Source organism: Octopus sinensis, linkage group LG12 (genome assembly GCF_006345805.1).
Source record: "Octopus sinensis linkage group LG12, ASM634580v1, whole genome shotgun sequence".
Taxonomy (NCBI): domain Eukaryota; kingdom Metazoa; phylum Mollusca; class Cephalopoda; order Octopoda; family Octopodidae; genus Octopus; species Octopus sinensis.
Genome location: NC_043008.1, coordinates 79,566,997 through 79,639,085, shown reverse-complemented (window position 1 = coordinate 79,639,085; position 72,089 = coordinate 79,566,997). Strand labels below are relative to the sequence as shown.

The following is a 72,089-nucleotide window of genomic DNA, read 5'->3' as shown; positions in this document are numbered from 1 at the left end:
GGAAAATTTAAGATCTTTCCCTTCTACAAATATCTAAAGAACGACACCTCCTTCAGGAGGAATATAGAAAAATATTTCATAACTAAGTTCTCCCCCAAATTGAATGGCTGAAAATATCTCTATAATAAGCTGTACCAGATGAAGGACCAAATTTGTTAAGTAAACTGTATTAAACACACACACACACACACACGCACACACACGCACGCACACACACACACACTTGCCTGTGTCCTAGAGGTGTAGTGAACACACTTTGGAACTGTTCATTTAGTATTTCACTTATCCTCGTGGGATTTCCTGTGAGGGAGCCATCTTTTTGGAAGAGAGGTCCTATCCTCTGGCGCACTGTGGCTGTCTCTTTGGTAAACTTAGAGAAAGCTTTAGAGTTTGATTTGATATTTTCTATTACCCAAGCTTCTTTATCTGGTCTCCTCTTTTCATGAAACTGATGCAGACTTTTCTCAATTTCCATTAGCATTCTCTCAAGGCGAGACTTCTCACCACTTTGGTGTGCTTGCACAGGCGATTCGCAATCCTCGTCTGTTGTCTCATAAGAACCTTCATATATATATATATATATATATTATATATATATATATATATATATTATATATAATATATATATATATATATATATATATATATATATATATATATATATATATATATATATATATATACATATATATATATATATATACATATATATATATATATATATATATTATATATATAGCTTATATACGAGGGGCGTTCAATAAGTAATGCCCCTGACCCACTTCCCATAGCAGTAGGAGCAACGAAACTTGGCACAGTATTAGTCTTTTTCTACATAGGAAGCACCCAGAGTTACGCATTTCTCACATCGTTTGATGCAGCTCTGAAGACCGTTTTTGTAGAAGACCCCAGCTTGGTCCTCCAACCACGACGTGACTTCAGAAATCAAGGCTGCAAAAACAACTTCATGACTGGGAAGAGGTTAAAATTAGAGGGTGCAAGGTCAGGAGAGTAGGGGGATGGGGGATGTGTTCATAGCCGCACGCCTGTGCTTCTGATCTGGCGACACGCGAGTTGTGAACCGGAGCATTGTCCTGCAAGAGGAGGATGCCTTTGCTGATCTTGCCCGGCTCTTGATTTTGATAGCTTCTCTTAATTTCCTCAAATGTGAAGCATAATAGGCTCCTGTAATTGTGGCACCCTTTGCCAGGAAATCTGTCATCAGTACTCCGTCCTGGTCCCAGAAGACTGTGAGCATGACCTTGCCAGCAGAGGGCTGCACCCTTGCCTTCTTTGGAGGAGGTGAGTCACGGTGTGTCCACTGCATTGACTGGGCTTTGGTCTCTGGATCATAGTGATGGACCCAGGTTTCATCCTGTGTAATCAGTCTTTTGAAAAATTTTGACTCATCTTCTTGGCACATCTCCAAATTCATTCTCGAGCAATCGACACGTTCTTGCTTCTGGAAAGATGTGAGCAACCTGGGAATCCATCTGGCAGACACCTTTTGCATATGCAAATGGTCATGAATGATAGTTTCCACAGACCCAGTACTAATCTTGACCTCATGGGCTATTTGGCGAATAGTTATGCGTCGATCTTCCAAAATGGCAGCCTCAACATGATGGACAGATGCCTCATCAATGGCAGAAGGGGGCGACCAGATCTGGGAGCTGTTTCCACAGAGTTCCGACCATGTTTGAATTCACGATGCCAGCGTTTTACAAGTTCATATGATGGGGCATCATCACCATAAGTTACTTTCATTTCATCAAAAGTCTCCCGTGGTGTGTGTTCTTTTAAATACAAAAACCGGATCATTGCTCGATACTCAACAGGCTCCATTTCACACTTGACTCAGTTCAAACACCCGTAAATCAGAAACCACAATTAGTTCAGAGCTGTAATTTGCCACTTAATCTATAAAGATATGAATAATTGTACATGCAAAATTTCAGCTAGATCAAATAACTGCAAGTGGGTCAGGAGCATTACTTATTGAACGCCCCTCGTATGTATGTATATATATATGTATGTGTGTGTGGTACATATTATATATATATATATATATATATATATATATATATATATATAGATATATATATATATATATATATATATATATATATATCTATATATATATATATATATATATATGTTTATATATGTATGTATAAGGGTGGAGGAACTCTTGAGAGTCAACAGCCATCCAATAAATGTCTTCAGGCTGAATCATGCGCGGGGACATAGAAATAATTGCTGTTGCTTAGTGAGTGGGATTGACTCAGTGCACAGCCTTTCCTCACTTTAAAAAAAATCTTCTTGCACAGGCATTGCACGATAACAACATTGATTAAGCTTTGTGCAATGGTCATACTCGATAACGAGGGGGTAGCCACCATGTATATATATATATAATTGCAGCATGGAAGGTGTTTGTAAGCCATTTAAGAAACACACAAAAGCCGTTCGATTCACTTCAACATTTAAGTTTAATTTGTCAAAATATTTTTGTCCCTAAAATCCATGACCTGTTCACTGACAAAAATCCGTGCTGCATCATGCTGCAATTGTTTCCGTTCCAGCACACGATTTCAGATCAAATCACTTGCTATGTGAGTACATCTCCCTATATATATATATATATATATATATATATATATATAGATATATATATATATATATATATATATATATATATAATATAATATATATATATTATATATATATATATATATATATATATATGTATGTATATTGTATATATATATGTATATATATATATATATAATATATATTATATATATATATATTATATGTATGTATATATGTATATATGTATGTATATTATATATATATATATATATATATATATATGTATATATACATATACATATATACATACATATATATAAAACTCAGGTTTATCTTGACTATCGAGTAATGTAACATATATCATTATAATATATATATATATATACTATATATATATATATATATATATATATATATATATATATATATATATACATCACCGTTTGAAGGATCATCTCCGTTCGCTTCCTGTATATTGCCTTCAGCCGTCCGTTAATCTCTCTCTACTTCTTTTTAAAAAAACCCGCTTCTCTAGCCATGTCTCTTTCCTAAGCCGCTGCCTACATCACCGACTCATCCTTAAAGGTTTCCGCCTCCCTTCCACCCTGCTCTCCACTCGGATTCTTCCATCTTACCCATACTCCGCACCACATCTTACCGCCTTATGCGGGCCACCATTCCCTCCAATCTCTCCAAACTACATGCCATCAACCGCCTTCTTCCTCCTGCTTTCTCCACCTTCTTCTCCTCTCTGCCGCCTCTCTATGCTCCAAACACGCTACGCTTCATTATCATTTGAATCAACTCTTCCATCAATTTCTTTCTGATACCAAACTTCGTAAACTCCAATCACTCTTCCATTCCACCCTACCCGACGCCAATACCCCAACTCCTCCACCACCCTTCTCCCTCCCGATAGGCTCCATCCACCCACACCTAACCCCACTGCCCCTCCCTACAACCCCTTTTCCCCTCCCGTTAGGCTCCATCCACCTACACCTAACCCTACTGCCCCCCCCCCCCCCACACACCTCCCCAACCCTCCCCCTCAGACCTCCACGAGACCTACCACCCCTCCTACTTCTATTCCACCCACCCCCTCTCCACTTCCGTCTGTTGTTACCATTCCCCCCGATCTTCCCCTCTCTGCGGCTGAACGCTCCGTCCTTGGTAGGGGTCTGCGTTTCATCCCCCTCACTCCATTCTGTAAGGAATTCCAGACGCGAGTTGATGTCCACAGCTTTGTGCGCCGTGTCCGGTTGGGTGCGCATTACCACGACTCGCCACCCACACCCAACGAAGAGGACTGCTTCACTGGCCTGGGCCGCCGACCATCCCCGTGGACGCCTGCCCCTGGCCAGATCCTAGCAGTGGATCTTTTCGCGGGCGCTTGTCAGCGTGCATTGGAGCGGTTCAACTTCTCCAGGCGCCAACGCCGCCTCAACATCTCCCCGGCTGAGCTCTTGGCTCTTCGTTCCCTCCAACGGCGCGCTGACATTATCATCAAACCGGCTGACAAGGGTGGAGCTGTAGTGGTGTGACGCGCGGACCTCTATAGGGCCGAGGCTTTCCGCCAACTCAATGACACCTCCTTCTATTCCCCCTCTGCCCTCTAACCCCACACGTAGCTACCAACAGACGGTATCCTCTACTGTCCAAGACCTCATCTCGTCCTCCCGTCTCCCCCGCACCGCATCCAACCTAATTGTGCGAACCCGACGTACCCCCACCATTTACTTCCTCCCCAAAATCCACAAACCCAACAACCCTGGCCGCCCCATCGTCTCCGCCTGTAACTGCCCCACGGAGCTCATCTCTAAATACCTCGACCGTGTCCTTGCCCCCCTAGTGGCATCTCTTCCCTCCCACATCCACGATACAACCATGCTCTCCGGCTTTTCAACTCTTTCTCCTTTCCTCCCGGCTCCTCCAAAATCCTTTTACTATGGACATCCAAAGCCTCTATACTGTTATCCCTCACCACGAAGGACTGCAGGCCCTTCGACACTTCTTGACCTCCGCTCTAACCCTGTACCTGACACCTCCACACTCATTCGTCTGGCCGAACTTGTCCTTACTCTGAACTGCTTCTCGTTCGCGGGCGAGTTCTACCATCAGGTCTCGGAGTGGCCATGGGAACGCGAATGGGCCCCAACTATGCGAACCTTCGTTGGCTATGTTGAGGCCCAAATATTCTCTAATTTCACTGGTCCCACTCCTGAACTATATGGTCTTTACATTGACGACATTATCGGTGCCACCTCACTCTCCCGCGAACATCTAGATTCCTTCCTCTTTTCGTCCAATCTTTCCATCCAGCCCTCCACTTCCACTTCCACTATCTCCAACACCTCTGTCTCCTTCCTCGACATTTCGGTTAGCATTCTTCACTCCACTCTTAACACCTCCATTCACTACAAACACACAGACTCACACTCATACCTCAACTTCTCTTCCTCCCACCCAGAACACACCAAGCTTTCCATCCCCTATTCCCAATTCCTCCGTCTACGTAGGCTCTGTAGTGACGACCATGACTTTGAGACTCGTCTCAACGTATGGCTCACCACTTCACCCTACGTGGATACCCCTCACCACTATCCACACCGCCCTTGCCAGAGCACGGTCCGTGGACCGTGTATCTGCTCTCTCTCCCCGAACCCGCCCTGTAGTCTCCCGCCTCCCTTTTCCCCTCACTTACCACCACACGACCCTACGTCTCCAACGCACCATTCTTCGAGCTTTCCGTCATCTCCAGTCCGACCCGTCCACTTCACACCTCTTCCCTAACCGACCCCTCCCCTCTTTCAAACGAGCCCACAACCTTCGAGACCTTTTGGTCCATAGCTCCTTCCCTGACCCTACCTCCCAACCCGGCTCGTTCCCCTGCTCCCGCCCACGTTGCCGCACTTGCCCTTACCTCTCCAAACACCACCCGCCTCACTAGCACCCACCATCGACCCTATCCCATCATCCACTCCTTCACCTGCACCTCCAGCAATATTATCTATTGCATCTCTTGCTTCTCTGCAATTCCTTGTACATCGGACAAACGGGACGCCGCTTGGCTGACCGGTTCGCGGAACACCTTCGTGACATCCAACTTGCGAACGACACACCGGTCTCACGCCATTTCCACTCCACCGGTCACTCCTTGCAACACCTATCTGTGTTCGGTTTGTCCTTACACAGAGGCCATCCGGATTCCCGTTTGCGCCGTGAACAGGAATTAATCTTCTCTCTTCGCTCTATACGCCATTTGGTCCAACTCTCCCCCCTCCTCCCCCTCCTCATCTAACCCCCCTCTCCCCCCCCCTCACCTATCCTTTCCCCCGACCATACTTTCAGTCCTTCATCCTTTCACCCCTACTCCCCTTCCCTTCTTCCCCTTTTTTCCCCTTTCTCCCTCCCTCTTCCCCTTCCCTCTGCTCCCTCACTCCTTCCCTCTTCCTCCTTCACCCCTCCTCCCCCTCCTCTCCTCTTCCCCCTCTCTTCCCTCCCTTCTCTCCCCCTCTTCTCCTCACTACACCACATGACTTTACACATCACATCACATATGATGTGCCATACTAATACACACACCAACTAATACATACTAATACGTACTAATACATACTAGTACATACTAATACATACACCAACCCTATACATACACACGTCCAGACCCCGCATACGCACTTATACTCTCTCATACACACACAACACACACTTATACACACTTATACATAAGTACTAATACATACTAATACGTACTAATACATACTAATACATACTAATACATACACCAACCCCATACATACGCACGTCCAGACCAATCCTACGCACTAATACTCTCTCATACACACACACACACACACACACCCTTATACATACTAATACATACACCAACCCTATACATACACACATCCAGACCCCTCCTACGCACTATTAGCTGGTCCCTCACCCTTTTATCAACCCATTATCTCCCCTTATTTCGCTCTCGCGTCTCATGTTTGATCTTTGACCTCTGGCCGAAATCAGATCGCCATGTTGATTCGTTATCTACTGCACGCATTTTTTTCTCTCCTTCTTTCTGTGTGTTTTCCTCTCTCTGTGTATCTTTCTGTTGAAGAGCGTAGGCTCGAAACGTTAAAGACTTGTTTTATTTATATTTCCTGAGCGCCATACTAATACAATTGTTCGTTTGTTTTCCACCTGCCTTCGTCTTTTGTTTACTTTCATAAAGCTTCCCGTTATATATATATATATATAGGGAGATGTACTCACATAGCAAGTGATTTGATCTGAAATATATATATTAACTTCCCAGTCACCAGGGTCTCACAGCAGGAAGCACTACCTCTTTCTTTCATTGACCCAGTAGCTCATTCATCATCACTGTTAACATCATCTCCTCTGCCTACTACTACAGTACTACTACTGCTATCAATCCCAAAATATCTTTGTCTACAGCTATCTCATGGAATTCACCTCCTCAATCATCACTGTCAACATCTCTTCTGCCTACTATTACTACTACCATTCCATCTACCTCAAGGAATCTACCCCCTACTAGTAGTTCAAGAACTCTACCTCCCACAGGTCACAAAGGGCACTGAAACCTCAACAAACTATCATCTACACCTCTCACAACTCACACACGCACCTACACACCCACTTGAAACCCCATCATTTGCTGTTATTCTCTTCACTACAGATTATGCACTGATAGACATTGCAAATTCACCCATTTACCTGGGACAAAACACTCTATCCCCACAAACTACAACAGCCACTACCATAATACATACTCTATTACAACACTACCACAACCACCAATATCTCAAATAAGGAATCCCCAAATCTGCCGCTATTCCCAGTGAGACAGATTGTGTTTGCACAAGGATTGTCCTTTACCCATCTCCCGGGGACTCGTCGGACAAATGATAATAGAAATAAAAACAAAAAAACCTATGACTCATAAAAATAACCGCAACCACAGTCACCTACAGTTCTCTAGACAGGAAACTTCTTCCTCTTTTTTAGCTATTATGAATCTAGCAAAAAAACTGGAAAAAACCATCCGAGCTATCACCCAGCACCATCCACCACTATCACACCACTGCACATGCCATTAAAAAGCAAGCAAATAAACAAAACACCAAAATAATTAAAACCATCCACTCTCACCTCAACATTTTTGCTTAACGCCCAAGGCATCAGCCCTTCCACCAATACTCAAAAATGGAAGATAAAATTCCTGGAGGGCTGGGTTGATGCCCATCCAAACCACTTCCCTTTCTTCGTCCTCACTGAAACCCATCTCAGTAACCTCCACTTGGAAGCCAAGGTGAAAGTGAAAAATTTCAAAGCCATTCCTACTGATCGTGCTGGCAGGTCTCTGCAGAATAGTCTTAATGGTAAAAATTTCAATTCCTTGGATGACGTAAAAAGATACCTTGATGAATTCTTTGCCATGAAACCACCTCAATTCTGGGAAGAGGGTATTTTCAAGTTAAAGGAAAGATAGAGACACATTGTGCAACAAAATGGTTCATATATGGTTGATTAAAAATGTAATGGCAAGTATTTATTGACCTTTTTCTTTCCTTTAAAAATCGGCACGAACTTTCCGGACAACCCAATATATATGTATATATGGAGGCTGCACCAGGCTCCAATCTGATCTGTCAAAGTTTCTACAGCTGGATGCCCTTACTAATGCCAACCACTCTGTGAGTGTAGTGGGTGCTTTTTATGTGTCACCAGCACAGGGATCACAACTACAATTTCCATTTGATTTTCATTTTGATATTGATGTACTGGACTCAATAGGTCTCCTCAAGCACAGCAGGTCGCCCTATCGTCCAAGTTACTTTGAATGGGCTGGGGCTGGTTATGCGGAACTTGTGTAGGATACAGCCGTGAACTCACTTTATTTGCCGGGTCTTCACAGTCACAGCATATCTCCAGAGGTCTCGGTCTTTCGTCATTGCCTCTATGAGGCCCAACATTCAAAGATCATGCTTCATTACCTCATCCCATGTCATCCTGGGTCTCCCTCTATCCTGGATTCCTTCTACATACATATACATCATCATCATCATCATCGTTTAACGTCTATTTTCCGCGCTAGCACGTGTTGGACGGTTCGACCGGGGTCTGGGAAGCCAGGGCTGCACCAGGCTCCAGTCTGATCTGGCAGTGTTTCTACAGCTGGATGCCCTTCCTAATGCCAACCACTCCGCGAGTGTAGTGGGTGCTTTTTACGTGCCACCTGCACAGGTGCCAGGGGGGTCTGGCATCGGCCACGATCAGTCGGTGCTTTTAACGTGCCACCGGCACGGAAGCCAGCCAAGGCGGAGCTGGCATTGGCCACGTTCGGATGGTGCTTTTTATGTGCCACCAGCACAGGTATCACAACTACTATTTCCATTGATATTTGTTTCGATGTTTGTGTACATGCACTTGACTCAACAGGTCTCCTCAAGCACAGCGAGACGTTCCGGGATCTAAGGTACTTTGAATGGGCAGGGCCTATGCGGAACTGGAGCCGGAAGCAGCCCGGGTCTTTGTAGTCACAACACATCTCCAGAGATCTCGGTCCTTCGCCATTGCCTCAGTGAGGCCCAATGCTCTGAGGTCATGCTTGACTACCTCATCCCATGTCTTCCTGGGTCTACCCCTCCCCCTGATTCCTTCAACTGTTTGGGAGCGGCACTTCTTCACACATCTCTCCTCATCCATCCGCAGTACATGACCATACCATCGCAAGCGTCGCTCTTGCACACCACATCTGATGCTTCTTATATCTAGCATTTCTCTCAGGGCGCTTACACTCTGTCGTGCATTCACACTGACATTACACATCCAGTGGATCATGCTAGTTTCATTTCTTTCAAGTCTACGTATGTCCTCTGCAGTCACGGCCCATGTTTCACTGCCGTGAAGCATGGCAGTTCGCACACATGCATCATACAATCTACCTTTCACTCTGAGTGAGAGACCCTTTGTCGCCAGTAGGGGTAGGAGCTTTCTAAACTTTGCCCAGGCTATTCGTATTCTAGTGGTGACACTCTCTGAGCATCCACCTCCACTACTAACTTGGTCACCCAGGTAGCAGAAACTATCAACTACTTCTAGTTTCTCCCCCTGGAGTGTGATGGAATCTGTTTTCTGAGTATTTGTGGTGTCTATTGTCCCTGTGCATCTGCCGCACATGAAAGCTATCTTATCAGTTAATTTTCCTTTGGTGTTGCTGCACCTCTTATGCGTCCATAGCTTACACTGGGTACATCTTATGGAGTTTCTACCTACACCTTTCCTACAGATTGAGCAGGGCCACCTGCCTGATGGGGTGTGTGCTGAGTTCGCCTTTCTGCTTACTATAACTTTAGTCTTTGCTACATTTACTCTAAGGCCCTTTGATTCTAACCCTTGTTTCCACACCCGAAATTTCTTTTCTAGTTCCGGTAGTGATTCTGCTATGAGAGCCAGGTCATCAGCATAAAGGAGCTCCCAGGGGCAACCTGTTTTTAATTCTTCTGTTATTGCCTGGAGGACTATGATGAATAAAAGGGGACTGAGGGCTGAGCCTTGGTGTACACCTACTTCTACCCGGAATTCTTCACTATATTCGTTGCCAATCCTAATCTTGCTGATAGCCTCTCTGTATAGAGCCTGTACAGCCCTTATTAGCCATTCGTCAATCTCCAGTTTCCGCATCGACCACCAGATAAGGGATCAGGGAACCCTGTCAAAGGCTTTCTCCAAGTCCACAAAAGCTATGTAGAGGGGTCTATCTTTAGCTAGGTACTTCTCCTGCAGTTGTTGGACCAGGAATATAGCATCAGTGGTGCTTCTACCCGGCACAAAACCGAATTGCATCTCATCTAAGCAAATTCTCTCCCTAATGAGATGGGTTATGACCCTCTCTGTGACCTTCATCACCTGATCCAACAGTTTAATACCCCTGTAGTTATTTCTATCTAGAGCATCACCCTTACCCTCGTAGCAGTTGACTATGGTGCTGCTATGCCAGTCATTGGGTATGACTCCATTATGAACTACCTGGTTTACAATGTGGGTGACTAGACCATAGCCCACATAACCAGCTGTCTATTTGGATAGCTGGTCCCTCTACTGGGTCAACATTTGGCAGGCTCTCCTCCTCCCATTCATTCTCATATATATTATTTATATGCATATATATATATATATATATATATATATGTCATTTGAAATCGAAATCAAACTTGGTGACTGGCATCTGTTGCTAGTACCCTACGACTGAGATCGTTGCCAGTGCAACAAGCTGGCCTTCGTGCCGATGGCATGTTAAAAACGCCATTTGAGTGTGATCGTTACCTGTGTCGCCTTACAGGCACTTGTCCTGGGGGCACATGAAAAAAACATTCGAGTGAGGTTGTTGCTAGTGCTGCTGGACTGGCTCCTGTGCAGGTGGCACATAAAAAGCACCATTTGAGCATGGCTGTTGCCAGTACCACCTAACTGGCCCTCATGCCGGTGGCATGTAAAAGTACTGACTACACTCTCGGAGTGGTAGGCATTAAGAAGGGCATCGAGCTGTAGAAACTCTGCCAGATCAGATTGGAGTCTGGTTTGCCAGACCTCAGTCAAATCATCCAACTCATGCTAGCATGGAAAGTGGATGTTAAACGATGATGATGATGATGATGATGATAATGATATGTATTTATATGTATATGTATATATATGTATATATATATATATATATATATATATATATGTGTGTGTGTGTGTGTGTGTGTGTGTGTGTGTGTGTGTATTTATATGTATATGTATATATATATATATAAATATATGTATTTATATGTATATATATATATATGTGTGTGTGTGTATATGTATGTGTATATATATGTGTATGTGTATGTATATATATATCTGTATACATATATATATATATATATATATATATATATATATATATATATATATATATATATATATATATATATATATATATAATATATATATATATATATAATATATATATATAGTAGTAGTAACAGAAAAGAGGAATTTTGATTATCCCCACGTGGTGAGTTGTAATGTATATAAGAAATTAAAAAAGGAAAATACGCACACTTACATAGTTTTGATATAATTTTTAATATATTGACCGGTTTCACTATTGCTATTCATGATATGTTTTACTTATTTGAATATATATTTTTTCTTAAGAAGAAATTTGGTCCATATTGTGTGTGATGAAATTCACGAGTGAATGACTTCCCAAGGAAATAAATAAAGGGAGGTAATTGGTTGTCATTACTATTGTTATTGTTGTGGGTAAGGGAGATAACTGTTCCGCTTTCGGTAATGGGTGGGGATTATATATGTGTACAGACAGAGACAAGTTTTAAAAACCTTGTTTAGTAGGGGATTTATTTACAGTGATGTAATCGTGAATTGAAATATGTAAAAAGATAAAAGTTGGTTATGCATGCATATTAAGACATGTTTTGTATTTTTCAATGAAAAAAGTTTCTTTATTTAAATGTTCTAGTTGAGAGATTGTCTTTGCACTGGTAGAAAGGGAAGACTGTGAAATTTGGTTTGATGTTACCTGCACATTTTTCTATATGTTCACTGAGAGGAATTTGTCTGTATTGCGGGAAACGGATTTGCTCCTTATGTAGAGTGGTTCTCTTTCTCAAGGTCATACTCGTTTGTCCAATATAGTGGTGTCCGCAACCCGAGCAGGTTATTACATAAATTAGGTTTTCAGAGGCACAGGTGAAACTAGTTTTAATTGTGAACGTCTGTCCATATACACATATATATATATATATATATATATATATATAATATATATATATATACATACTTTCATATAAGAGAACAAAGTGTATGTATGCTGCTATATATAAAAAATACAACATATGACAAGAACGCATGACCTCCATAATCGAGTTCCAGCTTATCTTTGCAATTTTGGCTGGTTATACTCAAGATTGCTCCAATCTGGCCAGTCCCAAGGAAAATCTAAGCTAAGAGCATTAGATTCTTTGGAAGAAAGCAGCGCATTTATACAAAAACAAGGACGGAAAAAGAAAAACGGAGACTGGTACACAAATGCAAGTAACAGGACATAACAGGTGCTTTTCGACTAAGGACGAATTAAATTTAGCTGGCGTGTGCGGAAATAAAGCCTTACAGCAGGGACATAAGATTTGACAGGCACAGGGAGGAATATAGATGTTGCACAGACAGCATCCGAATCAAGACAGAAAGGTCAGGCTTGGCCGAACTCAGGTCACGTGGTGGAGAGAAGAGAGAGGTAGAGGTAGAGGGACAGAAGAATTAAGGATGGGCAAGAAAAAATGACGGACACTGAAGTGAAAAGAGGAATGAAAGTGAGCACGAAGAGAAGGCAAGGAAATATGAGAGACGAGGAATAAAAGAATGAAGAGTGGAATGAGTGAAGTAAGTATGAAAGGGCTGATAGAAAGAAAGAAAGAATAAAAGAAAGAATAGTCGTACAAAATTACAAGATTTAGATAAATATATACTTACATATAAGAGATCAAAATGTATGTATGCCACTATATATATATATATATATATATATATATATATAATATATATATATATATATATATATATATATATATAAAACAACAAAATGGGACAAGAACGCAAAACACCCAGATATACGATACAAAGAAAACAAGGACGAGTCATTTAGAGTTTCTTTTCTCAGTTGAGTTTCAGATTATGTTTGCAATTTTGGCTGGTTTGAGGAAAGAAAACTCTGAATGACCCATCCTTATTTTCTTTGTATACGTCTATCTGGATGTTTTGTTGTCCCTTTTTTGTATCACCTAACTGTCTGGATGTTTTGTGTTCTTGTCCCATTTTGTATTTTTTACATATATATATATATATATATATATATATATATATATATATATATATATATATATATTATATATATATATATATATATAATATATATATATATATGTACTAGTATTGCGGGAAACGGATGTAGAGTGGTTCTCTTTCTCAAGGTCATACTCGTTTGTCCAATATAGTGGTGCCCGCAACCCGAGCAGGTTATTACATAAATTAGGTTTTCAGAGGCACAGGTGAAACTAGTTTTAATTGTGAACCTCTGTTTGAAATTAAGTTAGGATTATTAAGCTAATCAAGCTCTTTATTTCAAACCAAACTAAGTAACATCGACGTCAAATTTGAGCAAAATTTGTTGAAATTGATAAACTTTTGGCTGAAAATGAGTTGCAGACAATTTGATTGGAAATCCCATGAAGAATTGGTTTATTGATTTTTTCCACTCATCAATTGTTTTTTTTTTTTCGTTTTTGTAGAACTTAAAACATTCAAAGATCCCATGAGTCCCATGTAATGCTGGCATCAAGTTTGAACAAAATACATCAAAATTGGTAAAAGTTATGGTTGAAAATGGGGTGTAGCCAATTTTAGTGGGAAGTCCTATAAGGAATCAGATTATCAATTTTTTTATCCTGATTAAATGAAAAACCCCATAAGGAATCAGTTTATTGATTTTTCACTCCAAATAGGACTTAACCAAACACAACATTGCTGATTCAAAAACATCTGTATTTATACTTTAAAGTTGGTTTTCAAATCCGACTCAGTTCTTCAGAATCAGTGTCACAACGGGAGCGCATTGGTTGGGAGTTTGATCGGCAGAGGTGATCAGGTTGCATATCCAACCCTTTTGAAAACACCCCTGCCATCATGTAACGCCCCATTGCCCCCAATCCTCTGTGTGAGAAGCGCTTATGTTCAGATCACAACTAAGTATAGATATATATGGCTAACACACACACACAAATATATATGTACATACACCTATTGGATACATATTTTTTGTACGCCCTTGCCCCTGCCCCTGTTTCCCCCCTGAGTAATACCATCAATTGAAGCAAATTTGACACCCGTAAGAGGAATAGAGAGGCCTACCATCTCCCACAGAGATGTGAGAGTCAGATCTCTCCTTTCGAAAACATGAACAGTTTCGAAACATTGTTTACAAAATGCAAATTTTGCACCCGGATATAAGTTTTGTAAGAGGAATGGAGAGGCCTACCTTCCCCCGCAGAGATGTGTCAGGTCTCTCCTTTCGAAAACATGAACAGTTTCAAAACATTGTTTACAAAATAATAGCTGATCGTTTGCGAAGGAGCATGTCTACAGTCAACACTTATGATTTTTGCTCTGGTACCTTCTGCTCTCTCCCATGTTCATGCACGACCAGCTATATATTGCTATGAGTAGAGCAACGGATTCAGTTGATTTGGAAATTAGTTGTGGAGAAACGGTGAATATCGTTTATATTGTGTGTGTGCATATATATATATATATATATATATATATATATATATATATATAGGGCAACACACACACACACATTACATACAAGTGTTTTGTATGCATACATGTTCGTATTTGTGTGTGTGTGTGTGTGAGACTGAAGTCATTTACACATACATACATACATAACAACCCCTGTCTGTCTGTTTTTGCCTGTCAATCACTCACTAAAAAGACGAAATTTTAAAAATCTGTTATCTCTCTCTTTCCCTCTCTTTACACCGTCGCTAGAAGGGGACTTAACTCATATTTGCAAATGATGTTGTATTTCTCCGACTTGAAAATTGTTAGAAGTTATGGTTCAAAATTATTTTTGCAGCTATTCGATAGTGCCTTGGGGGAAAATAATTTGACAAAAATACAGCTAGGATTGTGACGAATGTCCTCCTAAAATTTGAGCGACATGCGTGCTAATTTGTGGATGTGCATAAACTACATTCATGTATACACACATACACATCCTGCCTGTTATATATACAGATATATATATATACTATTGTGTCTGGGGAGAGTCATTTTCTTTTTGTGCCTTATAATTTAACACACCGGTAAAATTTCCACTTATTTCTTATTTTATTGGTGAGTGTGTTAAATTATCTGGCGCAAAAAGAAAATACTCGCCCCAGACACAACAGAATATGCTTCAACACATGAACTCATATAAAGTCTCTTGCAAACCAAATCCCAAAACGAAATATATATATATAGTGGCATACGTGCACTTTGGTCTCTTTATGTAAGTATATATTTATCTAAATCTTGTACGACTCTAACCCTTATTAAATTACCTATGACATGTACAGGGTCCCTCTGCCAGCTGCCAAGTGTTTTCATGTGATAACAACAGTTCCCCATCTGTTGTTCCTCAACAGACCACAACTTCAGAGTGGCTACAATCAACATTGATACAATGAAAGGTAGGACCAATGAAATTGTTGAAATGCTAGAGAGGGGATATTGTAGATGTGTGCTGTGTGCAAAAGATAATATAGAGGAGAGCTTCAGCTAGATTCTTCACTGGCAAAGAGTACAGCTACAGATTCTTTTGCCAGAAAAAATGAGTAGACAAAGTAATTGAGGAAGTTAAGATGAAACTAGTTTTAGGTAAATTAACAGTTACATTTATCTTTGCCTCTGATCCACAACCCCAATTGGCAGATGGTCAGTGGGACCAATTTTATAAGGTCCTTTTATAGACTACCTCAGCAACAAATGACACTGACTTTATTTTTGTGGTTAATGACTTCAGCAAATACATTCAGTGGCAATCCATGGTGTATATGAAGGGTATGGCTTTGGCTTTAGAATTGAGGAAGGGACAAGACTCTTTGAGTTGTATAATGCAAACAACTTGATTATCTACAAGGGTGACATAGTGGAAAGACTGGGAAAGTGGTAGTAGCAAAGAATTATATCAGGTAGCCAGCAGGGAAACTAGACAATAGGTTTACATTGCAAAAAGAGAAGCAGAAAGTAAATTTGCTAATGTTGCAGATAGATAATGGCACACCTACACTTGGTGGCTTTGAAAAGAGGTATGAAAGTATTATGAAAGACTTGTTAAATGTGGAGAATTCTTGGGAGAAAGAGGGTCTTCATATTATGGACCTTACAGAGGGACCAGCTATGTTAGTTGACAACAGTATGATAAATAAAGCAGTGAAGAATGTGAAAAGAGGAAAGCCCCTGGACCATCTGGAATCACTACTGAGGTGCTTAAAATACCTGGTAAAGTAGGATATGCCCTAGACACCTGTATTGTCAATCAGGTTGTTCAGGGAGGTTTTAGTTCAATGACTGGTGTAGTAGCATTATAGTGAGATGTTACAAGAGTAAATGAGATGCCCTAGATAGAAGTAATTACAGATGTATCAAATTGTTGGACCAGGTAACGAAAGTTATGGAGAGTTATAGTCCAATTTAGGATCTTTTCCCTTTGAACAGCAGATTGAGAAATTAATTTTTTGTTACTAAACACTTTCAAACTTTCATCTTTTCCTCTTAGCGTTTTTGAGAAAAGTTTCTATTTACGAAGTTATTTTGTGTTAAAGTTGTCGTATTTCGGCAATTTCAACCAATCAATGACGTGTATTCAGCTGAATAAAATTACTGCCATTGTTCGTCAACAACAACTATAAGTGGTGTATATTTCGTTTGTCACTTATTTATGATATATTTCATCTTAGTTACGTTTGTATGAGTGTATCTGAAGCTTGTTTACTTCATGGCACTACCATAATCGTTTGTACATTTCTACTGCTTTTAGTCTTTTTTTTCCTGTTTTTCAGCTACTATTTTTGGAAAGACTTTTTTGCTCCCCCACTCCCATTTCTTCATTTTTCACTTTTTTCCGTAATTCTCACCCTAAAACCCTAACTCTAAAACTCTAACCCTAACCCTAAACCCCTAACCCTAAAACCCTAAAGCTAAAACCAGTACAAACAATGTCGATGAACAACGACAACGAAATACGACAACTTTAACACGAAATAACTTCGTAAAAAGAAACTTTTCTCAAAAACACTAAGAGTAAAAGATGTTTTATATGACACATTCTACCAGTGTCCGAAGTTTGAAAATGTTTAGTTACAAAAAATTTAATTTCTCGATCTACCATTCAATGGGAAAAGATCCCCAATTTATTAGGAACAAAATTAGTTTCGATTATATGTGGTTTGGTTTTGTGCCAGGGTGAAGTACAATTGATACCTCGTCTTAGGCAGCTGCAAGAGAAATATTTTACTAAAAGTAAATCATTGTACTTGGTATTTGATGATCTAGAGAAAACCTTCAATAGGGTCCTTCACTCTATTGCAGTCATGTACATGGGTGCTCTCAGTAGAGTAAGAATCAGTCAAGAGTGCAGCTATGAATTTAGTGTACATGTAGTTCACCAGGGCTTGATAATCAAACTCCTTCTATTCATCAGTGTCCTCCAAGCCATAGAGGAATTTAAGACTGGCTGCCGAGGGGCAGCCAGTCTTTTACTAATCCCATTCTTATAGTGGAATCTGTAACAGCTTTGAAAAAGAAATTTCAGGTATGGAAGCAAAACCTGGAATCAAAGTGTCTTGAAGTTAACCTAGCAAAGAATAAATTTGTAGTAAGCAAGAATACAGATAGGACATTCTTCTCAAAGTGCAAATGTATTGAGAGAAAAATGAGGTATGGGGGAAATGGATGTAACATGCACGAGAGAAAACTGCAGTAGTTTGGTCAAATGGTGTATATGGACGAGGACAGCAGCATAAAGAAGTGACAGTCATTTAAAGTGAATGAAACTTATAGAAATGGGAGACTCGAGAAGATGTGGAATAAAGTGGTGAGGGCTGGTCTTGAGATGATTGGCAATTTGCTATGCTTGAAAGACCTGTCTGTCACAGTGAAAGTGAGATCCTAAAAGTATTATGCTTAGCCTGTCAAGCATCCCCTGCCACCAAATTTCATCTTCCTAACACCCATCCTACCATCACTCTTATAACAATGGTACCACCAAGCTGCTGCAATCATTTGTGAGCAGAAGCAACACATACCCCATCCTCCACCTCCTATTATCTCATTATCACTTCTGTCCATACTTCTTTCCACTAATCTCCCTCCCTCTTCTATGCCTTTCAGTGATCTCTTCCACCATTCAAAGCTACACCTTTGTCTGCCATACTTCATATTTAACATCTATCTACTATCATTTTCAACCTCCTAACATATCCACTATCAATACTCACTTCATCTTTGTTGCCTCACTAACTACAGTCACCTTCATATACGTCTAACTTCCATTTCTGTTACAGTTCATCCTACTACTCCTTTTACTGTCACCTCGGCACATCTTTGTTTCTCTGATCTATCCACAGATAGATGGTGCTTCTGCTTCCTACACCTCCTGTACTGATGCTTGTCGCTTTCTCCTTTCTGAGTCACTTCTATCTCTTTCACCTCTTCATAAGATACCATCAATCATACTTTCACCGTCTTCACTCACTACATTCACCTCTAGTCAATTTCTACCTATCTGTCACTTTCCTCTCATGAAATTACCCACACTTTCTTTCCCTCCTGATTCACATTTTATATTCTCCCATCCTGTCTCTAACATCTTTGTCTCCCAGCTACTCTCAATCACCCTAGCATTATGCAGGAAAACCATGTTATATCCTCTATAGCCAGATACCTGTGCTTGCCCCTAACTAGTGTCCTCAATAGTGCTGGTATCACAATAAAGCACCCAGAACATGATGTAAAGTGGTTGGCATTAGGAAGGACATCCAATGGTAGAACATTTGCCAAAGCTGACATTGCAGTCACTCAAATTGTCCTACCAGTGCCAGCATGGAAAACAGGTATTAAATGATTTTATATCATCATCATCATCATCATCATTATCATCATCATTTAACGTCTGCTGTCCATGCTGGCATGGGTTGGACAGTTTGACTAGGCTGGAAGACTACGCCAGGATCCAGTTTGATTTGGAATGGTTTTCTACAGCTGGATGTCCTTCATAATACCAGTATATACAATATCTATATTCATCATCACTTTACACCTGCTTTCCATGATGCTATAGACAGGATGGATAATTGTTGCTCTCTTACATAGGTACAGAGGAGCACATTTTGCTTGTAAGGTTCATTTTTGGCTTCTTTTCTACTTCTGCCACTTTACAGTGTGTACTAGGTGCATTTTATTTTGGCACCTGCAATAGAGAGGATATGGGTAAGAAAGAGATGGATAAATCAAGAAAGTGAATGATGGGTGTCAATACTAAATAGTCTGGTGGCTGGTAGAAGTAGAGTGTATGGGGTACATACATATCTAGTGAGATCCTTTATGCAAATACCTCATGCAGGATGAGAAAGTTAGGATAATAAGGAAGAGAAAGCAAAGTAGTTTCTCTTTGAAAGAAATAGCTATATACAGATCTGTTTTCCTGCTAACCAGTAGTGTCCATAAGAGAGTGGTGGTGCATGCTTTAAGCTGGTCACCTGTGAGTGGCTATAGCAGTCAAGAACAATGGATGATGATGACAGCACTACAACTTAAGCCACCCTGCTGCTGCTACACAGGCTACTGTGTTTTTCTTGACATACAAAAACATCACAAACTGTTGAAATTTTCTAACTTGATGTAAACATTTTTTTTATCATTGGTCATGATGACAATGTATTGTTTTAGTTAATGATAAAATAAATATTTTTGTATGTAAAATTTTAAACAGAATTTGTGTTCTTGCATTCATCAATATCAACTCAACTCAGTGAGAAATATGTCATTGTTACTGTTAGTGACCATGTCTAAAGAACATTATGCTGCTTATCAAACATACCATGCAAGTTCACAAACACTGCTGGTATGTCAGTCAAATCATCTCTGCAAATCTTTCCTTCATCAGATTTTCCTTGTCATAGTCTTGTCCAAACTGCTACCATCTCTGTCATTGATATGACTATGTACAAGTTGCTCATGCATACATTTGGTGCACACACCTGACTTATGTACATGCATGCATTTTCAATCAGATCTTCTTTCCTAGTATTTTTACAATTATATCCCGTTTTTCTTTGCCTTTTTTGCACTTCAAGTTGGTGCAGTTTTTTATGTATAAGCACTATGTATAAGTACATAGAAAACATCAGTCAGTACTCCAGCTTACTAAATAACCTGCTTGCTATCTATGCAATTTAACCATGCTCCTATTCTAATGCATATTCCTGTTCATGCTTCACATCTGCACTTTCTGCTTCATTCTCATTTCGTTCAGTTCATTATTAGCAGTGATTTCACTGCCAAAGTTTCCTGCTACAGGAATATTTGGGGGCCCTAAACACCAACTCAGTGCCTAGAAATCACACCTGGATTACTGTATCCAATACAAAAACAGCTAAATGACATTAACACAATTTACCCATTCCTTGATGACTTCAAGGACCATCTGGATTTCTAATAAACATTTACAATTCCCTTTTTGGTACTATTTTCTCTTTGAAAGAATTGCTATATACAGATCTGATTTCTTTCTAAACAGAGTGACCATAAGAGATTGGTGGTTCATGCTTCAAGACAGTCATCTGTGAGTGTGGCCTTAGCAGACAACACTAATGGATGTCAACAATGGCAACACACTTTAAACCACTCCTCTACTAGAATCACATGATGAAGTCTGTTTTGTTTTTCTCTCAATGTCCAAAAACATCATAAACTGTTTTTAACTTGATGTAAAAGTTTCTCTGTTGTTGATCATGACTAACAATGCACTATTTTGTTTAACAATAAAATATTTTTGATCTTGCATTCATCAGTATTAATACAACTCTACTAAATCATTTCAATAGTGATAACTCAAAACAGAAATATATTTTATTGTCTCTCTCTCTCTCTATCTCTCTCTCTCTCTCTCTCTCACACACACACACACACACACACACACACACTTACTTTGACTTAACTGTTGTGGGTATAAGACACATCCACGTCATTAGATGTTCAGAAACAAAATAGACAAAATTTAGAAGAAAGTTAAATTGGCTTCTGTGGAAGAATATTTAGGCCTTTAGTTCGTTTCATCTGGTAGTTTTTACAGTTATAGGACATTGGTTATTTTATTGGTAGGTTTCACATTGTTGAGCAGATAGGTTGTTGGCATTCTTCAGAGTGTGATATTTCAGAGATATCAATTTGTTATATTTAGTGTTGCACGTAGTAAGGTAGACAAGATAAGATACAGTTAGTAGTCATTTTGTTGGGTGTGGTATTCCAGGAACAACAATTATTATGGGGGAAAGTAACTGGCTTGTTGGTGTCAAGTTTGATAAGCTTTTTTATGTGCTTGAGTCTCTTTTCTTGCATTGCCTTGGACAGAAATTATTTCTTCCTTATCTTGTATGAAAAGCAACGATTGTCATGTACCACTAGCCTGATGAGCTTTTCATCCATACCTTTTCCTGTGCAATGGCAAGTATTGCCTTGCTGGGATTGTTGTTGATGACCACCTGGATTTTTGCAACAAATTCTGATGTTCCAATGGTGTCAGATTTGTTGATCATTGGTTTTCATCTCTGCTGTCACCTCACAGCTGAATCCTGAATCTTCCAGCTCCTTTCTGATCTTTTCCACTATCCTTCTACTGACATTGAGGAAGTCTGAAGTCTTTGTCCTTTGTAAAAAAAAAAAGAAATAAAGCAAAAATGGTTATTGTTTTTAAGAAGAAAAAGACCAATTGCAAAAAGAAAAATGCATATAATTAGCAGTTGAAAATTGCAAACGAATACTATCTGCACCCTGTATATACACAAGTTTAATGCCAGTTTCGCCATACTTGCACAGGTAGGTAGGTAGGTCTGCTCCCATACAAGTCTTCCTTGGTTTCCCTCTTTCACTTAAATATTTGGCATTTCTTTATACAACTATCCTCCTTCATACACATCATATGTCTGTACAAATGCAGATTCTCTTTTGCACACTACATCTGGTTCTTATATTCATTTTTTTCTCTTACCTCTTTTAGTCTCTGTCATTCATGCACACTTGTAATTCACATTTAGTAGAGCATATACTCATCTTTTCTTTCTAATACTCACAAATTCTCTGCATTTGAGAACCATTTTATCACCATGCGGTATCACATTTTGCATACGCATCATACAATCTGCTCTTCACTGCAATGGAAAAGCCTTTTGTTGCTAGCAGAGGTGCCCTGAACTTTTTCCAATTAGTTCTTTCTCTGGCTACTGTGCTTTCTGAATACCCACTCCCTCACTTAATAAGATATTCTAGGTGACAGATGTCATCAACTACTATAGTGCTGCTTAGGGTATCAGAAAGAATTTGTTTTGCATGTGTATTGCTACTTAATTTGTCTGTTTAACTTTCCTGTGGTTTCACCACACCTCTTGTGTATTCACAATTTACACTGTACACAATATGGAATTCATTTCCCTTTTCTACATAAGGGTATGACCATTTCCCTAATGTTTCCAGGGACTTTGTTTTGTTCTCATGACTGGAATTTCTTTTCTAATTTTCCTATAGAGTTAGCTACGAAAAAAGGACATCAGCATATAGTAATTTCTATGGGCAGCCAATTTTAAACCCTTCATAGAGGACTATGATGTACAGTAAGGGGATGAAGCTAAGTGCATCATTTTATTCATTAATAACTCAGCTTTCTGAGTTCATCTCTGTACATCGCTTGTATAGTTCTAACAAATTATTTGCCTACTCCAGTAACTTTCATAACCTGATCTAACAGTTTCATACTTTTGTAATTTTCTGTTTACCATGTCTTCTTAGCTCATGTGGTAAGATAATGCTATAAAGCCAGTTGTTGAATATGGCACTCTTCAGTACTACCTGATTTACTATGTGGATGATTAGCCCATGTTCCACTTCATCAGACATTTTAAGCATTTCAGAAGTAATTTCTGATGTCCAATGTGCATTTCTTCTTTTATTTCCTTAATAATTTCATCTACAAGGTGATGTCAACATGAATGGCTAGTTTCACCATTTGTGCTATTTGGTGTAGATGCTCCTTATCCCTTACAGTTTTCCCATTCAATAATTTGTTGGAATAGCACTCCCAAACCACTTTTGTTTCAGTGTCAGCAACAGTGATATTATTCCATACAGATTTGTGTGTGTGTGTTATATATGTAAGTATGAGGGTGGGCTGAAGAATTTGTAGGCTAACTATGAAGGAGTGATGCTAGAGCTGTGAAATCTTGCATGCATTGATTTCAACACTTCTTAATAACTGCATTATCTCTTTCCAGGTGAACTGACATCTGCCTGTTCAAAGAAGACTTCAAAAGTAACTGGTAGCAACTTCTCTTGAAATTGGACAAAGTTTGGCATTGTTCAGAAAAAGGGCTTAGCCCCCAAGGACATGCTGACATAGTTGCTATATTAGGGGATGAGGTTCTAGCTTTATCAACAGTGCAAAGGTGGACAGCTTAATTTAGGAAGAGAAGGGAGAGTGTTGAAGATGACCCAAGGCCTGGACATCTTGCCACTGATACCACTAAGGAAAAAAACACCATGTTTACTATAAATCAAATAGCCTATGCTATTAGCATATCCTCTGTGAGAATTGAGAATATTCTGCACAACAAACTTGGCTTGATGGTTTCTGCTCAGTGGGTGCCATGTCTTTCAGCACCAGGTTGTTCACATCACAGAAAAACCATAACATTGTCTGAAGCAGATCCAGCTGATTTCCTTGAACGTTTCTTAACCCAGGATGAGCGTTGGATTCATCACTTTGAGCCAAAAAGACAATCCATGTTGTGGAAACACCCCTCCTCACCTGTTCCAAAAAAGGCCAAGGTCGTTTCATTTGCAAGGAAGATGATGACCATAGTTTTTGGGATGCAAAAAGCATTGTTTATTGACTGTTTTCAAAAGGCCTACATCATCATAGAAGAGTACTATGCCAACTTGCAGAGGCAGTTGCAAAAGGCTATCAAGACCAAACACTCAAGAAAACTTATGAAAGGAGACTTGTTTCATTAGGACAGTGTTCCAGTACACAATTCTTAGGTTTCAATGGCTGCTGGACATGACTGTGGCTTTGAACTGGTTAATCACCCTCCTTGTTCTCCTGGTTTAGCCCCATCTATCATCTATTCCCCAGCATGAAAAAAACTCTTGGCTAGGAAGCAGTATTGCAGTGATGATGATAACTTTTTTTTTACCAATGGGATGAAGGCTTCTTCAATGAGATCCAAGCAATGCAACACTGGAAGAAGTGTGTGGACTGCAAAGGGACTAAGTTGTAAAATAAATCTCATATAGTCACATTCCAAGAAGGTATCTTGAGCCTTGTGAGTGTGTGTGTGAATTAGTTCACATTACTCTATAAGGAACATAGGATGCTACTCCATTGCAAGATTACTCATTCTTACTAACTGAGTGGACTAGAGCAACATGAAATGAAGTGTTTTGTTCAAGAATACAATGCATCACTTGGTTCAGGAATCAGAAATCTTGATGTTATGATCATGGGTCAAACATACTAACCACTAAGCTATATGTGTGTGTGTATATGTATATGTATTGGGTTATCCTATAAACATTTTTTCAATTGCATGAACTAAAAGTCTGAGAGAGACAGGATAAACTACGTGCATCAACTTGTTATCAAAGCAGGTAGTAATTTTACCTTGTACTTATTCTTAGTGCAAGTTTTGAAGAGTGCAGTTCCATTTTAACAGTTAATTTTTCAAAGCTATAATGGAAGTGACTAGGAAGCATTTTTTTCTATGAGTTCAGTAAAAGCAACAACATAAAAGAGAGTGCGAGGAATATTAATATGGGAATTGGACAATAAGCACAATCCAGAGTCAATGGTGGTTCTGGAAACTTCAATCTAGAAGATGAGCCTTGTCCTAGATGATCTGTACAGCTCAACAAGGACATCCTGCAAATCTTGGTGGAACAAAATGCCATTGTAACTGTTGAGGAACTAGCAGAGAAGCTTGGATTTGGTCATTCAACCATTCATTGATATCAGTATGCCATTGGAAGAGTCAGCATATTGGGTCGATGGGTTCCTCACAAAAGTGACTGTGTGCTCTTCTTTGCTGTCACATCTCACAAATAAACCTTTTTTGGACCGAATAGTGACTGGGGATGAGAAATGGGTTCTCCATAAAAATGTCAAGTGCCGAAGACAGTGGGTAGGAAAAGGAGAAACACTGGCATTCCAGTCTAAAGAAGGTCTTCACCCATGTAAGATGTTATCTGCTTGGTGGAATATGAAAGGTTTAGTTAACTTTGAACTTTTAAACCCAAACCAGACGATAACAAAGATCTACTGTGAGCAGCTAGAAGCAAGTGCTAGAAGGAAAAAGGGCTTAGCCCCCAAGGACATGCTGACATAGTTGCTATATTAGGGGATGAGGTTCTAGCTTTATCAACAGTGCAAAGGTGGACAGCTTAATTTAGGAAGAGAAGGGAGAGTGTTGAAGATGACCCAAGGCCTGGACATCTTGCCACTGATACCACTAAGGAAAAAAACACCATGTTTACTATAAATCAAATAGCCTATGCTATTAGCATATCCTCTGTGAGAATTGAGAATATTCTGCACAACAAACTTGGCTTGATGGTTTCTGCTCAGTGGGTGCCATGTCTTTCAGCACCAGGTTGGTTTCAAGACAAAAGGTGCTCTTCCCTCAGGATAATGCTCAGCCACATACAGCGAAGATGACATTCCAAAGGCTGGTGCAGTTTGAATGGGAAACGAAGCCTCACCTACCATATTTATTGCACATTTCCCCATCTCATTATCATGTATTCTTCAAAATCATTTGGATGGAAAAAATATGAATTCTATAGGCGAGGTCAGAACAGTACTGGAGGAGTAATTTTCCTCATAGACAAGTGAATTTTGGAAGAGTGGCCTTGTAAGTCTACCAGATAGATGGAAGAGCATTGTGGAAAATAAAGGACAGTATATTTTAGATTAAAAAAGAACTTTATCTTAATTTTGAAAAATAAAGAAGTATAAAAACCCACATAATTTATGGGATGACGCAAGATATATAATGAATCCAAAAAAACATAAAAAAGTGCGAGGACATGGTACATGCAAAGTAACAAGATGCTCAGAGAAGGCAAAAAAGGACGTTTTATATTTTGAGCAAAGCTCTTCAGAAGTAACAGGAGACAGGAGAAATTCCAGGAGAAAAGGAAGACAGAGGAAAAAAAAATCACCAACAATCCACATGTAGTTACATTTTGAAATGACTGGAAGGGAATGGACAAAGAAAAAGTTCTTTCTAAGACAGGATTGTGTAAGAGAAGGAGGTATCTGTGGGTATGCGCATGTGTGCGTAATAGCATTTGTTTGTGTGTGTGGTATTAACTGTTTATATGTGTATGAGTGAGTGATCTTTGTGTCTGTTAATGTTGTAGGAAGAATTCAGCAGGTATGGTAACAAAATTGTGGTCTTTTGTGTGTTTCTTCAAGTGTGTAAATGGGATGGTCAATGGAAAGGTGTTTGAGAGGCAGTCTGAAGTATGTGGTGTGTGTGTGTGCATATGTTTGTGGAGGTATGTGGTTAGATGTGCATGTGTAGAGGTATATGTGTATTCCTGTGTGTGCGTGTGTGTATATAAACAGTTAATATCACACACAATTGCCACCACCTGCACACATGCACTCAGTTACTGTCACACACACATATACACATAGATACCTTCTCTTACATTCTCCTGTTTTAGAAAAAACATTTTCTTTGTCCATTCCCTTCGGGTCATTTCAAAATGTAACTACATATGGATTGTTGGCATTTTTTTAATATTCTATTCCTCCATCTTCTTTTTCTCTTGGACTTTCTTCTATCTCCTGTTTCTGAAGAAGTGCTTAGCTCGAAACATTCTTTCTTTCCTTTCCTGAGTGTCTTTTAATACTTTGCATGTACCATGTCCTCATGTTTTTTTTCTTCATTTTTTTTTGGATTAACTATTTACTGTACACTCACATGGACCCCCATCCTTCCAACTGGCTTTGCATTACCTTATTCGGAGTATGCCATTTCTGCACCTTGATTATATATATCTTGCTATAATTGGCCTTATGTCTGGCAGTCTTACTAAGAACATCTTGAGAATAGTTTATATCATGTTTAAAAATTTTATTGTAAAGACTTGCTACACTGCTTCGCTTTGATTCGTATGAAACTAAGGAAGCCATTTCCATATTCATAAATAAAAATAAATTATATGGAAATCGGCCACAGTAACAAAACAGAAACAAAAACCTAAATGGTATTTATGAAATTTCAAACAGTACTTTCAATTCTTCTTTCATTATTATCTTTACAACAGTTCTGGGTGTTGATGGGATGTGCAATACAAAGTGTGTGAAACACAGAGAGTGACACAGACAGATGAAGAAAAACACAGACATACAGAAACAGAGAGAAAGACACACTGTGTGTGTTTTCTTTTACCCCATCAACACATTGATGGGGTGTGCAAAACAGAAAGTGTGTGACAAAGAGAGAGAGAGAGACTAACAGACATACAGAGAAAGAGAGAAAAAGACTGTATGTGTGCGTTTCTTTTAACCCCATCAACACACTTCCTCTACAATGATATCAATTTGGTACAGCATCAGGACAAAAAATAAATAAAAACAATGTTAATGACCACATAATAAACAACTTCCCAGGAGAAAGTCGACAATATCTAAGTTTGAACACTATAGTCAATGGAAATTATCACCAGTATCCACAGGATTTCCTTAACAACTTGAATCTATCAGGACTACCTATGCATAGGATCTCACTGAAAAAATACTGTCCTATAATGCTCCTACGAAATTTTGACCCTGCCAATGGACTTTGCAGCAGAACAAGATACACGATCACGCAGCCCAATTCTCCTATCATCGAAGCAATGATTGTGATTGGCCCTCACAGTCGTAAATGCCTGTTCATGCCTTGGATGCCACTGGTACCCTCTGACAACCAGTTTCCCTTCCAATTATGACTCAGGCAATTTCTCATCAAACTATCCTTCCCATTCACAGCTAACAAGTCTCAAAGCCAGACTTTTGATCGTGTTGTGTTTTTACCTGCTCCAATGTTTACACATAGCCAGTTGTATTTCGCTTTGAAAATTAGTGTTAATCAAACAAAATATTGTTTACAAAGAAGTTTTGTAAACATAATATCATGAATATATACTATGTAAAGCTGTACAGTATAATCGAAAAAACTGTTATTTATATTTTGTTACATTTCCCATGCTTATATTTCACTATAAATACATTCATACTTAAAGTTATTGTTCTCCATCCTCCTTTTATTTCCCGTCATAGATGGATAGGTTTGCTAGTATTTATCATCATCAACATTTAATGTTGGTTTTCTATGCTGGCATGGGTTGGCATGGGTTGGATGGCTTGAAAGGAACTGGCAAAGCCAGGGGCCAACCAGGTTTCATAATCTGTTTTGGCTTGGTTTCTATGGCTGGATGCTCTTCCTGAATCCAACCACTCCACAGAGTATACTGAGTGCTTCTTACATGGTACCTTAGTTGTAGGATCTCAATTCTGTTGTAGTGGATAGGTACAGCAGTGTGCCACATATCTCAGTCCTCTGACATCTCATTCATAAGGTTCTGTGTTTTGAAATTGGCCTTCAATACTTCATCCCACATCTTTCACAACTTCCCTCCAACTTAAGTGATCGGCACTTCTTTATGCAACTGTCCTCATCCATATGCATCACATGACCAAACCAGCACAGTCTCCTCCCTTGCACACTGTGTCTAATTCCTCTTATGCCCAACTTCTCTCTCAATTCACCAACACTATCACCCATGCACACTGACATTGCATATCCAGCAGAGCTTACCAGCTTCATCTCCAGCTTTCACATGATCTCCACATTCAGGGCTCACGTCTTATTACCATGCGGCATCGCAGTTTGTACACATGCATGATACAATATTCCCTTCACTTGGAGAGACCTTTGGTTGCCAACAAAGGTAGATACTCTTTGAACTTTCTCCATCCTATTCTTATCCTAGCAATTACACTTTCTGTACAACCTCCTCCACTGCTAACTAGGTCATCTACAACTTCCAGAGAGCCACCAGAGCATTTAAGGAAATCATTCTCCTGTGTATCTGGTCTTTATAGCTCTCATATATGTTCCTACATATCAAGCAGAGCCATTTACTGGAAGGGTGAAGGTTTCTGTCTGATTTCTTGCCTACTGGGACATAGTCTTTATATATATATATCTCTATATATAAAACTGAAATGCGTTTTTACCGCTTGGATCGCTTTCAATGCCACTACGTCCCGTCCGATTCGCTCCAAAATTTACAGGGACATGTAGAATGAGGTGACGATGCTCGTGGGCTACCTTAGAAATCCCTATCTTAAAAGGTGTGGTTGCTAGGGGCCATCTTCCTCACTCACGCTATTTCCTCCTTTCCCTCTCTTACTTCCCTTCATTTATAACTTTGAGAGATCCACTACCATTATTTAAAGTATCTGTTATTTAAAGTATCTACCTTTCAACAACATTCACAGCACAGTCCAGGCTAAACTCCGCCTCATGCAAGACGCATGGTTAAGCGCCAAGGCGGATGAGATTCAGGGATACGCAGACAAACACGACACCAAGAAATTCTACGAGGCGCTGAAAGCTGTCTATGGACCGCAGTTCTCCTTTGGATCAACCCCCCTGCTCAGCTCGGATGGAACCTCACTCCTGACTAACAAGAGGCTGATCCTGGAGAGATGGGCAGAGCATTTCAACATCGTGCTCAACCGACCAGCCCAGATCAACGAGGAAGCCATCGCACGACTCCCCCCAGGTGCCGACAAACCACAAGCTGGCTGTTCCCCCTGCAATCGAGGAAGTGAGCAGAGCCATCAAAAAAATGTCCACCGGCAAAGCTCCAGGCTCTGACGCCATCCCTGCAGAGGTGTTCAAGGCGGGCGGCCCCACCATGATCAGTCAGCTCACCAGCCTGTTCCAGTCGATGTGGGACAGGGAACAACTCCCTCAAGATTTCCGGGATGCAACAATCGTCCACATTTATAAGCGGAAAGGAGATCGGCAGTCCTGCGACAACCACCGAGGAATCTCCCTCTTGTCCATAGCAGGCAAGATCCTGGCCCAAGTCCTGCTTGACCGCCTTCTGGAACACTTGGAGCAAGGCCTTCTCCCTGAGAGCCAGTGTGGCTTCTGCGTGGGTCGAGGGACCACTGACATGATATTCGCCGCCCGCCAGCTCCAGGAGAAATGCATGGAGCAGCACCTTGACCTCTGCATGACCTTTGTTGACCTCACCAAGGCTTTCGATACAGTCAGTCGGGAGGGACTATGGAAGGATGGAAGGTCATGGGAAAATTTGGTTGCCCCAGCAAATTTATTGCAATTGTCCGCCAGTTCCACGACGGAATGACAGCCAGAGTCCTTGAAGACGGCAACTCATCTGAAGCCTTCCAGGTGACCAACGGAGTCAGGCAGGGCTGTGTCCTGGCCCCAACACTGTTCAGCATCATGTTCTCGGCAATGCTGTCCGACGCCTTTAGGGACTGCAAGTCCGGTATCGACATCAAGTACAGGACAGACGGGAAACTTTTCAACTCCAGAAGATTGCAGGCTGTCACAAAGGTAAGGGAGACAGTCGTCAGAGACTTTCTCTTTGCTGAGGACTGCGCCCTTAATGCAATCAATGAGCAGGAGATGCAGCTCGAGATGGACAGGTTCTCATCAGCCTGTGACAACTTCGGTCTCACCATCAGTGCCAAGAAAACCGAAGTGATGTTTCAGCCAGCCCCCGGCAAACAATACCATGAGCCTCAGATAAAGGAGAATGGACAGATCCTACGAGCGGTGGAAAACTTCACCTACCTGGGCAGCACTCTCTCCTGCAATGCCAACATAGATGCTGAAACCATCAACAGAATCTCCAAGGCAAGCAGCGCGTTTGGGAGACTGCGAAAGAAAGTCTGGGAGCGGAGAGGAATCAGCCTCAACACCAAGCTGAAAGTCTACCGGGCAGTCGTGCTTACCACCCTACTATACGGCTGCGAGACGTGGACTGCTTACCGAAGGCACGAGCGTCAGATAAACCACTTCCACCTCAGGTGTCTTCGGAACCTCCTTCACATCCGCTGGCAGGACAAAGTCCCAGACACGGAAGTTCTGAAGCAGGCAGATCTCCCTAGCACCATCACAATCATGCGCAAGGCCCAGCTGAGATGGGTGGGCCACGTCTCCCGCATGTCCGACACTCGCATCCCAAAACAGCTCTTCTACGGTGAACTCAGCCAGGGCAAACGCAAAGTCGGAGGGCAGAAGAAGCGCTTCAAGGACAGTCTCAAGGTCTCTCTCAGAGACTTCTCCATCGGCACAGAGACCTGGGAGACACTTGTTGCCGACCGCTCATCCTGGCGCAGCGCAATCACCACAGGAGCAGGGACAGCCGAGGAGGGACGGATTCGGTCAGCAGAGCAGAAACACCAGATGCGGAAAGCCAGAGCTGCCTGCACCAGTAGCACGGCCCCTACCCACTTCTGCCCCACCTGTGGGAGGGGCTTCCTTGCCTGGATTGGCCTCACGAGCCACCTCCGGTCTCATAGCGGCAGTTCCACCTGATAATGTCAGTGGTCATCTTCGAACCCGAAAGGACGAACATTAGCACTCTCGCTATTTCCTCTCTTTTTCACTGACTCTGTTTCCTGCCTTCCCATCACTTCGGCGGCGTTCTTTTAAGTATCTGTCTGTCACCAACAACACACGAGCATGAGAACAAATATTATGAATCAGATATTCTTGCGTTCATTTATATGTGTGTGTGTGTGTGTGTGTGTTTTATATATAAATATGTATATATAATGTATGTGTGTGTGTGTGTTCTATATATAAATATGTATATATAATGTATGTATACAAAGTGTATATATCTGTATTTATGTATATTAAACTTTTTCATACTTTTTCATAGTTATATATATTTTTAAACAAATTATAAATATAATTTAATAATTTTCATTTCAATTTAAATAATTTAAATTTTTCAATTTTATATTTTCTATATTTTCTATATTATATTTTTTTTTATGTTTTTGTTTTTGGTTTTTCACTGTTTGATTTGCCTATTAGTGGTTTATCTCTAATTTAATTTATACAGATATATATCTCATTTGTATACATTTGTATATATAATGCGTGCACACACACACACACACACACACATATATACATACATATATATATATATATATATATATATATATATATATATATATATATATATATATTATATATATATATATATATATATAATATATAATATATATATTTATATATATATAATGTGTGCATTACGTAGTCGGTCGATTCAGCTGAAAATATGCACACCTATGTTAAAAGTGCTGGCAAGTTTGCATGACAACTATTTTTTTCCTCAAATGAAAGGCGTCACCTCTAGGACAAAATTCCTCATCTTATAAAATGTGGCCCCAGTAGACTCGAATTAAATCGGGTTATATTAACCAAAATGTGAAAAGGGGTCTAAATGGGGCTGGAAGGGGATTAAAATTTCAAGGAGCGGGTGTTTAGGAATTCTCTGTTACATCAAGCTAAAAAATTTGCGCCAGCCTTTTAATCGTCAATGTGTTGCCGTCCATGATAAAGAAGTTTTGAATGCTTGCCATGGTGAGTCTACTGTCATGAGAAAGAATCACTTCAAAACTTGGTGTTTACGAATTTTCTTTTACATCAAGTTCAAAATTTTACGCCAGCCGTTAAACTGTCAATACGTTGCTGTCCATCGTTAAGAAATGCCAGCCATGGTCACTCTACTATCCTCAGATTCTATCCCTTCAAACTTTGGTTTCCAATATTTTATTATTTTTATTCAGCTCGCAAGTTCGTCTGTCCCTTTTAAATGTTAGCGTTTTGCTGTCTGCCTTGAAGCAGACTTTTCCGTTGCCACTGCCTGATATTTCTGATTGATCTTTCTAAATATTTTATTTCTCAACTTACTCAAGATCTTCTGTTGTTTATAAATGGGAGAGAGATAGATAAAGATAGAGAGTAAGAGAAAGCGAGGGAGAGTCCGAGAGAAAATAAAAGTAAGAGAGTGGGAAAGTGAGAGAGAAAGGAGAGAGAAACAAATACGGAGAATCATCATCATCATCGTTTAACGTCCGTTTTCCGTGCTAGCACGGGTTGGACAGTGTGACCGGAGTTTGGGAAGCCAGGAAGCTGCACCAGGCTCCAGCCTGATCTGGCAGTGTTTCTACAGGTGGATGACCTTCCTAACGCCAACCACTCTGTGAGTGTAGTGGGTGCTTTTTTCGTGCCGCTGGCACAGGTGCCATGGGGCTGGCAGCGGCCACGATCGGTTGGTGCCTTTTACATACCACCGGCACAGAAGCAAGTCATGGCGGCGCTGCAATCGGCCACGTTCGGATGGTGCTTTTTACGTGCTGAAAGGAAGCAACAGAAAGTAACAACCACACTCTTACCCGCGCGTAGAGCGGGCCACCTTCAGCTAGTATATCTAAAAATCTGAAATGAGAAAGTTTGTCTGGTTTTGGAATTAGAACGGATTAAAGGGCACTAGATCCCGTTGGATTGAATTCAAAATTTACAGGGACATGTAAAATGAGGTGAGGATGTGAGTGGGCTAGGTTAGAAATCCCTATCTTAAAAGGTGTGGTTACTAGGGCAAAAAATGCACACTTTGACAAGTCTCCTCTCATTCTCTTATCTGCCTGTCTTCCTCCGTCTCTCTCTGTTTCCTCCCTTCCCATCACTTTCTCTCTATAACGACGTTTGACAGCTACTACTATCTTTCCTTCGCAAGAACTGTCACTCTTTCCCCCACCGCCTCCCTCTCTCTGTACGTCTGTCTGCATTCATAGAGAGTTTTATTATCACCACGACTATCACACAATCATGAGAACAAATATTATGAATCAGATATTTATTGGGTTAATTTATATATGTGTGTGTGTGTGTGTGTGCTCTATATATAAATACGTATATATAATGTATATATACAAAGTGTATATATCTTTATATATATATATATATATATATATATATATATATATATATATATACATATTGTATACATTTGTATATATAATGCGTATACACACACATTTATATAATGCGTATATATGTACATATATATATATATATGATTTTGATTTTGATTTTTCCAGTTTCAGCTAATGAGCTGTGGCCATGCTGGGGCACCGCCATTTAAATATATATATATTGTTTGTTTTGTTTGTTTTTCCAGTTTCAGCTCTTGAGCTGTGGCCATGCTGGGGCACCGCCATTGTGGTGAAAGAGTACAGCAGGGATCACCACCCCTGCCGGAGCCTCGTAGAGCTTTTAGGTGTTTTCGCTCAATAAACACACACAACGCCCGGTCTGAGAATCGAAACCGCGATCCTGCGACCGCGAGTCTGCTGCCCTAACCACTAGGCCATTGCGCCTCTATATATATATATATATATATATATATATATATATATATATATATATATATATATATTATATATATTATATATATTATATATATATAATATATATATATATTATATATATATATATATATATATATATATATATATGTATGTATATGTATATGTGTGCATTATGTGGTCGGTTGAGCTGAAAATATGCACACCTATGTTAAAAGTGCTGGTGAGCTTGTATGCCAACTACTTTTTTCCTCAACTGAAAGGCGTCACCTCTAGGACAAAATTCCTCGTCTTATAAAATGTGGTCCGAGTAGACCCGAATGAAATCGGGTTATATTAACCAAAATGTGAAAAGGGGTCTAAATGGGGCTGGAAGGGGGTTAAAATTTACAGGAGTGGATGTTTAGGAATTCTCTGTTACATCAAGCTAAAAAATTTGCACCAGCCTTTAAATCGTCAATGTGTTGCCGTCCATGATGAAGAAGTTTTGAATGCTTGCCATGGTGAGTCTACTGTCATGAGAAAGAATCACTTCAAAACTTGGTGTCTAGGAATTTTCTTTTACATCAAGTTCAAAATTTTACGTCAGCCGTCTAACTGTCACTACGTTGCTGTCCGTCGTTAAGAAATGCCAGCCATGGTGAGTCTACTATCCACAGATTCTATCCCTTCAAACTTTGGTTTCCAATATTTTATTATTTTTATTCAACTCGCAAGTTCGTCTGTCCCTTTTAAATGTTAGTGTTTTGCTGTCTGCCTTGAAGCAGACCTTTCTGTTGTCACTGCCTGATATTTATGAGTGATCTTTCAAAATATTTTACCTTTTCAACTTCCTCAAGATCTTTTGTTGTTTATAAATGTGAGAGAGATAGATAGAGAGTAAGAGAAAGCGAGGGAGAATCCGAGAGAAAAGAAGAATAAGAGAGTGGGAAAGTGAGAGAGAAAGGAGAGAGAAACAAAGAGGGAGAAATGTGGTGATAAAAAACAGAAAGGAAGCAACAGAAAGTAACAACCACACTCTTACCCGTGCGTAGAGCGGGTCACCTTAAGCTAGTATATATATATATATATATATATATATATAAAGCATAGCGGTTAAGTTTGCGGACATTTTAGTTATAAAATATTATGTTTACGAAAAATACGGTGTCATATGAATTATGTACCTTATGAAAAGTTACATTCCCTATCTGGATATAATTATATGTATGTTTGCATTTACTGTTTTATGGAAATATGTGAGTGGATCTATTTGTAAACACTTAGTTAATACCATGGCCATGGTGTCGTTTGGGGTGGCTCCAGCAGGGGTGGTGGCAAGCACTGCTGTATTCTTCACCACAACTTTCTCTCACACTTTCTTCCTGTGTCTCTTGTACCTGTATTTCAAAGGGCCAGCCTTGTCACACTCTGTGTCACGCTGAATCTCCCTGAGAACTACATTAAGGGTACACATGTCTGTAGAGTGCTCAGCCACTTGCACGTTAATTTCAAGAGCAGGCTGTTCCATTGATCGGATCAACTGGAACCCTCGTTGTAATCTACGGAGTGCCACGTTTTTTTAAATATATATATGCATACATACATACAGATATGCTTGCAAAAGGATCTCAAGAAAGAATTGGAGCAATAAAATACATTAAATAATGAAGGTGGATTTGTCTACATGATACAAAAATGTATCTCACCAATTTCATGTTATTAAATAGATAATTCGTTTTCTTTGTTCCCATTCAATATATCTTACTTTATTTTAAAAAAAGTTTGAAAGCCTGAAAATATTTAAAACTGACTTTAAAAAAATGGCAAAACAAAATCTAATGCTATTACAAGATTTTGATCCAATTTTACTTTTCTACTAAGAAACTAACTTGTTCCATACAAAAATATTTGATATGATTGTTTAAAATATTTTGAAATTCATCAAAGTGTTGTGACTGATGCAACTGGTATCCAATTTGAACATTTATAGAAAAAGAAATGGGTAGAAAGGAATTCCAGGATGTTGTAGTTATAAAGAGAAGGGATTGAGTAAAGGGATTTAGATAGTCTGGGATATAATAGATAGTAGGAGTGATAAGAAATAAAACTTGTGCCAGAGGAGTAGAGGCCATTGTAGTGGCAGTAAAGCAGAACTGATTTCCTAACCACGTTGTGTGGGGTTCAGTCCCTCTGTGTGACAACTTGGGCAAGCTATACATTGTCTTGGCTGCAACATTATGTCTCATCAGTAGATAATACTGTGACGATATTTTTGAGCAACTGCTTACGATTTGGGTGATATCTTAGGTGTTAGCCCCACAAGGTCTGCATTGGTTATCATATTTTGGTGTCTTTCCTGTGTCTCTGTCCCTTTGGTGCATCAGGTTGATTTTTCCTGTTCCTGTATTGAAAATGCATACCCATCAAACTGAGAGTTAATAATCTGGTTTTTGGTCCATGATAGACTTCTTTGATTACCAATGTTACTATAATCCTGGAGCTTTCTGCTAACATATCTTCTGATATATGCTCATCCTTTCATCTGATAATATGTTGTGGTAGAGTTGTGCAACTTCTTTAGGCATGTATTTAAGGTTATCAGATGAGGAAGGTTGCTCAGGGAGCTGCTTTCCAGGCCTCGTGATGTTATCTTCCTTCATCATCATCATCATCGTTTAACATCCATTTTCCATGCTAGCACGGGTTGGACGGTTCGACCGAGGTTTGGGAAGCCAGGAGGTTGCACCAGGCTCCAGTCTGATCTGGCAGTGTTTCTACAGCTGAATGCTCTTCCTAACGCCAACCACTCTGTGAGTGTAGTGGGTGCTTTTTACGTACCACCGGCACAGGTGCCAGTGGCCACGATTGGTTGGTGCCTTTTACGTGCCACCAGCACAGAAGCTAGTCAAGGCGGCGCTGGCATCGGCCACGTTCGGATGGTGCTTTTTACGTGCCACCGGCACAGGTATCACAACTACTATTTCCATTTGATATTTATTTCAATGTTTATGCACTTGACTCAACAGATCTCCTTAAGCACAGCAGGTCATGTGCCACCGGTACAGAAGCCAGTTAAGGCAGCGCTGGCATCGGCCACGTTCGGATGGTGCTTTGTACATGCCACCGGTACAGTCGTAACTACAATTTCCATTTGATATTTATTTTGATATTGATGTTGATGTACTTGACTCAATAGGTCTCCTCAAGCACAGCAGGTCACTCTTAAAAAAAAAGACTCCGCCGGTTACGACGACGAGGGTCCCAGCTGATACGATCAGCGGAACAGCTTGCTCGTGAAATTAACGTGCAAATGGCTGAGCATTCCACAGACACGTGTACCCTTAACGTAGTTCTCGGAGATAATCAGCGTGACACAGAGAGTGACAAGGCTGACCCTTTGAAATACAAGTACAACTCATTTTTGCCAGCTGAGTGGACTGGAGCAACGTGAAATAAAGTGTCTTGCTCAAGGACACAACGTGTCGCCGGGAATCGAACTCACAACCTTACGATCATGAGCCGAATGCCCTAACCACTAAGCCACGCGCCCTCACGCAGGTCACTCTACGATCCAAGGTAAGCACAGCAGGTCGTTCTGCAATCCAAGGTACTTTGAATGGGCTGGGGCTATGCAAAACTGGTGCAGGAAGCAGCCCGGGTCTTCACAGTCACAGCATATTTCCAGAGATCTCGGTCCTTCATCATTGCATCTGTGAGGCCCAACATTCGGACGTCATGCTTGACTACCTCATGTCATGTCTTCCTGGGTCTACCTTTACCCCTGATACCTTCAACTGTTTGGGAGTGGCACTTCTTCACACATCTCTCCTCATCCATCCACAGTACATGACCATACCATTGCAAGCATCTCTCTTGTACACCACATCTGATGCTTCTTATGTCCAGCATTTCTCTCAGGGTGCTTACACTCTGTTGTGCATGCACACTGACATTACACATCCAGTGGATCATGTTAGCTTAATTTCTTTCAAGTCTACGTATGTCCTCTGCAGTCACAGCCCATGTTTCTCTACCATGAAGCATGACGGTTCGCACACATGCATCATACAATCTACCTTTCGCTCTGAGCGAGAGACCCTTTGTCACCAGTAGGGGTAGGAACTTTCTAAACTTTGCCCAGGCTATTTGTATTCTTGTATTCCACTACTAACTTGGTCACCCAGGTAGTGGAAACTATCAACTACTTCTAGTTTCTTCCCCTGGAGTGTGATGGAATCTGTTTTCTGAGTATTTGTGGTGTCTATTGCCCCTGTGCATCTGCCGCACATGAAAACTATCTTATCAGTTAATTTTCCTTTGATGTTGCTGCACCTCTAATGCATCCATAGCTTACACTGGGTACATCTTATGGAGTTTCTACCTACACCTTTCCTACAGATCGAGCAGGGCCACCTGCCCGAGGGTGTGTGTGTGATGAGTTCGCCTTTCTGCTTACTATAACTTTGGTCTTTGCTACATTTACTCTTAGGCCCTTTGATTCTAAACCTTGCTTCCACACCTGAAATTTCTTTTCTAGTTCCGGTAGAGATTCTACTATGAGGGCCAGGTCATCAGCATAGAGGAGCTCCCAGGGGCAACCTGCTTTGAATTCCTCTGTTATTGCCTTGAGAACTATGATGAATAAAAGGGGACTGAGGGCTGAGCCTTGGTGGACACCTACTTCTACCTGGAATTCTTCACTATACTTATTGCCAATCCTAATATTGCTGACAGCCTCAGTCAAGAGATGCACTGACACTTGGTGGTTAAAAGATGTTGCTGAAAGAATGTGATATGACATTCAAAAGCAGTCTAGGTCAATGTCAAGCCTCTGCCTGCTTGTTTTTTTGTTTTAGGTAGAGGCAGTCTACATTGCTGTTAATGTGCAAATTGTGCTGGTCAGTACCTTCTGGGTTTTCACAACAATGGCTCGGATCTCACCAAGTATCCAGTCAAGTAGTCTACATGTTGGTATGAATACTGGTACTACAAACACATTATGGGCCAGTTTCATTGAATGCAGAGAGTTATGCAGAGGAGAAACTCAGGTCTGCCTTGACAGCATTACAACAGCCAAGAAGCACAATTGGCAGAAATTCAATCCAGGACTGTGGATCTGGAGAGGCATGTAGAGTGGCCTTGAGCTGTTTATGAAACCGTTCGACCATCCCGTTGGAAGCTGGATGGTAACTGGTCGTGCGAATATGGTGCACAACTAGAATTTGTGGCAATTCATGAAATAAAGAAGCTTCAAACTGGCGTCCGCGATTAGTAGTTAAGCTGGACAGAACTCCAAAGCAGGAAATCCAATTAGAGACAAAAGCTTGAGCAACAGATTCAGCAGAAATGTCTGCTATTGGAATGGCTTCTGGTCACAGGTCAAGATATATAATTTTGCCTGTCCTCATTGTACTTGTATTTCTTTGTATTTCCCATCCCTTCATTTCTGAGAAAGGCAGAGAAAAGCTGTTTTTTCTTTGCTTGCTTTCAGTCATTGTAAGTAAGAGAGTTCTATTATTCTCCATGAGGAGTGAGTGTCAAAAAGATGGACAAATGACTAAAAAGGTAAAGGGAGAGAAAGGCAGACAGAGTAAAGCAGATTTATTTTACTGTCCTGAGTGGCAGAGATCACAGGATTGTCTATTCAAAGGGCTTAAAACTGTCCTCATAGTCAGACAAGTTTAGACTAGAAATGGGTGTTTGGTCAATTTGCAAGTTTGTTTTATTGCTGATTTCATATGATTATTGGTACTAAGAGTATACAGTAATACCTTGATATATGAGTTAATTTGTTCCTGGAGGCTGCTCGTAAAGCAGAGCAATAATTTCCCATAGTGGCAATGTTATAAATCACAATTCATTCTCAGAAAAATATTTTACCTATTTAAAACAATAGAATGTAAAGAATATTTTGTGTAAAGTAAAAAGAATGTCTAACAAAATTACTGTTTTCTGGGGCACCGATTGCTATTGATCTACAACAGTTTAACAATTCAACATTTAAACCAGCCATATCCAGCCCAATTAATCTATTTTATGTTCAAACTAGTCCTATCCAGCTTCTCACACCTACCCTGTAATGTCATTGTAAAATTAGCATCATTGAAACCTCAAAGTTATGAGATATGTATGATTAATTCAAAACAGTGGATAAACAACATTATATTTGAGAGAAAAATCTGAAAGCTAAAGGATTAAATGGAATGTTAACAATATCAAATTCTCCAGTCTTAGATAGCTCAATATGTAACAAAGAAATGTATTACTCTCTAAAGTTGCAATAAAACTTGAGGCTTAAAAACAAATATGAATAGAATTAGCAATAAATTTAGATGGCTAAATTACTTTTAAGTTAACATCTAAAACATAAGCAGATGTATAAGATAATACACCAGGCTCAATCAAAATTAGTTTTAATAAATGACTGAAATTTCCAATTTTCTAATCTTAATTTCTCTCTCTCTCTCTCTCTCTCTGTTACCCATGGACACTCAACTATAGAAGAAATGCTAATTTTGTGTGGTTATGAATATTTCTAAAACTGAATACTGATTTAATAAACAATGAAATAAAATTGAATGATAAATCATAAAACTGTCAAATTAATAGTTATTAATTATTCTGATATCCTGTGGGTGCAGGAGTGGCTGTGTGGTAAGTAGCTTGCTTACGCATGTGTTTGTTAGTTACTTCCAAATTTGAAAACTGTCAAGACGTGCTTTTGTAGCCGTCCTTAATTGAAGAAATATTGAAGGCATGACTGCAAGGTAGGCATCTGTTTTTTTTTGGGGGGGGGGTGGATTCACTGGGGTTTTGTTGTTTCATATTGTTTTTCTTTTTTCAAATAAGAAATCCTCACTGGGTCCTGGACATGTCCGGGACTCACTTAGCTGTGAGAACTGTTTGGTGGGTGTGTCTCGCCACCAAAATTTGAGAAAATTTTGAAAATTCAACCAATTTGTAGAGAATTTTTTGTGTGTTCCTGCTGCTACTGTGACCTGGAGTATCTGTGTGGAGTACCAGTTTTTGGAATACCAGTGGGCCAGGATTACTGGGTGGGCGGAATTGTGTTGCCATGACTTGAACTGTCTTCCTTTGTTCTTTTTCTCTAATCTGTCTTTTTGCTCTTTTTGTTTATTTTGGACTTTATTTAGACTTTTTGTCTGAACTATTTTTTGGACTCGCTTTTCTGCAAGCATGGCAAAAAATACTGTGTTGGAGTGGGAGATTGTACTCCTCTCCCAGGCAGTGGGTAAAAGACTTCAACAAGAGAACGGTGGTGTTGAGAACGTATTCCAAGTCTCTCGACACCATCACAGTGTTCCCTCAAATTGAAATAGAAAAAGAGTTGGCAGAATATCTGCCAACTATTAAGTTTATTGCCAGGGGTGTCAAGTTTGCAAGGGTGTGGTTGCTATTTGATACCCCTGAGGAGGCTCGCAATTTTGCAAGCCAGCCCTTAGAAGGGCAAAAAATTCTGTTTCTTCCCACATATTGTGGGAAGAAATTAACAAGAGCTTGGGTCTGTGGGCTGCCACCCAGGATAGAACCCGAGTGGACAGAAGACACTATCTGCTGGGGTCAGGGTGGCAGTGGAGCTAAGCTCCTAAATGTTAAAATTCTGCCTGCAGCTGATTGGGTGGGGTCAAAAGTGGTTTTGACCCTGTGGACCCAATCAGCCAATAATCTGGTTTTCCCAGATTTTTTGAGAATGGTTGGTTCTAGGTATCCAGTGATTCTTGCAAGATGCCCCCCCCCTAAGTGTCACCTGCACCTGGAACCAGACCACATAAAAAAGAACTGTCACCAGGACTAAGGTAAGGTCCTGGAGTTAATAAAAGTAGTGCCCTCTGCTCCCCCATTGGAGGGAGAGATGGAGCAGTTGAGGGGGTGGAGACATCAAAAAAAGGGGAAAAAAAAAGAAAGAAGGTGGGCAACCACTGTTGCCCAACAAACGAGCCTAAAGCTGCGAGAGGGGAGGAAGATCTCCTGGATAAAACAGAGGTACCACACCCTCCTGTAGCAAAGGGGAGAAAAAGAAAATAGAAAAGAATGGGACACTGCTGGCGGTTGATGGTACACTGCCGGCATGCCCTGAAACTTTGTCGGAAATTGTACCACTGACAGAGGAAATTGTGGCCCCTCCCAGTGCGATGAGAGATGATTTTGTTATCTTCCTCCGTAAGGGATGCGCAATACAGATCTTCATAAGGAAGCTAGAGGGCTGGAGGGAGGAGCCCATGCCCTTGGCTGAAGACCTGGATTGGCCTTTGCAGTGACTACGGAGGTCATATCAGAAGTCAATATGTTCAGAGTGTTTGACTCCTTCCTGAAGGACCAGTTTAGGTTCGCCTTCTGGGGGGCCCCACCTGGAGCTGGATCATTGCCTGCAGGAGGCATACAACATGGTCAGGGAGGAAGGATAAAGAGGCTTTAGTGCCTAAAATGTTTATTGTATGTTATTGTTTGTAAGAGGCTCAGCACCTCAATTTGTAATGGACTATTAAGTTCAGTAATTGTAAGAACTTGGGTAAGAGGTTTAATACCTCGTTTTGTTTTTTGAAGAAGCAGAAGATCAGCAGGCATCTTTTGCTCCTCTCATTAATATCATAATTTCGTTTATCATTTCATCTCATATATGTAATGTCCAGCCCACAGCTACATCTGTGTAATGCCCTTGTGGCAAATTATATTAATAAAAGTAGCTTGCTTACCAACCACATGGTTCTGGGTTCATCCCCACTGCATGCCACCTTAGGCAAGTATCTTCTACTATAGCCTTGGGCTGACCAAAGCCTTGTGAGTGTATTTGGTAGACAGAAACTGAAAGCAGCCCGTCGTATATATGTATATATATATATATGTATGTGTGTGTATATGTTTGTGTGTCTGTGTTTGTCCCCCCAACATTGCTTGACAACCGATGGTGTGTTTACATCCCCATAACTTAGCAATTCAGCAAAAGAAACCAATAGAATAAGTACTAGGCTTCCAAAGAATAAGTCCTGGAGTCAATTTTCTTGACTAAAGGCGGTGCTCCAGTATGGCTGCAGTCAAATAAATGAAACAAGTAAGAGAGAGAGAGAGAGAGAGAGAGAGAGAGATAATATTTTTACTGAAAATTTGACATTATAATTTAATTAAATAACAAAATGCACTAATTAACAATGAAAAAATAGTATTGGTTACAGTTAATTGGTGGAAACTGACTTCTTTAAAAATATTAAATCACTCTAGCCCATAAATTAAGATTATTTAAATATTTCATAACATGAATTCAACTCAAGTATTGTATTAATTTTATATTTGCTCCCAACTAGAATAACATGTTAATGAATATTAACAATATTATTTTGTTGTACATTGTTTAAGATCTGATGATATTTTAAGCTGCTCTTGTGTCCAGTCAATAAATAAAAAAAACATTGTAATTTTATGACATTAGCTGACATTAGTTGACTAATTATTCAGGTATACAGAGAAACCTTATCTGAAAGCTGGATGTTATTTTTAGCATGAACAGAACATCTGGCAATGTATATTTACAAGGTTACACACACATTATTAACTGCACTTGTGCTATCTATCAGCCACTGGCTTTAAGTTTATTTCATCTATAATTTGTTTTAAGAAACAGCTTAATTCAAGGATATTGTAATTGAGATAACAATGTAATTGAAAATTAATGAACTTTATGATCTTGAAATAAACTATGTCAAATAACAGACAATATCATGAATGTACAAAGTCAAGTTTCTGATTTTGTGTCACAATGTCAAACAACAGTAGTCAACATAAACCTAGAGAGTTTCTATATGATCATTCAGCCTGCTGGAAATAGAAACTAAATCTCTCTTTAATAACATATTACTGACTTAGAAGATGTTGGAGAATATAGTCATGGATAGCTTACCTGAAAAATAAGATAAATCATAAGTCTACTCAAACATATCTGGCCTGGCATTAAATAACAGCAGTATTTGTTAAATTTAATAGAATGAAATATATATATATATTTGTTTTGCAAGATTTTTGATTTGAAATCGTGTGTTGAAACAGATATTGTTGTATTTAGGAATGGTCATTTTGCCAGTTTAGCCAATAAAAACATATGCACTATATATTTGGTGTTACTTTGCTTCAGCGTTATTTACTTTTTACATTAATCTTAATCTTATTTTGGCCAGAGTTCTTTCTTCACATTCCTGTGACCTCATCAGTGGTCCTTTGCTTTCTTCTTTCTTATTTCTGTGTCTCTCCTTACTAACGGTCAGCCATTTTGTATTTTGCATTCCTATTGTATGTGTCTTCAATTGCGCATGCTTATACCTCTATGTGTGTCTATGTTTAGTTAGTGTGTGTGTGGGGCGGAGTGCCTGTAATATTTGTATCTCCTCTTTATATACGTTCATGTAATTTGTTTTTGTTTTTGTTTATTTTCATTTTGTTCATGTGTTTACACCAACTTTTTTTTTAATGTATATAGTTATTTACTTCCATTTGTTTATTTATCTGTGTATTTTATTATGTTTTTAGTTTTGTTTATATTGTTACCAGTTTATGGGGATCTTCTTCTGTCATATGCTGTGGTGTGTGTTAGTGTTCCATTCCAGTTTCCTATTCAGATTAGGTTTATCTTCTATTATGTGTGTAGCATCCGTAATTTGTCTGATTGTTGCATCTGTTCTATGTGTGGACAAGATTTTAACTTCTATGTTGTTGATTGAGCCCCCATGTTCCTGCTCGGCATGTTGGTACAGAACTGATGAGCTTTTTTCTTCCTTAAGTTCTCTCCAATGTTCATTTACCTGCTCTCCTATGCTCCGTGCCGTTTTCCCTACGTATGTCGTTGTCTTGTTACTGCATCGTCCCTCTATACATCTTATACTATAGACTACATTTCTGGCTTTACAGTTTGTTTGTGGGCTAAATCTACACACAGTACAGTTCCTATCTGTACAGGGGGTTCTACTAAAAGGGTGGGTTCTACTGATTAGGGATTTGATAGGGTTGCCTTTCAACAACCTTAATCCTTAGCTTAAGTTTGTCTAGGGTCCTTCTAAAGCGGTACGCCAGTTTGCCTCTAGGGGTGGTGTCGACGAACATGACACTCTGGTATTTATGGCTATCATACCAAGAGTTGGCCTTCCCTATTTTATTCTTAGTCCTTTCAATAGTGTTCCATGACTTGCTCCTATAGAGTGGGCAAATCCCATTCCTATCATTACATAAGATAGTATCAAATTTCTTCATGGCTCCTTTGTATACTCTGATCCTTCGTTATGGCTGTAACCTGAGAACTGCATGCGGTGAACAAAATGTTGTATGTGTCTCTTTAACTCTGTTGGCTCACACATGCGAGACACATTTCACATTATTATGACAAGGTCTGCCATCAAAATATTGAATTTGGCATTGTCTGCGATAGATGAGTTCCGATGGATCAAGTATTTGGAGGCCATAGGTTTGGCATAGTATGAATGAAGGATTCGGGTTTTATTATTCTCAGTTTCCAGCCAGAGTTCTGTGTCTAGTACTGATAGTCTATGGTTAGGGTGTTTAGTGGGGTAGTCTATTGTGACCTTAATACTCTGGTGCAGGGGTCTCCAAAGTTTTCCAGCGGAGGGCCACATTGCTGAATTTTTAAAGCTACGGGGGCCAAGGTTCTAAATTATTTATTTTACCAAAATAATATAAATAAATAGTGAATTAATAATTAAAAAAGGTTATTTATTCAGTACATAATCACAATGTATATAATATCAGTAACAATTAACATGTTTTTTTTAACTTTGATCAATAGGGGAAACATGAAATTGTTTCATTTCTGACAAAATTTTGTCCAACTGAGGTTCAAAATGAGTGGTTCCAATAACAAGCAATGCATTTAAATGTTCATCAGACAATTGTGATCTGTAGCAGGATTTTGTGTATTTCATCTTTGAAAAAGTCTTCTCACACAAATATGTGGTGCCAAAAACTGAAATGAATTCACAGGCAAACCTCCTTAAATGAAGAAATTGGTCGGATGGAAGGCATTTGTAGAATTCAATCAAATTTCCCTCTTTATATTTGTCCTTCAGGATGTCATTGGATTGCAAATCAATAACTTCCATTTGTAACTCAGAAGGTAAGTCTCCAATAACAGAGTTAAATGGATTTTCAAAAATTCTTAGTTTTGAAGAACATGCATCAAGATCAGAAAAACGTTCTTCAAACTGTTGTTTCAAAGCTAAAATGACATCTTGAGCAAACAAATTTGGAAATGGAGTGGCAGCTTCCTGTCTATATTTGTCACATCGTGAAAAATGAGTAAAGCAGCTTCTTGTTAACTAACTTTCAAATAGTATTAATTTCTTACGAAAAGCTTTCACCTTTGAGTACAAATCACAGATGAGTGAAGTTTCACCTTGTATCCGTAGGTTGAAATCATTGAGATGCATAGTTAAATCGGCTGAAAATGCTAATTTCCAGAGCCATTCACTGTCTTTGAGCAACACCTGTGAATGGTTTTTCTCATTTAAAAATATTTCAATTTCAGTTCGAAGCTCAAAAAATCTAGCCAGAATTTTTCCATAGCTAAGCCATCTTACTGAAGTATAGTAAGGTAGGTCTGGAAACTCAGCATTCATTTCCTCCAAGAAATCACGAAATTGGCGATGTTTGAGTCCATGAGATCTTATGTAGTTAACAGTGGAAATCACAGGATCTAATACAGATGATAAATCAAGATGCTTTCCACACAGTGCTTGCTGATGAAGAATACAATGCAATACCAAAGGTTTCAATCCACCGGAATTCTCAATTACTTTGTTAATTTGCCCAACTAAGCCCTTTTTGGTTCCACACATATTTCTGCCACCATCTGTTGTTATGCATTTTAGTTTTTTCCATTCCAAATTATACTCAGCCACTGACTTTTCCACTTCTCTAAAAATATCTATGCCTGTTGTTGTTCCATGCATGCTGTGCACAGATACAAGTTCCTCAGTAATCTCAAAATTGGCATTTATTCCTCTGATGAACAATAACAATTGGGATGTGTCTGATACATCAATTGACTCATCAAGTGCAACAGAAAAGCATACAAACTTGCTGGCTTTGTCTTTTAGCTGTGATTTAATATTTCTTTCAATATGTTCAACCCTACGAGCAACAGTGTTCGCAGAAAGACTAATTACGGAAAATAAATCTACGTTTTCTGGACACATTTCCTTAGATACCTCATTCAAGCACTTTTTAATAAGTTCACCATCTGTAAATGGCTTACCTTTCTTCGCCAAAAGGTTAGCAACATGGAAGCTTGCTCTTGTTGCTCTCTCTTTTTCTACAGCCTTCTTCTTGAAAACAAACTGCATTGATGATAAATTCTTCTTTAATTTGTCAAATTTCTCTTTACGTAGCTGTCCAATGAATTGGTAGTACTGTGATGAATGCTTTTTTTCATAATGTCTCCGAATGTTGTACTCTTTAAGTACTGCAATTGTGTCGGTGCATATAACGCATAGTGCCTTGTTGTTTGACTCTATGACAAAATAGTCTATGTTCCATTGTTCCTTAAAAACTCTACACTCAGAGTCGATTTTTCGTTTTCTTCCTTGAGCTAACATTTTTACCATAGGTCGACAGATTTTGCTCGACGATATATGTAAAAGGACGAAACAAGTAAAAACAATATTCACAGGTCACTCGATACGTGCATTCACTTCGGCAGCGACGACGACAAATGACTCACACTTGTGCACAACGAAAACGCCAAGTCTGTGCTGACTGACGGAATGCGCATCGAACTTTACTCCACGCTGATTGGCGACTGCACCAGGATTAGAAACCACCACACAACGTCAGGCTCAACCCTCTCTATTCATCGCTCGTGAGATGTAGGTAACATCGATAAATCGATATTTGTCTTCTTTTATTATACTAGGCACGGGACTTTTATTAACGTCATACTTGTCGTATCTGCTCTCTCGACAGTCGACGGAATAGGTTGACTTTTCTGCGACATCAATAAAGCTAGAAATTGAATCTCTGCTTCATTGTAAGCAGCACCATCCATCTCACTGACAATCGCCTATTATCTAAGATGAATGATAGGTAGCTCCATAGCGAAGTTAATTCATTTTATGGTGGTTCTGATGGGTCAGTTAAAACGGGGGGAGTGGAAAAGAACCTATATTTACACTAAAGTTTAGTGTATAAATTTTTAATTCGCCGGCGCAATTTAAAGACATTAATTGATGGCAAATCAATTAGCGTCGTCTTGCGTCTATTTGCTGTACTATATTTGTCAAACGTATTAAAAGGGGTGTAAAGTATATTTGTTTTTGTATGATTTCGGCAAGGCTTGTTTTTCGACATTTGTTTTATAATTTTGGAGGACAGCTCGGCGGGCCGGATTAAAAACCTTGGCGGGCCGAATCCGGCCCGCGGGCCGTACTTTGGAGACCCCTGCTCTGGTGGATGGAGTTAGCTATTTGCTGGATGCTCTCCATGGTATTAGTTTCTATTTCTATTTCAAGAGTACTCTCTTGTGGGGGTGCCTTTACCACTATGTTGATATCGTCAACATAGTGAGAGTACATGTTCACGAGTGTGGAGTTCTGTGTCAGGCGTTCCTTAAGCCTTCTGTCCCTCCATACCATGAAAAGGTTGGCCACATCACCCGCGATACTAACGCCGATGGCTGCCCCCTCGTCCTGGGCATATATTTTGTTGTTAAACTTAAACGTGTGGCCTTTTAGGGTAACTCTTATACTAGCTCCTAGTGCATGTGCGATCATTTTCTTTACCTGATGGACATTTGTGGGGGTCCATATGGCTCTGGTCCATCCGCTCCATCTCTCTATATGGGTCTTCCTAGCCATAGAAGTAATTGTGGGTGGTCTACCTCTTAAATGTCTACTGAGGCAGAAACTACTAAGATCATGTTTATTTAGGTATTTGTTGTCATATGTCAGTCTAACTGCACTCTTCATAACTTGCACTAAGAATAAATACAAAGTAAAATTACTATCTGCTTTTATAGGAAGTTGATTTTATCCTGTCCCCCTCCATCTTTTAGTTCATGCAATTGAAAAAATTGCATTATTTATGGGATGACTCAATACATGCTATAATTGGGCTGTCTGACAAAACATCTAATTCAGAAACAATATTACAAGAGTATGCATGATGTGGTTGAAGGCTATGCTCGTATTTTCTTTGAAATTTTTAAATGTATGTCATAGGATAGCAGATCTTTTTATGGTAGATCAAGCTGTGAAAACCATATACAAAGCAAAAAGACTTATAATAAAGATGTTTGTTTTCAACTAGTGCTATCACCTTTGATAAGCAATAGATTAGTTGTTGACAGAGAGGCTGTTCTTTTTCGAGTATGAGATAAACTATTGAGTATTTTGCCATAAGTGAGCATAGAATACTATACAGAGAGAAAGGGTGAAGGATTTAGTGTGGAAATGGACCATTTGGAAGCAGACAATAATAAAAAGAATTCAGTCAGGATGATTGTTTATTGGGATTCATCCTAATAAGGCAACCAGTCCTGAAGATTACTCAGCTGATGATGGCTGGGTAAGAGATTAAGTCTACTACCCAAGAACAGGAATGTTCTCTCAATAGACTTCCACTCAGTGTATGTCTACCAAATTTCATTCACAAGGCTATGGTCCATGCAAAGTAAGACACCAGCCAAGGTACCCGAAAAGATGCTGTAAGCATTTGATTTCTATATTTATGTGGAAACCAGTCTTATATATATATTCTCTGTTCAGAAGAGAATGAATACTTTGCTTCAAATAAAATATTTAAGAAAATACTTCTTTCTTTATGATCTCCATAACTGATATTACAGCTCATATGACAGGCTATACAGAATATACTAACACTGTAAAAATAGTCAAATGTAAACACTTTGTAAATACAATATCTTCATGTACCAGAATATATTATACATACAAACTAGTCTATGCAATGTACTGAAGTCTATAGTTATAAGGAGAGCTTTCATAAACAGTTAAAGAGGTTTTTCAGTCACTGATGAAATCCCAGGATTGAAACTAGTCCTGCTGATCCCTTTTAAACTGAAAAACTTAATTTGAAGTGCTTTAACAATATTTAGAAAGAAGATGCACTTTTATCATTGTATTAACATATTTTCAATATAGTTATAATGAATTATGCCTACTGAGTTGACTACTTGACTGTAGATGAATTACAAATACAGTTAAAAAATGTCGACATTTTATTCTCCAACTACATTGTAAACACAGCAGAGTCGACATTTCAAGCTAGAAATTTCAATAAACAGATAAAGGAAAATTGCTTTGTTTAAATAAATATTAGAACATCTTTTTAACCAAGGTGGAAGCAAAAGGTTGATAGAAGAAACAGGTCATTAATATTGATTTCAAATTTTGGCACAAAGCCAAGTCCAGGAGAGGGGACAAGTCAATTATATCAACCCTTGTACTCCACTTGTACTTACTTTATTGACCCTAAAAGGATGAAAGGCAAAGTCAACCTCAGTGGAATTTGATCCAGGACTGTAAAGATGGGATGAAATGCTACAAAACATTTTGTCCAATGTGCTAATGATTCTGCCAGCAGATCATTAATATTTATAAATCACTTTTATTTGTTTCAGTCATTTTTACTGTAGCTATGCTGGAGCACTTTTAGTCAAAGAAATCGCCCCCTGGATTTATTTTTGTAAGCCTGGTACTTATTCTACCAGTCTCTTTTACTGAACTGCTAAGTTACAGGGACATTAAGTTACCCACCAAGATCAATTGTCAAGCGATGGTGGAGGAACAAACATAGACATGAACACACATGCACACACACACGCACACACACACCACACACACACACACACACACACACACACATATATACAACAGGCTTCTTTCAGTTTCAATCAACCAAATCCATTCACAAGGCTCTGGTCAGCCCGAGGCTATAGTAGAAGACACTTGCCCAAGGTGCCATGCCCAAGGTGCCATGCCTGTGCCTGATAATATATATTAAGCCTTCAGAACAATAACATAAAATTTACTGATGAATTAACTGAATCTTAAGTCAAATATAGTATAAAATTGTTTTGATTGTAACTGTTATGGCTTATTCAAACTAGTGAATAAAAATTTTCTTTCTGGTTTTTATCTATGTAAAAAAATCAGGGAAAGTACATTGATGATTAAATATAACATTTGATCACTTGTTTTCTTTATTCAAAATTCAGACAGATCTAATGGGATGACTTCATATATATACAGTTGCGGCCAAAATGTTCAGAATGGCATTGTTTTCATCAGAAAAGTAGATATAATTTTTTTATCAAAGTTGTTTTATAGTCTATAATTTTCACAGACAATAAATACAATATTAATTGTTATTGTCTGAGATTTGGGTGTAATTTAAGAGGATAATACAAAAGTTATGGATGATTTAATGATTTACTGCAAAACCCATGGCGGCCAAAATGATCAGAACGGTTGAAAAAATAACAAAATAATCAAAAATGACAGAGAATACTGGAATTATTTAATATTTAGTGTGAAGCTATTTAGCTTCAATCACACTCTGACATCTTCGACTGCATGAGGAAATTAAATTTTCAATTTCTTGCTGGGTGATCTTATTCCATTCTTCCTGAAGGGCATTCCATAATTGCTCAGTTATTTTAGGATTTCTGGCTTACAAACGTTCTCCTAGAATATTCAACCCATTTTCAATAGGATTGAGATCTGGGCTTTGAGCTGGCCAATCCATAACAATAACCTTTTCAGCCTTGAGGAAATTCATGACCACCTTAGCCTTGTGACATGGGGCATTGTCCTGCATGAATATGGGTGGTCGCTTAGTTGAATTTCTCAGCACAGGCAAGACATGATCTTTTACAAGTTGTTTATAAACTCCTGCATTTAACTTTCCATGTAATCGCACCAAAGGCCCACACCATCTCCAGATATCATTCCCCAAACCATGACACTTCCTCCACTGAATTTAACACTAGTCTTAAGGCATTTAGGCAACAATTTTTCACCTACTTTTCTACGAACATACCTTTTCCCATCTGAGCCAAATAGCATAAACTTAGATTCATCACTGAAATGCACTGTTTGCCATTTTTCTTGAGACCACAACACATGTTCGGTTGCAAAGGTAAGACAACACTTTTTATTCTTGGAGCTGATCAGTGGCTTCACTGCAGGTGCTCTTGCTTGTAGGTCATGTTCAACTAAGCGACGAGACACAGTTTTTCGAGTTAAAGTTTTCTTCAATACAATGCTCATTTTCCGAGAAACAGCAGCAGCAGTTTTAAATCTGTCCTTTTTAACCAATTTTACCATAGCACAATCTTCTCTCTTGGTCATTTTTCTTGGCCTACCTGTAAACTTTCTTGCTTCACATGAACCACAATCATCGTAGAACTTAAGAATACCATGTACAACACTTTTTGACTTCTTAACAATCTTTGTAATAGATTCAATAGTTAAATTATCCTTCCTTCGAAACTTAATAATCTGCTGACAAATTGGTAACGGAGTAAGTGGCATTATATTAACAAAGTACACTGCAAATATTCTTACTAATGTTTAGTAAATGAACCGTCACGTAAACAATTCAAAACATTAGAGTTCGCCGGTTAAATATACTAAAACACGGAGTAAAAGCAAGCGTTCTGATAATTTTGGCCGCCATGGGTTTTGCAGTAAATCACTAAATCATCCATAACTTTTGTATTATCCTCTCAAATTACACCGAAATCTCAGGCAATAACAAATAATATCATATTTATTGTCTGTGAAAATTATAGAATATAAAACAACTTTGATAAAAAATTATATCTACTTTTCTGACGAAAACAATGCCGTTCTGAACATTTTGGTCGCAAAAAAAAGTCAAGATAGAAAATGCTAGAATAATTTTATAAAAAACATTTCAGTACCGGTTTCAGTCATTGAGACTTTTTCAACTGTAACAATTAAACAATTAAATTTAGAAAAATTAAAAGAAAAGTTTTTTTAAAAGAATATTTGTATAGTGTTCAAATACAAGTGGCATTTTCCTTGTTTCTGCCTGTCTCTGTCTCTCTTGGTTACTCTTGTGGGTTGGGAATTCCGGGTAGGGAATAAGAAGAAGAAAAAGAAGGAGGAGGAGGAGAATGTGGGAGTGCCATGACAGTAGTATTTTGAATGATCAGCAAATGACCCACAGTGGATGGTAGCAGTCCCTGTTCAATTCATGAAAATATTTCTTTTGAATGTTTTGTTTATAGAATTTGCATAGGTGTTATTCTAAACAGCATTAGTGGTTAGGAAGAAGAAGAAGAAGAAGAAGAAGAAGAAGAGAAGAAGAAGAAGAGAAGAAGAAGAAGAAGAAGAAGAAGAAGGAGGAGGAGGAGGAGGGGAGGAAAGAGAATAAGAAGAAATGTAGGTAGTGTGAAAGTAGCAAGGTGTTAAATGACTTAAAATTGACATGTTATGGATTATAGCAGTGATTGGGACTGTTTTTTAACGAATTCTTAGGAAGCTCTTGAGTGTATCATTTTTAATATTTGCATGTGTATTTGTGTCATTCTAAGGCCGAGGTGGATATGTCGTTTGTCGTAGATGCGTTCAGAAGGGGCCTGTATTTTGTAATAAAGAGAGTTTCTTTACTAATTCGTTGGCTCCAGGTTGTATCGTCTCTGAATTGATAGAGGGGGGAAAATTCTGAAGCTTGGACTTTTGTTGTTGGCGCAAATGTCTATGTGTTGGCTGAATGCTATTTTTCTGTTTTGGGGAATTTTATCTGGGATCTGTGCAGGGTCATTCTTTTATGTAGACTATTTTTTGTTTGGCCTATGTATTGCTCTTGACACCCAGAGCAGGTTAGTATGTATATCAGGTTATCTGAAGCACGTGTGAAATTGCTTTTCACTGTGAAACTTTGTCCTTGTTTGAAGGAGAACTCTGATCCCTCAATTAGATAATCGCATATACGACAATTGGGTCTTCCACATTTTTTTACTGATGGCTTCTGTGTTGTTGAGCATATTCGGGCTTGTGTTAGGAGACTTTTCATAGATTTGGGCTGTCTCTTGCTTTTTATGATGGTGTGTGTTTGGAGGATTAAGTTCATTCTGTGGTCCTTTTTTAGTGGGGGTATGTTTTGGAGGATGGTGTCGAAGGCATCATTGTTGAGAGGGTTGTGTGTGGAGATGTATGGTAAGGGTTTTGGTTGTAAATTTTTCTTTAATTTGGGATGTTTGAGTTCCTGGATGCTGTGTTGAAGGGCAAGTTGAAAGCATATGTCAATTAGTGAAGGTGGGTAGTTCCTGGTGATGAGTGTGTCTTTTAGTTCATCTAGTCATGTGTCTCGGGTGTTTGCATTAGAAACTATAGTGCATATCCTTTTTGCTAGGTTGAAGGGGATATTCATTCTGGTGTGTTTACGTCAAGTCCATTTAAAAGTGTTTGGAATTTTTTAACTTTCTCTATATTTTCATGCCAAAGAATGAAACAGGCATCTAGGTATCTCTTCCAGTTATTTTCTATGTAGAGAGAGAAAGGGCTGCCATATCTTTCTAGAACCTTACGACAAAGACTGATTTCTAGATATCCCATGACTAGGTTAGCAAAGGAGGGGGCCATTTGCATACCCATTGCAGTCCCCGATTTTTGTTGGTAGAAGTTGTCTTTGAAGGTGAAGTAGTTATTTTCCAGGATGAATTTAGCCCTTCTATCACAAATTCTTTTTTGATGCGATGTGGGAGTTCATTGGCATAATTCTCTAGCCAGAACTGAATTGCCTCTATTCTTAGGTTGTGGGGGATATTCGAATAGAGGTTGACTACATCAAAGGATACTAGTAGGGGGCTTTTGTTTATTGTTTTAGGAAGGTGATTGAGCATATCGAGGTTGTCCCTTATATAGCTTTTGACATGGTTACTGAGGCGGTGGGTTTCGCATGCGGGACCTGCTATTATAGGTCTCAATTTCAAGTCATTAGGAGTAGGGACTTTAATTATTTTGTCTGTGGCTATCTTACATGCATTACTTATTTTCTCACTTTTGTGTATCTTGGGAATACCATAGAATTGGCTGGTTTTACTTTTGAAATTGGTCATATAGTCATATTCTTTGTCGGTGAGCCCTTCTTTATATGGGTTTAACATGGATTTTAGTTCTCTCATTATTTTTTGGTGACTGTAGTTTTGGGCCTTTTCATAATATGTTGTGTCTTCCGACATAGATAGTTCTAAAGTTATATAAAATACCGTGTCCATTAAGACTACTGAAGAAAAATTTACAACCAAAAGCCCTACCATACATCTCCACACATAACCCTCTCAACAATGAAGCCTTTGACACCATTCTCCAAAAAAGGACCACAGAATGAACTTAATCCTCCAAACACACACCATCGAAAAAGCAAGAGACAGCCGAAATCTATGAAAAGTCTCCTAACACAAGCCCGAATACGCTCAACAACACAGAAGCCGTCAGTAAAAAAATGTGGAAGACCCAATTGTCGTATATGCGATTATGAGGGATCAGAGTTCTCCTTCAAACAAGGACAACGTTTCACAGTGAAAAGCAATCTCACATGTGCTTCGGAGAACCTGATATACATACTAACCTGCTCTGGGTGTCAAGAGCAATACATAGGCCAAACAAAAAATAGTCTACATAAAAGAATGACCCTGCACAGATCCCAGATAAAAATTCCCCAAAGCAGAAAAATAGCATTCAGCCAACACATAGATATTTGCGCCAACAACAAAAGTCCAAGCTTCAGAATGTTTCCCCTCTAACAATTCAGGGACGAAACAACCTGGAGCCAACGAATTAGTAAAGAAACTCTCTTTATTACAAAATACAGGCCCCTTCTGAACGCATCTATGACAAACGACATATCCACCTCGGCCTCAGAATAACACAAATACACATGCAAATATTAAAAATGATACACTCAAGAGCTTCCTAAGAATTCGTTAAAAAACAGTCCCAATCACTGCTATAATCCATAACATGCCAATTTTAAGTCATTTAACACCTTGCTACTTTCACACTACCTACATTTCTTCTTATTCTCCCTCCCCTCCTCTTCTTCTTCTTCTTCTTCTTCTTCTTTCTAACCACTAATGCTGTTTAGAATAACACCTATGCAAATTCTATAAACAAAACATTCAAAAGAAATATTTTCATGAATTGAACAGGGACTGCTACCATCCACTGTGGGTCATTTGCTGACCATTCAAAATATTACTGTCATGGCACTCCCACATTCTCCTTCTTTTTCTTCTTCTTCCCTACCAAGAATTCATAACCCACAAGAGTAAACAAGAGAGACAGAGACAGGCAGAAACAAGGAAAATGCCACTTGCATTTGAACACTATACAAATATTCTTTTAAAAAACTTTTCTTTTAATTTTTCTAAATTTAATTGTTTAATTGTTACAGTTGAAAAAGTCTCAATGACTGAAATGTTTTTTATAAAATTATTCTAGCATTTTCTATCTTGACTTTTTTTTCCATATATATATATATATATATATATATATATATAGATCAATAAATGGTGGGGTTGTGTTGACCGCACGTGGAGAAATGATAAGTAAGGAAAAATTTTTTAAAAAATGCAGAATGCTCAAATGAAAGAAAATTTTAATAAAATGAGAAATTGATAAAATATATAAATATATATTTATTCAACCGGTTTTCGTCATTGTATGACTTGTCAAGAATATTTATGTTTTAAAAATTTTTTTAAAAATTAGAAAGGGGAAAAAAAGAAAATTGCATTGTTTTTTGTAAAAGAATAATGATAAAAATGTACAAAAATTAAAAAATAAGTTCTCCGATACATTGTGAGTTCGTTGTGTATCTTGAGTTTTATGGTTGTTCACGAAAAAATTACCTTGCGGTGTTAAGATCCAAAGGGATTAAGAGCATGTGTTGTGTTGTTTAATTCAGCATGTTTGCAGGACAGGAAGTAGTAGTAATTGTGGTTCTTCAGTTCCTGTGTTGTGAGTAAGGGGAGACAACTCTTTTGAGTTCTTCAATAAATCCCAAATTATAAAATTATCATTTTAGCTTCATTTGCGTTATCTTTTTTATATAATTGCTTGTTAACTTAACTTTCAGATTTTAACACTTTATTTATATTATTTTCTAATTATATAAATCTGCATAGACAATTGCATTTCAAATTGTCATATCATTTATAATAAAAATGATAGTAATAGCAACAATAGTAAAAATGATATTTAAAGAATATAAGTTTTAGCTTGAAGTGATGAATGCATGGTATCTTTATATATTTGTGTTAGTCCATCCATGAAGAGTGAGGTAGAGAAAGGAAGTTTGATCAACGAGGAGTTTGCATATTAAGTTGTGTTTGGAATTTTTCAATAAAGAGATTCTCCTTGTTAATTCTCTCCTGTGTGGTGATCCCGTCTTTACATTGGTAGAAGGGGAATATATAGAATTTGGGGTTTAAGTCTTTAGCACATGAGTCTAAGTAGTCACTCAGTGGAATTTGTCGGTATTCCGGGAGATTTATTTGTTCTTTATGCACCGTTACTCGTTTACGTAACGGGAGACTCGTTTGTCCAACATAATTATGTTGGCAACCAGCGCATGTGAGAACGTAGATAAGGTTCTCGGAGGAACAGGAGAAGTTAGTCTTGATTTTAAACTTCGTACCTTGTTTGAAGGTAAATTCAGAGCCTTCAAGTGGAAAGGGGCAGGTACCACAGTTTGAGCGTGCACATTTTTTTACTGTTGGGGGTGGATGTGGTGTGTGAAGTTTGGCATTTGTCAAGAGTTTTTTTAAAGATTTGTGTTGCCTTTTGCATTTGAGGATTTTGTGTGTATTTATAATGTTTTTCATTTTTGGGTCTGTTGACAGTAGACTGATGTTTTGTATGATTGTGGTGTATGCTTCGATATTTTTGGGGTTGTGGGTGGAAATGTATGGAAGTATTTTGAGGTTGTGTGTGGTGTTAGGTTGGGTGGTTTTCAGTGTAGTGTTGTCTAGTTCTTTGGCGCGTTTTATTCCATACTCTATAAGGGTGGAGGGATATTGACGTTGTAATAGTGTTTTTTTGAGGTCTTGAAGGCGTATTTCTCGTGTTTTTGGATCCGAGACAATGGTGCATACCCTTTTAGCTAAATTGAAAGGGATATTTGTCTTGGTGTGTTTTGGGTGGCATGAACTAAAGAGGAGGTATTGTTGTGAGTCTGTAGGTTTGTGGTAGATGTCTGTTATGATTTGGTTCTTAGGTGTTTTTATAATTAGGAGATCAAGGAATGGGAGATGATGTTTGCTTAATTCCATAGTGAATTGGATGTTGGGATGTATGTTGTTTAGTATGGTTTTGAATTCCAGGAGATTTTCATAAGGTTCTTTCCATATGATGAAACAATCATCTAAATACCTTTTCCAGTTTTCCATTAGGTAGGTATGGAAAACATGTCCAAATTTCTGGCTTGATATTTCATAGAGTGACAGTTCGAAGTAACCCATTATGAGGTTCGCAAGGACTGGTGCAGCCTTGGTACCCATCGCAATGCCACATTTTTGACGGTAGTGTGTGTCGTCGAAGAGAAAAAAATTGTTTGTCAGAATGAACTTGAGAGATTCTGTAATAAAAGACTTATTAATGCGGTCAGGGAATGTCTCTGGGTGTTTTTCTAGCCAGAAGTCAATTGCCTCTATACCATACTCATGTGGGATGTTGGTGTAGAGGTTGATGACATCAAAGGATACCAGGAGTGCCTCCTCGTTAACTGTTTTCGGGAGGTGTTTGTGCATGTCCAGATCATCCCTAATGAAACTTTTGATGTGGGTAAGGAAAGGTTTCAAAAGGATGTCTAGGAAGTTACTCAGGCGGTGTGTTTCACAGGAGGTACCAGCCACGATGGGCCTTAGTTTTAGGTCCTCCGGTGCTTTGATGTTGATGTGGATGTCAGTGGAGAGTTTGCAGGCTTCGGTGATGTATTTGTTTTTATGGATTTTAGGAAGGCCATAAAAAAGGCTGGGCTTGCATTTGAAAATGGTGATATAATCCCTTTCTTTTTCTGTGAGTCCCTGACCGTGTTGGCGTATGAGTGTGGTGAGGTTTCTGATTGTTTTTTGCTGTTTGTAGTTGTTAATAACCTCATAGAAAATGTTATTGTTAAGCATGGAAAACACTAGGTGTTTATAAAATTCCGTGTCCATAAGGACCACAGCACTCCCTTTGTCCGCTTCTTTGATGGTGAGGTTTTTATCCAGTTGTATGTCACGTAGGTTTTCCCATTCTTCCTTACTGAAATTGGATTTTACCTTGGTTTTGCTTGGGGTAAAGGGGAGACTCTGGATGTGTTTGCAGAAAATCGTCCAGTGTTTTATTTCTCCCTTTTGGTGGTAGGAAGTTGCTTTTATTTCTGATCAATGAATCGTCCCCATTGTTGATATCTGTCAAAGCTTCTGTTAGGCGAAGTTTTCTGCAGAATTCAGAAACGTCATCCTTGGGTGTTCTTGGGGTGGGTGTGAATTTCAAACCTCTTGCTAGGATGTTGATTTGGGTTGGTGTCAGTGTTTTGTTGGTGTCAGTGTTTCATCATATGGAAAGAACCTTATGAAAAACTCCTGGAATTCAAAACCATACTAAACAACATACATCCCAACATCCAATTCACTATGGAATTAAGCAAACATCATCTCCCATTCCTTGATCTCCTAATTATAAAAACACCTAAGAACCAAATCATAACAGACATCTACCACAAACCTACAGACTCACAACAATACCTCCTCTTTAGTTCATGCCACCCAAAACACACCAAGACAAATATCCCTTTCAATTTAGCTAAAAGGGTATGCACCATTGTCTCGGATCCAAAAACACGAGAAATACGCCTTCAAGACCTCAAAAAAACACTATTACAACGTCAATATCCCTCCACCCTTATAGAGTATGGAATAAAACGCGCCAAAGAACTAGACAACACTACACTGAAAACCACCCAACCTAACACCACACACAACCTCAAAATACTTCCATACATTTCCACCCACAACCCCCAAAAATATCGAAGCATACACCACAATCATACAAAACATCAGTCTACTGTCAACAGACCCAAAAATGAAAAACATTATAAATACACACAAAATCCTCAAATGCAAAAGGCAACACAAATCTTTAAAAAAACTCTTGACAAATGCCAAACTTCACACATCACATCCACCCCCAACAGTAAAAAAATGTGCACGCTCAAACTGTGGTACCTGCCCCTTTCCACTTGAAGGCTCTGAATTTACCTTCAAACAAGGTACGAAGTTTAAAATCAAGACTAACTTCTCCTGTTCCTCCGAGAACCTTATCTACGTTCTCACATGCGCTGGTTGCCAACATAATTATGTTGGACAAACGAGTCTCCCGTTACGTAAACGAGTAACGGTGCATAAAGAACAAATAAATCTCCCGGAATACCGACAAATTCCACTGAGTGACTACTTAGACTCATGTGCTAAAGACTTAAACCCCAAATTCTATATATTCCCCTTCTACCAATGTAAAGACGGGATCACCACACAGGAGAGAATTAACAAGGAGAATCTCTTTATTGAAAAATTCCAAACACAACTTAATATGCAAACTCCTCGTTGATCAAACTTCCTTTCTCTACCTCACTCTTCATGGATGGACTAACACAATATATAAAGATACCATGCATTCATCACTTCAAGCTAAAACTTATATTCTTTAAATATCATTTTTACTATTGTTGCTATTACTATCATTTTTATTATAAATGATATGACAATTTGAAATGCAATTGTCTATGCAGATTTATATAATTAGAAAATAATATAAATAAAGTGTTAAAATCTGAAAGTTAAGTTAACAAGCAATTATATAAAAAAGATAACGCAAATGAAGCTAAAATGATAATTTTATAATTTGGGTTTTATTGAAGAACTCAAAAGAGTTGTCTCCCCTTACTCACAACACAGGAACTGAAGAACCACAATTACTACTACTTCCTGTCCTGCAAACATGCTGAATTAAACAACACAACACATGCTCTTAATCCCTTTGGATCTTAACACCGCAAGGTAATTTTTTCGTGAACAACCATAAGACTCAAGATACACAACGAACTCACAATGTATCGGAGAACTTATTTTTTAATTTTTGTACATTTTTATCATTATTCTTTTACAAAAAACAATGCAATTTTCTTTTTTTCCCCTTTCTAATTTTTAAAAAAACTTTTTAAAACATAAATATTCTTGACAAGTCATACAATGACGAAAACCGGTTGAATAATATATATTTATATATTTTATCAATTTCTCATTTTATTAAAATTTTCTTTCATTTGAGCATTCTGCATTTTTTAAAAAATTTTTCCTTACTTATCATTTCTCCACGTGCGGTCAACACAACCCCACCATTTATTGATCTATATATATATATATATATATATATATATGGAAAAAAAAGTCAAGATAGAAAATGCTAGAATAATTTTATAAAAAACATTTCAGTCATTGAGACTTTTTCAACTGTAACAATTAAACAATTAAATTTAGAAAAATTAAAAGAAAAGTTTTTTAAAAGAATATTTGTATAGTGTTCAAATGCAAGTGGCATTTTCCTTGTTTCTGCCTGTCTCTGTCTCTCTTGTTTACTCTTGTGGGTTATGAATTCTTGGTAGGGAAGAAGAAGAAAAAGAAGGAGAATGTGGGAGTGCCATGACAGTAATATTTTGAATGGTCAGCAAATGACCCACAGTGGATGGTAGCAGTCCCTGTTCAATTCATGAAAATATTTCTTTTGAATGTTTTGTTTATAGAATTTGCATAGGTGTTATTCTAAACAGCATTAGTGGTTAGAAAGAAGAAGAAGAAGAAGAAGAAGAAGAGGAGGGGAGGGAGATAAGAAGAAATGTAGGTAGTGTGAAAGTAGCAAGGTGTTAAATGACTTAAAATTGGCATGTTATGGATTATAGCAGTGATTGGGACTGTTTTTTAACGAATTCTTAGGAAGCTTTTTTCCTTACTATATATATATATATATATATATATATATATATATATATATATATCAGGTCATCCCATTAGTTCTGTCTGAATTTTGAATAAAGAAAACAAGTGATCAAATCATCAATGTACTTTCCATGATTATCTATGACTTCTTTCTATCCATTTACAAGCTTTTTAATCTCATCAATATAAAACTCTTTTAGTTTCAAAGCGAAGAACTCTGAAATGTCAGTTTTGACCTCCTCCTGGCTTACAAAAGTTATGTCCCCTAAATGATGCTGTAAACTATGAAACAAATGGTAGTCTGAGAGAATAAAGTGGATGAGGAATTTTTTCCTAACCAAGCTCTTCGATCTTCTGTGTTGTGATTTTTGCAGTGTGGGGTCGCGCATTGTCCTGATGGAACATCACTCCCTTTCGATTCACTAAAGTGGGTCTTTTTTTCTTCAAAACTTGGTTCAAACACTCTAACAGTAGACTTGAGCATTGATTGTTGCATTAGATGGTAACAATTCAAAGTGAGTTACTCCTTTACAATCCCACCAGATAGAGAGAAGAACCTTTTTCCCATGAAGTTCCCTTCTCGGTTGTATTTGAGCTTTTTACCTTTTACCAAGCCAATGTTTACAACATTTAACATTTCGATATAAGATCTATTTTTCATCACCAGTCACAAGTCTATCCAAAAAGGGTGAAATGAGTTTACGAGAATGGAGAGAAGAGCAGATGTCAACTTGGGATTTGTGGTTGCTTTCGGACAATTCATGAGGCACCTATTTTCCAAGTTTAGGAAGCTTTCCAAGTTGTTGAAGATAATGATGAACAGTTGTATGGTTTGAACTAAGCTTTATTGCCAATTCTTCAACTGATAATGCAGGATTTTCTTCAAGTAATGCCTCAAGGAGCTTATCATCAAACTGAACTGGACATCCTGTTCAATCTTCATCTTCAAGGCTGAAATCTCCACTTCTGAATTTTGCAAACCATCTTCTGCAAGTTCTTTCATTCAAGCATTCTTTCCCATAAACTGTATGTTTCGAGTTGCTTCGGCTGCAGAGTTTCCTTTTTTTGTACTCATAAAGCATTATGTGCCTCAAATGCTCTTTGGATACTTCCATGTTAGAAAAGGTTTTAATCAAATAAATTTTAATTCTATTATTCTGTAAAATAATGTTTAATTAGTTTAAATGTACACAAATGCATAAAAATAACTTTTAATTCCATTAGACATTCTAAAATACTATTAAATTTCATTCGGTTTTAAAAAAGGTAAAATCAGACAGAACTTATGGGATGACCTAATATATACATACACACACATGTGTGTGTGTCTTTGTGTATGTTTGTCCTCCCACTGCTTGACAACTAGTGTTGGTGTGTTTATATCCCAATACCTTAGTGGTTTGACAAAAGAGACAGAAAATGTACCAGACTACAAAAAAATAATAAGTACCGGGGTCAATTTGTTTCTTCAAGGTTGTGCCCTGTTGTGGCTGCAGTCTAATGACAAGAAGGATAAAATAGATATCTGAACCAAACTATTATGCATAATATGTCTAGTTAATATAAGTGCCAATATAAATCTTATACATGTCCTTATGTATGCATATATATGTATGTGTAGTGACTTCATTTGAGCATAGAGTAGATTCAAACCTGAATCAGCAAATTTTCCCTAACATTTCAACAGCATTTTTCTCACAGCAAAATGGAAGTTGATAAGTATTACATTAAACACATGACTTTACCAAGTCAATTGATGTCTTTTCCACTCGACCTTTCCTGTGCCATGAAATGTTGAAATAGATAAGGAGCGACCTACATCGAACTACCCATTGTTCTCAACAATATATCTCTTTTTCTAGCTAGTTTGCATAATTATAAATACTAGAATTCTGTAAAGAAAAATGAGTTGGTGAAAAGAGATGATCGGAGGACAAAACAGAAAACAAATCAGTAGAAATTACAGCAGTAGGGCTGTCCTGCAGGACATCCAAGTCACTCACTTTTCTTACTCTCTTGGCTTTCCACCTTCAGTGACATTAGTCTATCAATCTCCCTACTACTGCTAGATTGACGGGATCAGGCAGTGTAGAAACTAAGGCCATACAGTATCAGACACTGAAATGCAACACTCCTTTTTATACAAATCTGCTCTCGATTGTTGATATTATCATCTACCCATCGTGGTTAATATTGATCACATGAAACAGTTAAATAAAATATTTGTTTATAACTTCGACCACTGTCTTTATTTTAAAGGAGTCAACACCATCCACATAACAACCTGTTACATGTGTGTCAAGCACAAGTGTTTTAAGTTATTTATCTATGTGAACTTATTGAAGTCAGTATTGTGAAAAAACATTGAAATTTAACTAAATGGACTACAAAATACTAATACTTGCCTGCAAATATCAAACTAATGGCAGAGACATTAAAATAATCCCACTAAAGCAAAACTAGGAATGCAATATTAAAACTACATTAAATGTCATATATCTAAGAAACAGCCTGCTAAACATAATCATGGATGGAACTTTGATTCTCCTACAAGGTTGTGCCTTAATAAAATCGAAATATAATAATCTGTCTTTACTCTTTTACTTGTTTCAGTTATTTGACTGTGGCCATGCTGGAGCACTGCCTTTAGTCGAACAAATCGACCCCAGGACTTATTCTTTGTAAGCTTAGTACTTATTCTATTGGTCTCTTTTGCTGAACCGCTAAGTTACGGGGACATAAACACACCAGCATCGGTTGTCAAGCGATATTGGGGGTACAATATACACTCACACACATATATATACATATATACGACAGGCTTCTTTCAGTTTCCGTCTACCAAATCCACTCACAAGACTTTGGTCAGACCGAGGTTATAGTAGAAGACACTTGCCCAAGGTGCCACGCAGTAGGACTGAACCCGGAACCATGTGGCTGGTAAGCAAGCTACTTACCACACAGTCACTCCTACACCTATGTCTTTATTGAACTTCTACAAATTCATCAATCCTGAGAAATTCCTTGCTTTATATAAAAATGCCTTGAAATTTGCATCACAATTTTTTGACAACTTCAATGTGAGCAATTTTTTTTCAAATTGAATTATGCAAAAAATCGTCTTTGTACCAGACTTACTGATGAAAACCTGAGTAATCAACTAAGAATAACAGTTTCTTCAAAGGCTTGTGATATTCCTAAACTTTCAAAAACAATAGAAAAAAAAAGAAAGCAGTTTTAGCCTTCTCACCAAACAAAACTAGATTTTAAAGTTAAAGTTAATTAGCTTTGATAAAATTATCACTAGGATAAATTAGTTTAGATATGTCATTTACATATAATGTTATTTAGGTATTAATGTAATTTTTTCAAAATTAAGTTTGATCTGTGCTTGATTATTATGAAAAATATAGAGTACCTCATAATATAAACGTCCTAAATTCAGTGGCGGTATTAATGAAGATGTTGCATGTTAATTTATTGTGTTAAACTTATCTTTATTAATGTATATCAAATTATACATAGATATATGCAAGATTTACACAAAGAGTTAGAACTTGTGATCCACCTTTGGACCTTTTTCTTTGGAAATTTTGGCCCACCACACTAAAAAGTATCCCCACCCCTGGATTAGTGAAACAAATCAATACCAGTACTTAATTTTACAGTCGCTTTTGCCTAATCTTTTGTCTGAATGTTATTTCCAATGTGTACAAAGATAAAGTATGGGTGCTAGCAAAGTTGTGTCTGAATGCGTGCGACATGTGTTCGTGTGTGCGACAGAAAGTACAAGTAATAGTGTATGCACATAAAACAGAAATACAGTGTATAAGATGAATGTCTCAGCATATAAAAGTTACAAGGACAGACATAAACCAACATTGGTTGTCAAGTGGCGGGGGACAAAAACACATCCATATTGATATGATGGGTATCTTTCAGTTTCTGTCCATCAAATCTACTCATAAGGCATTGATTTGCCAGGAGCTATACTAGAAGACACTTGCCCTATATAAATTTTTATTTAATACTTAGCTGAATGACCCAGCATTGCCCCGGTTACCGCTGTTCTTATATTGATTAGTAAACAATAAATATGAAGATATATTTTTTTTCTCATAATTATTTTAAAATATCTTTATTTTATTTTAAAAAATCCAAATTGTAATGCTTATAGAATTTAGAACTGAAACTCTGTCAATCTTGAAGCACCTCAGGGTAGACAATATTCATATTGTAATTTTTTGTTGGCTGTGTGGTAAGTAGCTTGCTTACAAACCACATGGTTCTGGGTTCAGTCCCACTGCGTGGCACCTTGGGCAAGTGTCTTCTACTATAGCCTCGGGCTGACCAAATCCTTGTGAGTGGATTTGGTAGGCGGAAACTGAAAGAAGCCTGTCGTATATATGTGTATATATATATATATATATGTGTGTGTGTGTGTGTGTGTGTGTGTGTGTTTGTGTGTCTGTGTTTGTCCTCCCAACATCGTTTGACAACCGATGCTGGTGTGTTTAGGTCCCTGTAACTTGGCAGTTCAGCAAAAGAGATCAATAGAATAAGTACTAAGCTTCCAAAGCATAAGTCCTGGGGTTGGTTTGCTCGACTAAAGGTGGTGCTCCAGCGTGGCCGCAGTCAAATGAGTGAAACAAGTAAAAGACAAAAGAGTAAATGAATAAATTGTTGCTGCTTCCGGCTTGTGAGCAAGCAACATAGAGATGGCCATGGGAGAAGCATGTAGTAAAGCGGTCAAGTTCAAACCTCTGTAGGGAATACGACCATACGTAAGGAGCTGGTGACAAATGTCTCCTTTGAAACGCCACATGGTTGCGCCTAACAAAATAAGATAGCCAAATACAGGATATAAAATACAGTGCCAAAAGGAATGAATGAGGTACAACAACCGTTCTACTGTTTGAGAAAGAAGAAAACTTTATTTCCAATGTGTACAAAGATAAAGTATGGGTGCTAGCAAAGTTGTGTCTGAATGCGTGCGACATGTGTTCGTGTGTGCGACAGAAAGTACAAGTAATAGTGTATGCACATAAAACAGAAATACAGAGTATAAGATGAATGTCTCAGCATATTGAGTTAAGTTGGAATTTGTTTACCAGTTTGTAAGTGAGGTACACGATAGCAAGTTCTATAACAAGATATTGGAGGTCATGATGCAGAGTTGGGCACATGTTGTGCTGCGTTTGGGGCTTCAATGCTGTGCTGAGTCTCTTGATACAGAAAGTTCTTCAGGTAGACTATAACTGTTTTTCCTCGGTGAAATATTCACAAACAGCGTGAATTTAGACCTGGGCGATGTTGATGTGTACATATTGCTGAAGTCGACGGAGATGGAGATGACATAGAGTTGAAGGACGACGATGGTGATGACGGTGGCAGAGATGGAGAACGTCCTACGGTGCTGGTGTACATTAGCATCATTGTGGCTGAAGCAGGAGCATGGCTGGCTGGTCGTCTGTCGCTGGAACTGGAACACAGCTAAGTAGCTCTGTGGTCAGTGACTAGACCTTAGAAGCCAAAGACCTGGAATAGTGAATGCTGGGTGTTTATAAAGCCTGTGGTAGGCTCAAATAAAGGATCAGAAAAGCAGTTTTATGAAACCTTATCTGAAGGCCGTGATTGGTTGGCTTACACACTGGCGCGAAATAAGTCGAGAGACAAACCGTGCCAAATGCTAACCAATCAGAGCAGTGGACACAACAGGGTCAAATTAGCCAAAGATGGTTGTAATCTCAAACGAGATCATTCCTAATGTATCTCTCAAATAGTGAGGATATCAGTCACGCTACACTACCTTGAAGGATTGACCCTGACAGTTATTGATTGAAATAGCAAAACTTAGTTTGACTGGAACCTGAAGCCTCTTAAGTTCAAATAGAACATCTGTAGGTATGAGGGAAATTTTTGGAATAAAAACATTTTCTCTTTTGTGACCACCTGTTATGATTGTTGCCTCTAGGACATGGGGATTTGTGGAAGTAACAATTAAGTGAGTTTCATTACACAGGAGAGGAAGATCAAGATTCCTAAGCAACATACTGGGAGCAACCAGTTTTAGTATAGATTGTGTGTGTGAGTTTAATAACATACCAAATGAATGCGCAAACATGCATACTCACAGACACATTGATATACAAAATGTAATGACAGTCACATACATAGCATTTCACCTCATTGTTTCATTGTTTTTGTCAGTCATCACATGTATATGTAGATGTAGATGTTTTGCAATGTAGATGTAGATGTATTGCAAACGCATGCATAGCTTTTCACATCATTTGTTTTGTCAGTTGTTACATATGTATGTGTAGCTGTGTGTTTTAATCCATATGAAAATAAAATTATCATTCATATACCAAGACAGACGTACATTCACGCATTTGTCAATCGTTACATGTGTGTGTGTGTTTAATAATGTACCTAATGCAGAAACACACACATAGATATACACTGTCACATACATATAGTAAGATAGACACATATAGCTTTTCATCTTATTGATTTTGTAAGTTGTATAACCAGAGCATTTAAAAGTACCCTTCAATCATTGGACAATTATGCTTGCAAAGACCTATTGTGGCAAGTGAAATCATTGATGTAGCCGATGACAGTACTGCCTGATTGGCACCTGTGCCAGTGGAATGTTAAAAGCACCATTTGAGAGTGATCGCTGCCAGGGCCGCTGACTGGCTTCCATGCTGGTGGCATGTAAAAAAGTACTATTTGTGTATGATTGTTACCAGACTGGCTCCTGTGCAGGTGACACATAAAAGCACCATTTGAACATGGCCAATGCCAGTACCTTGTGACCGGCCCTCGTGCCGGTGGCACATAAAAGCACCCACTACACTCTGAGAGTGGTTGGCGTTAGGAAAGGCATCCAGCTGTAGAAACTTTGCCAGATCAGATTGGAGATTAGAGCAGCCTTCTGGCTCACCAGCCCTCAGTCAAACCGTCCAACCCATGCCAGCATGGAAAGTGGACGTTAAACAAAGATGATGATGTCATGTGGATGTGTGTGTGTCGCAAACACATGCATAGCTTTTCATTTCATTTTATTTGTCAGTCGTCATGTATGTGTAGATGTGTGTGTGTTTAATAATGTACATAATGTGGAAACACACACACACTCATACAAAATGTGATGTCAAGTTGAGATACAAAGTGTAGTAAGATTACATACGAATATTTCTACATAAGTGTTTTAAACAGTACATCTACTGTAGCATATCTATGTAAATGATACATACACCTTAACATATTTATGTAAACAGTATTGTAAGAATACACACATAAAGAAATAAGTCAAGTAACATTTCAAAACAGTTCACGAGAAAGACAAATATTTCTCAATGTGTACTATTAAATAAAATTGTACAATTGAGAACAACCTGAAAGGAAAGATTATCTAAGCTGTGAACAATTTAAAATTTAATTCTGACAAAACTTTTTGAAACTTTTAAAGAAGATCAGTCTATTTTGAAAAACAAATACAAATATCAATGAATAGACAAAATCATCATGGCTAAATATATGACTCCTTTGACCAAACTGTGACTACAATCATTGTATACAATGGACCTATGATCTTAACGATTTATGTGAAGCACATCATCATTTAACATCCATTTTCCATGCTGGCATGGATTGGATGGTTTGACTGAGGTCTGGAGAGCCAGCAGCTGCAATAGGCTCCAATCTGATCTGGCAATGTTTCTACAGCTGGATGCCCAAGAGTGTAGTGGGTGCTTTTTACATGCTGCCAGCACATGAGCCAATCAGGTAGGCCTAGCATCAGTCACATTCAGATGGTGCTTTTTACGTACCACTAGCACGAGAGCCAGTCAGTGGGTACTGGCATTGACCACAATTGGGTGGTGCTTTTTAAGTGTCACTGGCATGGAAGCCAGTCAGGCAGACCTGGCATTGACCACGTTCGGTGGGTGCTTTTTACATGCCACCGGTACAGGAGCCAGTTAGGCAGACCTGGCACCGACCATGTTTGGATGGTGCCTTTTACGTGCCACTGGCATGGGAGCCAGTCAGGGGCACTGGCCTCAGCTATGATATTGGTTTTACATGACTTAACAAGTCTTCTCAAGCATATCATATCACCTGACACATCAGGGGTATTCTTAACAGGGCCGGACATGTGTGGCTGCGATCTCACTTTAGTTACCAGGTCTTCGCAAAGGCTAAAAGATGTGTGGAACTCAAAACACGTAGAATTAGATTTTTCTTCAAAACATTTAAATGAAAGAGCAAAATGATATAATTAGATGTAAATTGATACATCTAATGGACATGTCTGATTCAAAACAGGCTGACACTTTAAAGCCAGCTATTGAAGATAATCATCTTATTTCCACTGATGGACAAATAAAACAGTCAGCTAAATCTAGCAGTACACTAATAATTTAGCTGAAATCCATACAGATATTAATAACTAATAATTTAGCTGAAATCCATACAGATATTAAAGAACACCAAAAATTTGTGGACATCTTACAAGTGATCTAGAACAATGTTTCAACAGGTTCACAACCTTAATTTGAATGACACGCCATAAAACACCAGTATCAGTAAAGAACCCACAAAATTAGAATAAGAGGCCGTTTGATATATGTCTCAGCTATTATATTACTAGTGTATTGTTAAGGGCTGAAGCCATGCAAACAAGATTCAAACAGAAAACCTGAACCAGTATGGTCATGTAACTTAATATTTTATCCTGCAAAAAAGTATCTCACAGGTTGTTGTAGTTATGAAATGTAACATTGAGAACAATGTCTTGTGACCTCAGAAAAAAAACTAGATGTGATTTGGTGATACAGAATTCAAAAACCTAAACTCCAAACTACACCAGCTGAAACAGTTTCTCAGCTACAACTGAAAAACTAAAATATAAATCTATAGCATATAACAGCAAAAGCTCAATAAATTATTTGATAGAGATGCCAAGTCAGTTTATTGTAACTTCAATGTAAAAGGCACCACCACAAAAAATCAGGTTGAGGGCTACTGGAAGTCTGTATAGGAAACATAATGGGTTCAACAAAGAAGCCGTATGGCTAAAAGAACTGGAGCACA

The 72,089-nt window shown here is 38.6% G+C and overlaps 1 protein-coding gene and 1 long non-coding RNA gene across 2 annotated transcripts in view; both read right to left on the bottom strand.

Moving 5' to 3' along the window:
- LOC118765686 overlaps positions 1 to 10,149 on the bottom strand; it is a 23,965-nt gene extending 13,816 nt beyond the window's left edge. Inside the window, exon 1 of the long non-coding RNA XR_005001554.1 lies at positions 10,104 to 10,149. This is a non-coding gene — a long non-coding RNA (uncharacterized LOC118765686). The remainder of the gene's footprint in view (positions 1 to 10,103) is intronic.
- Positions 10,150 to 46,731: 36,582 nt separating this feature from the next.
- LOC115217957 (general transcription factor II-I repeat domain-containing protein 2-like) lies at positions 46,732 to 48,156 on the bottom strand. The gene is made up of 2 exons (XM_029787676.1): positions 47,283 to 48,156; positions 46,732 to 47,177 (listed from the first exon to the last, which is right to left on the bottom strand). Exons 1-2 carry the CDS (start codon positions 48,154 to 48,156, stop codon positions 46,732 to 46,734), a joined length of 1,320 nt encoding a protein of 439 aa, XP_029643536.1.
- Positions 48,157 to 72,089: the final 23,933 nt, after the last annotated feature.

Excerpts from the sequence above, each read along its gene's own strand:
- LOC115217957 (XM_029787676.1), bottom strand. The coding sequence starts at position 48,156 with ATGTGTCCAGAAAACGTAGATTTATTTTCCGTAATTAGTCTTTCTGCG. Across the intron at positions 47,178-47,282 it reads GAAATTAATACTATTTGAAA|CTTTGAAACAACAGTTTGAA; the intron begins GTTAGTTAACAA and ends ATGTCATTTTAG.